Here is a 71,742-nt window from a genome sequence, read left to right as displayed (position 1 = left end):
TTCAAGGTAATTGTGCTTGGGTCTGTTTGATACGTTCAAAGTATTATTAAAAAAAAAATGTTGTAGTTCATTGAGTGAATGTTTGCGCTTCTTTGCTGTATGAAACCCCAATTAATAGTGTATTCCCATGTTTCAACAATGTCTTCACTAAGAGCTACCTAAAGAAAATATGTATCTTTCCAGGTATCACCATCATCAACAAACAGCAAGAATAGGCAACGGCAAACCCATAGTGGTCTCTACAATAACATATTACAAGAGTAAAAAAGGGGGAAAAAAGAACATTCACCAATGCAAATCACACAATGATTTTGAATTGCTATTCATCAGTAAATAAATAAATAAATCAGAATTAAACCGGTTTGGACAAATATGATAGCGCACTAGGAAATATTATTGCATAGTTTCACTTTAAGCACTTGTTCAATCAAGGTTTTCTTCTAATTAGCACCACAACTGTCTTCAAAGCTTTTCATTTATTCACAGAGCGGTACCAACAATTTTTCCCATGTGTATTTAAGTTAAAAAGGTAAATGCAACTCAGCTGTAGTTGGGCAGTGAATATTTTGAATACGAATTGATGGCGCCCATATAGATTTTGAGCATGACTGTATCAGACTTGAGCAAGCTACTATATGGAAAATACTGAAGAAAATACACAAGAAAATACAGAAGTACTGTACCTCAGTAACGTTGTGGTGGAGTGCACAAGTATTAGAATTTCCATCCATCCATCCATCCGTCCATCCGTCCATCCATCCATCCATCCATCCATCCATCCATCCATCCATCCATCCATCCATCCTTCCTTCCATCCCTCCATCTGTTTCTCAAAGGGAGAATGTTTAATTTTTCGCCTGTGGGAGCTTTATGGGGCATTACGGTAAATGCAGCACTACACACTCCTCTGTCTGTCCATAGTTATACAGACATGGCGACCTCCGGAGGAGTGCCATCCCCCAGGTAAGATAATTTAATGATAACTTAATGATAACTAGACCTACGATTATACGTTTATTGCTGGAAACCTTTAAAATTATACATACGATTTATGTTTTATGTTTTATATTTAAAACATGCTGGTCGATAAGAACACATTTATTTGCAAGGTTTTGAAACGTATAATCATTTCATGTATTCATTTTGACTAAAAAAACGCTCTAAATCTCACATAGTGTCATTTTAAGGTTCCAGCTGACCTTCATGTGACCCTGATGAGAATGAAAAAATGCATACAAAATGGGTGAATGTTTTTTTTATCTGAGTATACATTCTAACGGTCAAAATATAATTCTAAACAACACTCACTGTACTATATTTCAATATTGCATTTAATCCGATTTTCAATAGGCCAACTATTTTGACTGTCTTCATCAGAAAAAAAAAAAGTAATACAGAGCTTTATATTCAAAATTATTACGAACAAGAATTCAATGTAATGCTCATCTAAGTACAGTAATCATGTGAAATTAAAGCATCAAACCACTGCTACAGGGTTAGTCATCCACCTTACATCAACAAATGGGCATTAGTAAGGCTCAGCTCAGCTCGCTGTGGTCAGGCTCAAACTGTAACCTTTGTTTAATTTGAGATTTTATTTTGAAAATCTATAGTCTTGGTTGGTCCACACACATTGTAGATAGTTTCTGTCAGAGGTCAGGCATGACTGATTTTAAGTGTTCATCACAAACTTGATGCCAGTTTTGAAATCAGAGGCCAACAAAAACTGTTGAAAAGAGAGATTGGGAATAAGAAAATGGTTGTTGTTGTTTTTTTTTACCCCCCAAATATTTAAAAGTTGAAGACATCTTGCAAGTTTGGTATTTTAGCCAGAAACTTGAAGTAAAATCAGCATTTCGTGGGCCGCACAAAATGATGCGGAGAGCCAGATCTGGCCCCTGGGCCTTGAGTTTGACATGGGTGATCTGGTGTGTTGAAAATGGCTTGCTCTCTTTCAAAATGCATTGGTAATGGTTACACAATGCATGTAATATGATATGCATGTACTGTATAGCTTTTATTTTGTGTGCTTCAATTGACAATTCAACAATGCCATTTCACACACAGATTTTTCTCCTCAAGATAAGCATTTTAAGTAACGTGCACCTACTCCCTCACCCGCTCTCTGACTGTGGGGTCACAACCTTGAACCCACAGTCTTATCTAACTTTAGACCCATCTCCAAGCTTCCGTTTCTTTCTAAAGTCTTGGAGAAGGTGGTTTATGACCAACAACAGCCTTTTATTGACTTAAATACTTGTGTGGGCATTGAAATGGTTTCAATCCTATCCCTCAGACAGAAGCTTTTCTGTCCAACTGGGGCAATATTCCTCTGACACTTCTCCGTTGAGCTAAGGGGTGCCTCGTGGTTCTATTTTAGCTCCTCTCCTTTTTTTTCCATTTAAAAGATACCTTTGCGATAATTTTTTAGAAAACATAATGTCTCGTTCCATTGTTTTGCAGATGATGTCCAGATCTGTCTGCCATTAAAAATGACCCAGCCTCGGTCCAGGTTCTATTAAACTGCCTTAGTGACATCCGGTCTTGGATGGAAGGAAACTTTCTTTCCTTAAATAAAAGCAAAACTGAGATACTCTTATTTGGCCAACAAAATCTCCTGGATGGCTATGACAGTGCCAGTGGGACTCTTAAGTCTCACTGCCATCCTTTAGCAAGGAACCTAAAAAAGGAACCTAAAAACTAGCTTTTCTCAGTTGAGAATCCTATCAAAAGTAAGGGTGTATCTCCCCAGAAATAGTTTTAAAAAACTTTTTGTTACTGCACGCATGGACGATTGTAATTCTCTGTTGGTCTCAACCAGTCAGCACTCCACGATTACAAATTGTACAAAGGCCAACGGCCTGTTTGATGAGTCGGAGAAAAAAGCGTGATCGTATTAGTCCTGTCCATGCTTCCTTGCGCTGGTTGCCTATTCATTTTAGGATCCAATTTAAAGTTTTATGAATTGTTTTTAAGTGCTTAAATGGTTTGGCAGCATCATATCTGTCAGTGCTTGTTCAGCCTGGCATGACAACCAGGGCGCTTATGTCCTCAAAGCAGCTGCTCCTGGAAGCCCCTCGGTCCAGGCTCGCTACTCGTGGGGGCCGAGCTTTCTGCGTTGACCCCAAAACGATGGAACAGCTTACTTTTCCAGGTTAGGGCTGCTCAGTGAGTTGAACATTTTAAAACGCTGCTTAAAACCTATCGCTTCCCTCTGGTATTCACTCCATGCTTGGCAAGTAACTTGGATCTGCCTGTTTTTACCTCCTTTTTTATTCTAACTCTGCTCAATATTGATTTTATTACTGTTTTACTATTATATTTGGGCTTGATAACTTGTTTTGTATTTTAGTAATTGTGCAGCACTTTGGTCAACTTTTCGGTTGTTAAATGGGCTTTATAAATAAACTTGACTTGACTCTCTCTCTGTCCCTCTCTCTCTCTGTTCCTCCTCAAGTTGAATCATGGGTCAGTGGTTCTTTGCAAAGATAGAGAGAGCGAGACTGGATTTCCAGATGGTGAAGTCATTTTTTATCTCTGCTCATCTATGTAACAAACTACTTAAGTGCCTTCACACACTATTGGGATTACTTTCAAACAATGAAACATAGACCCACAGTCTACAAACACTCATCATCACCACAATTGACTCCTTTTCCTGCAGCAGTGGTTCTCAAAGTGGGGTTCGCGGACCCCCAGCGGTCCATGACCTGACTGCAGGGGGTCCGTGAAATGTGGGATATTCATCAAAAATATGTATATATTTGTGTCAATTTTTATTTTATGTTCATTTGTGAAAGTATTGAGGGCTCTTTGGTAAAGCAATCAATTCAACCACAACATATTTTTAAAAATGTAATAATTTTTAAATTTGTCAAAATACATTTTGTGTCTACAATTGCTTGCTACTGGCAATTGATTTATAATGCTGTTTTGGACTAAATAATTGGCAGCAACCTGTTTGTTGGGGGAAATTGACCCGGTTTGCAATTTTTACTTTGTAAACTTCAGTATGTCTGAAAAGTAACAAATACGCTAGTTGTCAATTTGTATCTATTGGCGAATAAAAAGTTTATGTGTTTGTTTTTGTGCAAAATTCGCTTTCTAAATGGGGTCCCTGCCTCCAAAAAGTTTAAGAACCCCTGTCCTACAGGACGAGTTTCGAGCTCGAAGCTCATTGAAGCATGACAGTGTGATAATTAGTTCCAGAAAAAGGAGAGAAGTACTGAGTTGACATTTCCCTCAGGAAAACCCACTTTCACTTGGAAACGGATTGTAAAATTACAACTGTCCATTTTGAATCCTCACACTATGAAATGTTTTCTTGCAAAGAAAACCATTTTTTTTTTCCTATATATGTATTTTTTTACAGATTGTTTAGAAATGACATTCAACGTGCATTGATTGGTATTGGGTTATCAAGAAACGTTACAAATTGAGACAGTAAAAAAAATGAATGGGAAAAACTATTTTAAGTAAATACTTTTCTACTCAAAAGCATTTTTGAGTAGAAATAATATAAAGTGGAACATTTCATTGCATTGTATAACTCTCCAGGCAGGCGTTGCAGATTTGCAGATTTTTCTGAATTCATTTAAAACAGCTACTTTAACGATGTTTGAACAGTAAAAAAAAACAAAAACAAAAAAACAATGAGCTGCATTAAATGGTTGTGAATGTTGCAAACAGAGTGTTTTGGGATGAACGATTGTTTGGTCATTCCGGTGTACAAGCCAACAGCAGGAGTAAATAGGAATTGTTCTGTTCTTTTGATACTCATGACTAATGTACAAAACTGGGTTCGGTTATCATCCTATGAACAGAAATCTGTTGTAAACTAAGTCATGATATTGTTAATCGTGACTAAAAACCTAAATTTGAAACATTTGAAAGTGATGAATTTTACAAGAGAAAGAAACCAGAAAAGTGGGAAGAGAAAAGTTGGCTTGCCATCCTCACTGTGTGCACTGAGTTATGCACTGGCCGTTAAACAGAATTCTTCCCCGATAGTATCTTTGACTGTTAGGAGACAACTGAAGGCATAGCATACAGCTGAGTGTTCAGTGCACAAAAGTACATTTTCAGATAACGCAGCAGCAACAAATCACAACTCTTTCCTCAATGCGCTGCCAAATCTTCCCATCAGACAACGTAAAGCCCCCGAAAGGAGCTGAACTTTCTGTATCTGTAAATATCCAAACCTCATGCCGGGGATTCTAGTGCCCGATGTTAACTCTGTTAAATAAAGTCCGAATTCCCAACTACTGTATATTAATTAAACATAACATGTCCCAGTAGTAACAGTTGACATTTGGGATCGGATGGACAGAGACGTCAAAACTAAAATCAACATAAAAAATGTCTTCAAATTTTCTAAGTAGATTGAGGTAGGTGTGTGTCCTTTGGCATATCTGATCATTATTTGGCATATATCTAATGACTTTATTTGACTTTATTTAAAGTATAAATGAAGTCAAATCATTAGATAAACTATACGTCTGCTCCAAACGCAGTCAGTGTAATTAAATGGGTGGTTGTGATATGAATTTGGTGCATTTGATTAGTATTGGGGCAGACGGAATCCAGAAGATTGAAAGTACATCGACTTTCAGAAAAAAATTATACTCATCTATGAAGATAAACCCACAAAAAAATTCTTACAGATAATATCCAGAAACCACCCTGTCAGTAAATCAAAATGGTAATTATGATAAAAGTAACACTAAACTAAACAATCTACGATGAAGGGCCTCTCAGGCCTCAGTGATCCAACACTGACTTCAGTCTTCATCTCGTCCTGGTCACCCACATATTATGAGCGAGTCAGTCAGCCAAACAGCAGCTGTAACTAACTGTGAGTGTGACGACCGTGTTGGCAAGAAAACAGAGAGGAAGGACTGCATGTGTCAGCACCTTGCGTTCTCAACTGAAAGTATCACAAAAAAAGGAAACATTTTTCATTAAAAAAAAAAAATCTCCATGAGGTTTTTATGTAAAAAAAAAAAAAATCTCCATGAGGTTTTTATGTAAAAAAATTAATATAAAAAAGAACTCTAGAAAGGGTAATCTCAATCGGATTTTCATTTGAAGATTCTGATCTATTCTTGTCCCCTCATTACGTATTCTAGGATCTGCTTAAATTGACCTTTTTTCTTTCTTCATTTTATCTTATTTTGCTCAAACAGAAAGGACACAAAAATGAACATGGACAAATCTGTGACCCACCTTGCAAAAGAATGTCATTTCTTATTTATTTTTGACTTTGCAGACGGGAATATACAGATATATTGTTATGCCTTGCAAGAAATAAAACATTTCCCTGCAGCAAAATAGTTCTTGGATTGAAGCCTTTTGTCAACTAAAAGTCCCATAATCTATAGCAAGAACTAAGCATTATGGGAATATGGCCAAGCCACTCAATGAATTCATTGAAGTGCTTGTAAATGTCATAAAAGTGCCCCCCGCGGTGTTTTTGGTGTCTCAACACAACAACTTCTATTGCACCCTATACGCAAGTTGCTGTTGGAAGGATGAACGCAAAAATCGGAGGAAATTCACAATAAAACATGGGGTTTTCAATATGTCCAAAATTGACACGCTTTCTTATTTTTAATGGGAGTAAAGGAGCCCAACATGGGCTAAATTTGACATCCGCAGGGTGTATCTCTTGACATGTCGTTTGCAAGCAGAAGGAATGGCAGGATGGCATAATGAAAGTCGACACGTTTTGACAATCCAGTATTTGAGCCTCCTTTTAGCCTTTTTTGTATCTTTCTCCTTGGATATCATGCATCAAAACATCTAAAAGCCCAAGTTGGGTCAAAACTTCCCTCAGGGGTTAAAGCACACAATGGACAGTGAAGAAGTGTGAATTCATTGCTTGGCCATCGTCAACCTTTGTTTATGTTTTCTTACGGTACATGCCTGCATGCATGTTCCTGTGTTTTAGTAGTGTGATGTGCTGAAAAGCGTGAAAATGAGTGCACTCCTGCCCGCTGACTGATCTCCATGATTAATACCAGACACATTCCAGCACTTTAATAACAAATCGGCTGACAGGCAATTGTTTAAGACCGATTATTTGAATGATGTGCTGCATAGTTAAAGAAAAAAAAATCTAAAATGCTGACACATTTCTGATTAATTAGTTTAGTCTTTATTGAGCCCTGAAATCTCATTTGGGCACAAGACATCTCATGTACTCAGCCAAAATTAGCAAAGCAGATGATTTATTTATTTATTTAGACATTTAAATCTCCTGTTGTTTTAGAACCGGGACTTCCTTTCGAGTCTAAATCGTACTTTCAAGGTCCACTTGTTGCTTTTGGGGGGTGGCATGATTCACTTCCGACATGAAAACGCATACGAAAAAAAAAAAAAACATATTGTGACTCAGAGAGACATAAACGGACAGGGGCAGTGGGCAGTGGTGGGGTAGGACATCTGCTGTTCAGAGCAGATGACCTGTGCCCTCATTTTTCCTGGAGTCTGACAGGTCATTAAAGGCTAGACTGAACAACATCAGTCAGCAACTAACAGATTACCATCAACTTTCTTTATAGCAACGCTCTAAATAGTTATTTGAAAGAAATATCATTTCATCTATCATTTTATACAGCTAAGGTTTGTTACCGAGCTAGTAATTTAACACAACTAGCAATGTAATTAGCATTGTTGTTGTTATAATTGTTATCATTATATAAATATAAATTTGATGATGGCATAATGATTGTTGTATAATACATCAATGAGACTACGCTGCAATTAAAAAAATAATTAATGATGCCACAGAAACATACATGCTCAGCATACGCACGGGCGCACACACAAATAATTTTTCATCGACTCAGTTTTTCTTTTTTTTTTCTCTCATTCGGTGATATTCAGTCAAATTTGGCCAACGTGTATTAAATTTATTGTTTTTATTTATATTTATTCAACGAAGAGAAACCTGTGTGTGTAGTTACGTGTGGGCCTACGGAGACTCCACAAAGCGAAAAAAAAATGCAGTTCTATGTTGCGTGACATGCAACCATAACAACTCGCAGCATGAGTCTATAAGCAAGGAACTCACAAGAGGTGAAATGATGAAAAATGAATTTAGACACAATAACAGTAGAGGTCAACCTCACTTGAGGTCACACTCAAGTGGAAATATGTTGAGCAGCTAACGGTCATCGCTTCAGTTTGGCGACTACATTGTATGTTTAACCTATCTTCTTATTTTTCCCAAAATACCAAGCTTTAGAATCACCTCATTTGGCAAAGGGAGCTCAATCACTGGGCACGTGCAAGCTGTAAAATGGAAAAACAAGAGAAAAAGAGATTTAATAGTGTTTTGACTAATTTTCTATTAAAACAATCAAAGTTGCGATGCATGTTGAGTTTTTATTGGACCAGCTATTTGCCGAATCCCTTCTAGTCATCCAGGATTTGTTTTTATTCCTTGAGATTTGCAGCATTAACAAGAATAATTTGTATAAGCTCGCTTGATATTTGTATAGGGAGATTGATCATGCGTGCTGTACGTGGTGTGAGCATGCCATTGCAGCAATGAAAAGAGGCTCATCACACACATAATTCATGAGGAATTAAGAACTTTAGAGATTATAATAATAGAGTCATAGCACCTGTGTCCAGCTCACACTGTCAATTATTTTGCCCGATATTCTATTTGTTTACTTTAGTCTCTGCTTCTTGACTCACTTCCATGTGATTCCTCTCCTGTTGTTGTTTATTATTTCAAAAGGCATTCAAAACAAATGAAATGCTGAATACAGTATATCCGGGTAGAGCGACCCCATTGTGACCTAAAGTCTATAGTTTGCTCCCATTTGAAAGAAAACATAAAAAATAAGACCGATCACAGTAGCCGTTATCTGTGAGTTCAAAGCCATGATTCAACTTTAGAAAGGGATCATAAATGCGGTACTACAGAGTAAAGGTCTCAAGTCTTTGACATTTCAAAGGCAATAACTAATTACGTTTTATAGCAGAAATAGAGCTTGGCGTGTTGTTTTGGGTCAGCGATGAAGAGGGCAGTGAACTTGCGAATGTGTGAGGTCTTGATCTCCGTAAATGAGAAGACATTTAAATATTAACGCATCCACAAATACATGAGGGAAGGTATTACACCAGGGGAAATAGTGACCAAGGATCAGCAGGTTAATCAACTTTCTCCCCGGATAAAAGAGTTCTTTCTCATGTTAACTAGAAGCAACAGGGGCAGCCTGGTGGATTGACACCTCCACTGAGTGTGCACGTACACATGTAGAGGTGACCCTGGCCCAAGAGTTTAGGCCTCTCCGCCATCAATAACCAAATGGTTTCATTCTTAGGAGCAACCACACATGCATGCTGCACTGCACACACACATTTCTGTAGATATATGGGTATCAGTGTCCATCTGTGGGAGGACCATGTACCCATAAGAAGTAAAAGCCTTCCCTGGAAATCAGAAACGTATGTTTGCCATCATGGTGGTCCTCCTAGGATAATTTAATGGCAATGACACACTGCTAACTGGTACTTTTTTTTTCTACCCCAGTGACTTTTGACGCTTTCGATGCACATTTGAAAATCCATGACAATACTAAACAAGCACGCTGTTTATTTGGTGGTGTGGACTGGCCAATGCGGAATAAACATTTTTGACAGGCAAACCCATTCAAATGACTTCACAAATATGTTTCAATGTATCACAATTCTCTAAATATAGAACACGGCTGTGTATAAAATGCACCTTTCATTTTGAGGTCAAATTCTGGTGTTGTCTATGTTACCGTGTATAGGACTCACCAACACTTTGGCAACAATGTGAAAACTAGAGCAAAACGGAATAAATCACATCTTTTGTAAACTCTTCATATTTTCTTGAGTTCATATCCGAACGTTTATTTGTTGCATGTTAAGTGTTTCAGCTTTCCCACATTGTGTGCGGTCAGTGAACGCCTCGCCTGTGTAACTCAATGTGCTCAAAGCCCTCGTTTTTCTTTATCCTCATAACACAGCTCGAGTTCATTTTGCCATAAATACTCAAAGTTGCACAGCATCCCTGTTTCATCAGATTTATGATTGTGTGTTTATTCCAAAAGACTGCAATTAATACATGAGGCAAATGTATAACCACGTTATATTAACGTATTGTCCACAAAGTTTTATAAAGTCCACGAAGAGCAGGCAAACTTTAACAAGATTGTACGCTATATTATAAATGGCAATTTAATATAAATGGCACGTCTCGGCATGGTGAGGAAGGAACGGGACCCAAAAAATGCAGGAAAAATGAGAAATACGTGACTCAAAAAAACGACGTTTTAACAAGGAAATGAGGCAGAGCAAAACTGGTATAACCAGACAGATGGACGAAATCAAACAAACGAGAACGCAGACAATAAAGGCAGACGCAAGTGAAACACAAACATGAACAAAACCCCACAACAACCACACTACTTACGACACGTTCTACGTGAGAGTTCTTGAAGGCGTTTTTATGGGTCGATTGGCTATTGCAGCTGTCTAATAAAAAATATGGGCCTGTCCACAATATGTCATTGCATACTGCATTGAAGCCTTCATACCATTCAAGCGAATGACCAGCGCCTCCAGGCTCAGGCAGACATGAAAGTCTGCCATCAAGTCTGCCTGGCAACATACGTTAGCTAAATTCTAATTGGCTAAAAACTACACTAAAACTGCAGCACTTAGAAGGAGGGGTACCATATGGATATAATATGACACGAAAAGAATAAAATATGGAGAATAATTTGATGTATAAAATGCATATACTTAGTAGAAATACATTTAGAGTGAGGCTGACTTTTATTATAGTTTTTATAATTATTATAGTTTATTATAGTTATGATGTTAGGTTATATTAGGCCAGCAGAGAAGGCTTTGCTGACCCTGAGGGTCCACCACTATAAAAACAGCAAAGTACAACTGAAATCTCACAGCACAAACAAAAATGAGACGAAAGCGTCTAGGGCAAAAGGCAGGAGTCAAAGAGGGCTTTGAGAGAGCGGAGTGGGCAGTAGAACGACAAGGAGGCAAAGTAACGACTAAAGTAGTCAAAAATTTGGGTGCAAAACTAGAAAGGACAAAGTACAAACCAAAAACATGAGCCTGGAAGCAAATTCCGGAAATGCTGTTAGGAAATCTCAAGAAGGCAACGCTCGGAGTGGCGAGGAATAACCTGGCATCATTCTCCTCCTCACTTAAGAAAACCCTTGATGGCTGATTAGTCAGGTGTGCAGCCAGTGACTCTGTACTTTGGTGGAAGAACTCTGCCTTGAGGAGACCAAAACAAAAACATGCACAGATGATTCTCAAGGATGGACTCGGGGGTAGGTTCAGCTTGCTCGCTTCTTTTATTGAAAATAAGTACCTCAGCCACCATGAGCTGCTTCAGTGACTATTTGTAGACTAAAAACAAGAGAAAGGTGGACCAGATTCAGTCCCAAATCCAATGTTTGGAAGACGTCTAGTGCTGGGTAGGGCAAGGCATGGCATATTCATGCACTTTCTTTTTTGATGAATTCAGCAATGTTCTGCTTCAGGTGGGCGAATAACATACTATAAAGGGGAACTGAAATTTAGAATGCAAAGGATTCTGGACGAATTGTAATGTTCCACATCCTCCGCACCGCCCAAAGCGCAATTGCGCCCGTCGCACAAACTACATCGAAACTCAAACCCATTTCACCCACCATGTGGACGAAGCAGTAGTCTTGGTTCCAATCGATTCTTGATACTCAATGGCCAATCTCATACCATTCCCCAAAAATTATTATCTCATCAGATTTCCATAATGCACGTTGGTAAACGGTTTTAATTTCAAAACGGTTAATCTTGCCAAGATTGAGTGATTTTCATGTTTGATAGTAAATTGGTGGATGATTTGTACAGAGGGTAGTACTTCATTACTTCAAATGTTTGCTTAATTAACAGTGTCAGTTGCTTATTAAGAAATTGGATGAGACAATAGATATGACAACATTCAACACTCTCTTAACTATAATGTTCAAATTGAAGTATTTTACAAGGCCAAAGGAGCAGCTGCACCACTTCAACTTAAGACTCTTGAGTACACTCAGAGTGCCAGATTCCACTCCGTCTACTGCGCCGTTTAATACGACTTCCCCATTTGATTTACACTGACGTATTTTGCAGCAAGAGGTATAATATGACAAAACATGGCCCTACAACCCCAGGATATTCTTCAGTGTTTAATGCTGAGACCCATTTAACTGCAGGATTGACAAATATACGGCTTCACTCCCTTCTCATGTACAGAATTTCAATAAAATGGGGCAGTAAATCAGAACCGAGGTTTAACTGTTCTATTTCTGTGAAGGCATCTGTATGAAAGGTGTACCTTTATATGTCTGGCACGGCGTTAGCGGACGGTGAAGGTTTTGGTATGACCTTAGGGAGCTAGGAAAGACGTGTTTCTGCAAAGCCAATTACCGTGAAAAAGGTAAACCTAACCATTCGTCCTCTTTGTACTATGAAACCTACTAGCCACCACAGTATAATGATGTCAATGCACACGCACCACCACATATATATATATATATATATATATATATATATATATATATATATATATATATATATATATATATATATATATATATATATATATAGAGAGAGAGAGAGAGAGAGAGAGAAAACCGAGTGTGTGCTAGGGGACACATTGATGGAATGTGAATGTCAGTGGTCTCCTTATTTACTCTGCATATAAAACACTGAGTAGTAATTAACCGCAGGTATCCTCCCTCTGCCAGAGGGTAATTGACTGTTTCAAAGCATCACAACTTCTCAATCCATGGTGAGTGTGTGTGCACAGCTGCACACGTGTGTGTATGACAAAGGAATATAAAGAAATTAGCTGTGCAAAGTGTATGTGAAAATATTAACTCCTTAACATTCCAAACCTCCCCCAGCTTACACCCACCCGCCCTCTAGCACACGATAAGGATAAGGGTCAGCGGTGGTGGACAAAGCCACTCAAATGCACCAGATGTCTTTATGAGAGCATTAACATTCAGATGTATTCATTAGCAGTAAGTGCAAGAAGATGGACCATGAGGAGACGTTGTCCTAACCATCAAAATATGCACCATTAAATTTAACGAGTGAGCAGAATGAGTTTTACGTCGACATATGCAACTTTGGATCTGATAGGCGATACAGTCAGCCAGGAACTTCCGAAAACATACGTGGCACCATAATCAGGATAAGAATAACCCCGTTTGCTGACAGAGTGAAGTAGCACGCCAATCTTAATCACTTGTCATATGCATCGTAACACTACACAATGAAATTCTTATTCTGTTCATAAAATTAAATTCCATAATCGAGCAAATAATAAAGTAGGCAATAAAACACACATTTTGAGGGGTGTGTGGATTTATATTTATTATCTGGCCAACTAGACCGATGAACAGCCTACTTTATAAATAGTAGTTACTCTAAGTTTAAGGTTTGCAGGTATAGCCAGTCCCTCACTATTATATTGCGTGTGAGAACGCATTGTCTGCAATTAGGGACCAGCTATCTGTGGTGAGGTGGCCCGTGTTGACATGGCTCCATGTTACTCTTTCACAGGGAACATAAAGCTAACAAGAGGCTAATTAGAATGGTGTTACTTAATCTGTGTTAATTGATGTTTGTTAATCATAATAAACGAGGCTGAGTTAATTGGCAACTCTAAATCTATGTTAATAGGTGCTTTTTGTTGTAATTGCAGCAAGAGATATAGAAAGGCGCTGACCAAAGGTGTGATTGGTTAGAGTGCCTCTGAGACGTGCAACCCCCATTTGTCATTAATGACTGAATAACTAATTAGCTATTAACGCTATTACAACAGACAACAAAGCTTGACCTTTGATGTTTATTGATCTGAGCATTTTGTGCAAAACTAATGGCTAGCTTCAAAAGAAACTTTGACTGATCTAAACAAAACATATACCCAGAAAAAAAGTAAACAATTGTCCCTAAAATGTGATATTGCATTAACTAAACAGAATAGTCGAATGGATGTGATATTCTTTCCTTGCCTTGTCAGCAATATATCAACAATAAATATGGAATGAGAAAGTAAAAAAAAAAAAAAAAAAAAAGAAGAAAATATAATATAAAAAGCAGAAACATTTAACTTGAAATACTACCACTGGGAGCACTATGAGGAAATACTAATCGTTAAGTATTATACGATCAAGTAATTTAACTGCAAACACTACATTGAAATCTGCACTACCAACATGTTGTATTGGTTTAGCGGTCTGTGTGTCATTGCTTTGACAGGTGAAGCCTTTCTGATTTTAAGAACTGTTCAATTTTTGATATGTGGGCTCTGATCAATGACTGCTGCTCTTCCTGAGAGCACAGAGGGTCCAACTCAGCATCAGCTCCGGCCGCCATACAAGTTGCGCTTCTAGAAGAGAGGTAACAAAACAAACAAACTGTGACAAAAATGACCCAAAAAAGCACAAAAATGAGAGACTTAGAACTGTGAGATTGAGAGATAAATTGCAATCAATATAGTCATTATTACAGCGTAAAATGCATTCATCTCTTTCCTCATTTATCTCCAGCTAAGTGATTTCATTATTTAACCAGAAAAGCCGGTGGGATTTGCCTGTCATGTCTCCCGTTGAATCTCTGTGCCATAACGTTCAGCCTTTATTTGGAAGCATCTCTCGGTTGTACGGAGCTCTTTTGTCGACTTTATTAACGGCAGGTACGGATAGACCCAGACTTAAATGAGAAAAGGATCTGGGTATAAATCTGGATGGGCAATTATGGAGTGACATGTGCAACATGTGCAAGGATGGGGGTTACCTCTACTTTAAATTCAAAAAATAGATTAACCCATTTGAAACCCATCGGTCACAAAAGTAAAGAAAATTCTATTTATGAGGCTAAATATAAACAAAAAACTTAAATGATTTTTCAATCATTTTTCATGAAGGACTGAAATACTACAATGCGTAGATGAAATGTGTGCAATGTCACTTGTTTCGAGAATATTGTCACATGACCAGAGCTGTTTACTTTGTGGTTGCACTTTGAGAAAAAGATGACAGCCTCAAAGCTCCCAAACAAAAGGTTAGTAAAGTATGTTAGAATAAACAAGGAACAAAAATTTTTCGTACACATGATCTTTAAGATGATATATGAATTTGCACTTATCAAATTGGTTTGGTGTGTTGGCACAATGAGTAATTACATTGTTGTGACCGGTCATAAAACACACCTTTTCATCAACTATTTCCCTTTTGATTATTTCAAAGGGTTACCAAAGGCATATGATCTGGATGTTTTCATGTCCAGGAAAAATTTGGGGTTAAATGTTAATGCAATTTAACTTTTTCAATCAACTCTATGTGACTCCATGTATACCCCTGAAAAAAAAAACAAAAAAAAAACTTACTGGATAAGGGAAAAGAGTAAGACATTCTACAAGATGTGGCAGCCCTTTGTAGATTGTATAAAAAAAAGTTTCCACTGCTTCAGATTGAGTGATCCCCCTATATTGAAGATGTGCTTCACGTATGATTCTTGAACTGTGAGGTCTTGAGCCTCTTTTTTTTTTTTTTTGCTTTTTCTTTTCTGTTTTGTTCTTTAAGTTTAGTTCTATTGTCTTGTGAGTTCCCTTTAAAATTATGAAAAATACATGGCATCCTTCAAATGCCCAAAGCAACCAGCACCTTAGAAAAAGAACAGTGAACAGTGGACAGGAAGTGGTAAATGAACAGTGGTAAATAAATTCCAATGTAATGTTATATTTGAAAACGTCAAAACATGAGGAAGCTGAACGTGTCAACAGATGAAATTGGGCAAAAATGTTTCATGGGCCACAACCCCAAAACAATTTTGTCAATATACTGTACAAGAATAAACATACCCTGGGGTAGTTGGCCATGTGTTGGAGGAGTTAGACACTGAGCCAGAAGGGACAGACAACAGAACTCTGCTATCCTATTCACACACGTACACACAAAAAAGAGAAACATTAAATCCCATGTCACATTAAACGGTAGTCCCAGAAAGAAAGAAAGGGAAAAAAAAAAAGAAGACAATCCCTCCAGGCAACTTTAACTGATGGACAAAAACTGATCAGACAATAACCAGAGCAACAATATCCAGCTGAAAGAGATAATCCAGACCCAAACTAAGAACATACAAAGCTTGAGTTTGCAGAATGAAGAATTAAGCCAGGTTTTTTTTTTTTTTTCTACATTACAAGACCAGTTTGTTCCTCACACTTGAAGTGTTTTGCACTATATCTCTCTCAAGAGCCTGCACCTGGATCTTATAACCCGCGGTGACAGGTTGCGATGATGGTAACGAGAGGAACTGGGAGTGTGTGAAAACAGTGAAAAACAGTCGAAGAAAATGTAGACAACACATAGAAAATTGATGCAAGATGATAAAGGTCCATACACAATGAGCTAAAAATCCTGATATTAGCTATTATTTCTATGGATGTTTACAGGATGCATTAATGAATGAAAATCTGATTCAACAATCAACCCAAGATTTTCACTGAGTAATTGACGTCATGTAACACGTTGGCCAAATGTAGGTGGTTGTTATCGGCAGTTCATCTGACCACCAACGTTGAGAATGTAATTGGCATTACATGTCATCATGTGAAGTAGTAGATGTCACAGGAACTGGTCTCTGTCTCGCTATTGTATATGTAGCCTTTGATGGTGAAGACTCTTTATGCCTTAGAAGCTGTATAAAGTGGGATGGACCTAATCTAATGAGTCCTCATAATAATAATACATTTTACACTTGATGGCTATATCTTACTAGGTGTAGTACTATAATTTAGGTCCTTTCATTTTTTTTTCTTTCTTGTTAGTCAATATTCCATGTACTATTAAAATGAAGGAGTTATCAAAAAGGAATGAAATGTATTTGCAGCTTGGCAGTTTACAATAGACAATTAAGAATGTCTAGATTTCATGAGCTTTGAATGACCCGCTCTACACAGCACTGTCACAAGGACTTCCTCACAATAACAGGTGTGGTTAAATTAGTTAGTTCTTCCCGGCGATAGTTGCAGTAGCTTCTATTTGTTTTCGTAACCATGGGGTTTAACGGGATTGGGTGGTTGGCCCAATGCGCCCGAGGCCTGATCCCCGCAGACCCAAGTCCTCAGAGACTTAAGGTGGGCTCTACTTAGACGTTTACAGCACCTGGTATTCCCAAATAAGTTTCCCATCCAAGTACAAACAAGGGCTGACCCTGCTTATCTTCAGGGTAGTACAGGTATAGCATTAAGGATACTTTACCGTTCCGTTTTTATGCACACATCTCAAGAATGTAAAAATGTTACTTTAATAAATGGTTGTGAAATTCCCAACTCTTTAGGGTAACAACTGTTTGACCCTGGAATGGATTATTTCTACTTACAAAAAAAAAAAAAAAAAAACACCATAAATAACCATCCTGGAGAATATTTTATGACCTTTGAAAGAACTTGTGAACTTACAGTATATAGTAATATTTATCAAACAGAAAAATAGCTAACTAAGGCAGCTCACATCTCACAATTGCATCAGTGTTTTTTTTGTGGGTGTGTGGTGCATGTGTATACGGTATATGTAATTCAACACAATGATGTGCAATTGTATTTGGGATATTTGGGTAATGTAAATTGTTTACAATGTGATTTTTTGAGTTGAAAATTGTACTTCTTTAGACAAGTTCCTGAATTACCAGAAGCAGTTTTGGACTGGGCCACATGAAAAAAACTGACAATAATCGTATTTTTTAGGTTAATTTTAGGTATGATTGGCTGTGATTGAGAATCGCAACATCATGTGATGACCTGAGAGCACATTTACTCACAGATGTACGTGACTGCAGTCAATCACAATTCAAAGTTTCCTTCTAACCTTGTCTTGCAAGTTGAAACAACAACAATCCGCCAGTAAATGAAAGAAGGAGCAGTAAACAGAAAGTAATGGTAACATTGACCGGACACGCATCTATTCGCTATAGCTGATGGCTGGCCATGATTTAAATCAGCTTTCAAGGATGAAGCTAATTTCTCAACGGCACTCCTTCCCATCACTTGTGTGATGGTGTTTTCAGAGTTTCATGCAGAAAATTCAGTTTTTGAGAAAGGCCACGTGATAAAGTGCGACACATGAAATGCTAGCAGTTTGCACAGCATGAAAACATAAACATTAGAGAGCAGTTTAACCGCTACTAGTTGCTCATCCACCAGGCCAAAACAGCAAAAGCGATCTCTTGATGATGCATATTTGCAAGTGTGATGTTAATGCTGTATTTAAACTTCAAAATGCATCATTTTAAGGCGTATTCATTATTCCTGAGGTGTCGGTATTTTGTACTTCCATGTGTTTTTATTATATTGTTACACATGTATCATTGAAGAATATTTAAAGTGAAAAAAAAACACCATTGTTTTTTTAACTTACTGACACACATTTTCATCTTCTCTAACTGACTTGTCCCGCTGTTTCTCTGAAGCTACCACTCTGAAGTTCCACGCTTACGAGTAGCTTACTGTATGTTTCTTTCCAAGTCCTGCGGATGTGGAGAGGCTGGATGTCTTCAACAGCTCAGATGCTCTGATAATCGCCAGTGGTTCTGGTGGGAATGAAGTGAGATTCAGCTGTGCTATGACAGACTTACACAACATATCTTCATCACACAACAATCTAATGCAAGCTGTCACCTTTACAGTGCTGGTTTGCGATGTTGGGAGACTGCATGTGTAGTCCATGAGAAACACTAGCATTTTGCTCACAGACAGTAACGTTCTGAAAACACACAAAAGTTAAAACACAACCCAAACCTGTATCTTTCATTGATATACTGTATTTAATGCCTATTATGTTATTCAGTCAATTATTTAAATTTTCTGCAGATTAGTGTGTTGGTCAAATGTGAGATGGCACAAGACTGGAAAAGAGTTGATGATAAAGAAGTATGTTCCATGCCGAATCACTTACAAAAAATCTGAATAAAATTGCATTTGCAAAAGAAATTTAATTTCAATGAAACATGGTTAACGTCTTGAGTTATGGTGTAACACTAAAGCTCAAAATTTCGGTCAGAGTTACGGCCAGCCAAATTTGGGCATTTTTGGCGAAAAGGGGCATGGCCACCTTCTATCACGGGAACTATTGAGTAATCTTTACAAAACAGGTGTTGCTAGAAAGGGAATTCAACAAGGACAAATTTGTAATCATATACCAAATATTAGTTCATATTTTAGCAACTGGAACTTTTGACCCATAATTTGACCTTGAAACCGACTGTGGATCACAAGATTTTAACCACATTTTTCATCAAATTTTCTGATGTTCTTTAAAACACTGGTTCTCAAAGTGGGGTACAGGGTCCACCGGTGGTCCGTGGCCTGACCGCAGGGGGTCCGTGAAATAATTTGGGTGTGTTTCGGAACTAAATCTCTTATAACAGTTACGGATTTGTGCCTTGTTTGGCTTAGTCTGTTTTTGGCGCCGCCTCTGCCCGCTGTTGATACTGCATTTTCTGGGAGCAGTTGCTGGGAGTGCACGAGTTCTGCCTTCGCTTGTGAGATCTGGTACACGGATCAAAAGTGTCTGTCATATGTGTTTTTCTTGGAATTCTTTGTTGGAATGTTGTCATTTATGCTAATATGCCAAACATTTGTCGTTTGTTGGTCCAACTTGTGACTGTAGATAACATGATAGCTAATGTTAGTTTTCATCTTCAGCATGTTATATAGTGTTGCCTTGTATGTGTTGTGCATCATACTCATTTACATCCAATTAACTGGATTGGATTCGATTAACTGAAAGGAATATCATTTGCAATTCAGTGAAATGATTGTTTTTTTTTTGGCATATGGGACTCGAGTTATCTTTGGTGTATTTTCTTTTCTTTACAGTTTTACTATATAAATGAGTTAGTTACACTCATTTGCTGTCTGTCGATAAGAAAAGCCGGTGTGTCTTGGAAGGACAGCCATAAATAAATAAATAAATAAATAAATAAATAAATATATATAAATATATATATATATATATATATATATATATATATATATATACACACACACACACACACAAAACCAAGTGTGTGTTTTTGTGTTATTTCCATTTTATTTTATGTTAAACTGTTACTTTCTGGGCAAAATTGACCCGCTTTGTTATAAGGAGGTGTGTAATTTGTAATTTTTATGTTGTAATTTTATGTTTGTAATTGTATGTTATGTTTATGTTGTAAATTTCAGTACAAGTGACAAGTAACAAATGTACTTGTGAAATTTAATATGTTGCTGAATAAAAAGGGCACTTATGTATGGCTTAAATGATTTATTTGTTTGTTTTTGTTTCTGCAAACATTTGCAATGGGGGTCCTTATAAAAGGGCTCCCCGACTTCAAAAGGTTTGAGAACCCCTGCTTTAAAACATATAAACATTTCAGAGATGCATTTTTTAGCAGCAATAAAGCATCAAATGACCCAAATCCAAAGACTTTCAATGAATATTCAATGAATTTTTTAAATTGGCCAAAGAAAAAGCCAAAGTGTTATCAAAGGAATCTGCAGTTATCCTAACAGCAGATACCTATGTGGACAGCTATAAACTTTTTTTGATATCCCAAGAAGAGTACCTGAACATTTGGCTGCAGGTTGGAGTCAGAGGTATTTGCGGCTAGAACCTTCTGTTTTGTCACGCTGTGCCAGTCAAATGATGGCCTGTGAGTCTTTAAGATGGGCAAAAACATTTCCTTCTCATCACCAAGGGTTTCTTTTAAAACAGGCTGCTTTTGGCATTTAGATATGCCAACCGCATGTGTTTTATCATTTTCATTCTTTGGTTGAATTGAGTCTGACAAGTCACTTTCAGTGTTTTTTGAATCCTCTGCGATGTCTTGGTTGGAAACAGAAATATTCAAATTAGCATCACAAAAGACAGGTTCCGCCTGAGTAGTGGCCCCATGGGCCTCCATGTCGTCATCACTTCCAAAAACCTCAATTCGTCCATTTTCAAGATCAGGGGTACCCAGATTATGCGATCCATTCTTTGTGTCAACAGTGGTTTTCTTGACCTCATTTGTATCAACATCACTTATTTTATCTGTGCGAGTGCCATTGCTTGTATTATTGTTAGGTTCTGTTGCCTGTTTTTTCACTGACTCAGCTGACTGACTCAGCTGGTCAGAAAAATGTGTTTGAACATTAGTTGTTATGTCCATTCTTGTCACTTCTGTGGCTTTCTCAACCACTAGATAAACTGCAGTAGGTGAGGACATGACTGTGTCTGCATTAGTTTGGACCTCATCTTGACACGACTGTTGAGGCTCTTGCACAGATAAAATGCCTTTGCTGTTGAGACTTTGGTCTGGAGGACCCTTGAGGTTGTGAAGAAGCTGCCCTTCTCTCATGTTTACAACACTGTAGACTGTAATTTTCTCTGTGTCCTTTTCACAGCCATCTGGCTCACAGACAGTGCCTATTTTCTCACTGATGTCCACAAAGTCAGTGTCCGGTGGGTTGTTGCTCGTTATCTCGCGAGTCGTCTGGACCTCTAGCTCCGTTTCTGTTTTTTCTTCAGCCGTTTCTCCATTCCTGAACTCTGCTGTTGTTTCTGTTATGGACTTGAATGCTCCCATTCTGCTGTATTCTTGACCGTTTCCACTAATTGCTTTTTGGAAACAAAGAATCTCCTCCTGCTCTCCAGCACAGTTCTCTTCAAGGACATGTTCAGCAATCTGAGTTTCGTTTCTCCCTTGATCATTATCGTTCCTTGCGTCTTTCACCGTGTCCACCCCACTACAGTCTGCTTCACTTGGACTTGCGCTCCCATGATCGCTCTTTGTGTTGTTGGTTAGTAGGTCATTGCTTGACATGTTGTCTGAGTTTGAAATGTTTATTCCATCCATTAAGCTTTCATTGATAGCCAAATCATTAGCCGACTGATGGGATACTTCCCCAGTACAAGTCAGTAATATGGCATCGTCACTGTTCATCGTTTCTGCGAGTCCCAGGAACCTCTTTGGTGAACTTATTGAAAAAGGCTCACACTGGATTTGTACCTGAGGTTCACAATTTCCATTGAGATACTGTGTTTCTTGACCTAGGATAGGAGTACAACAGAGTGCTTACAAAGTACAAATAAAAAGCATAAAATGTTGCAAATGCTATTCAGTATAACATTTTTGAACAAAAACAAGTAATAAAGCATGTTCATCTTCTTGTTTATATTAAATTGGCTGCCCTCCCATTTCACCATCCAGTATAGTCATAGCGCTCGAACCTTCCAGACAGTCCAGGATTTTGCTCTGAGAAACGGCTGAGGTCTGAAGGGTGCCAAAGTCAGGCGGCGTGAAGCTGGATTTGAGTTCATCATGAGGTCTCCCTCTGGTTTCCTCTGTTACACTGGAGAGCATCTGAGTCAAAAGGCAGATGCGTTTTAGTGCTACAGTATTTCTCATAGTTGTAGAGTAAAACAAATATCCCACATGCTTAAAATCTGAAAGTGCTTTTTGATCAACCCTGACAACAGCAGCACTTGTGCACACTGAGGCTGCTATTGAGTTTTAATGTGTGCAGGTTTCATGATTTAAAAATCCAATTTCTCCAAATTGTTTTTTTTTGTGTAACAGGTCAAAATGAGTCTGTGAAAATTGTCTTTGGAAATGTATGCGGTTTGTCATTTGAATGCAATAGCCTTTGAAAGGCAAAACCCTGCAAACATGAGATTTGTAGTGAGCGACATTATTGACTTATTTGAAGGGGAAGTCATCAGTTTCCCTTACAATAATGAGCTGTATGCAGCCCTACTATACTACTACACACAATATTATAAGTATTTTTGTGTTTTTGAAAACGGAATAAGGTAGCAAAATTATTCCATAATTATCTACATGGTATGCGATAATTTTGCCACTTGCCGACGACTGAAAATAATAGCACAGTGCCTTTTAATTGATATTTTACTTGAATGAACGGACAAAAAAATACATTCAGGTCAGTCGCTCAATGGGGTGTTATAAATGCCTGCAACATTCAAAATACTGGTAAATAACATACATACCTCCAATTCATGTATTTTCTGGGCCTGCACTTTAACCTGGGAAGACAGTACAAAGTGTTTCTGTTGAAGATCTTGATGCACCTCTTTCAGTGCTTGAAAATGTTGCTGTTCGTGCTATACGTGAAAAAGAAACATATTATTTTGTTTGCCAAAGTACCATCACGAACATGTTTTCCTTTTAAACTACATAATAATGTTGATCTATTTGACTTTCTACGCCTATAACCTGATCCATTTGTTCTTTGGCCAGAATTATGTAGTTTGGGTTAAGAAAAAAAAAATGCAATCAGGTCAGTCTCTCTGTTGGGTGTCATTAATGCTGGTGTAAAACAACAATTAAGATGCTGGTCATATCATGCATACCTCCAATTCATGTATTTTCTGGACCTGCTCTTTGTTCTGTGCAGACAGTTTACTGTGTTTCTGCTGAAGGTCAACATGCACCTCTTTCAGCATTTGAAAATGTTTCTGCTCGCTCTGCATGTGAAAGAGAAAGGTTTTATTTTGTTTCCCAAACTATTATCACCAAAATGTTTTCCTTTTAAACTATATAATAAAGTGGAACTCTCTTTGACTTTTGTTGACAATATAATAATCTTTCCTCTTTGTCCAAAATGGTGTGGCTCACCATCAATAGAGTGACTTTTTCTTTCATTGCCTTGCTTTTCACTTGCATTTCTTCATGTTCCAGTTTCAGGGCCTGTTGTAAAATTATTCACACGAAGAATATTTAATTCAATATAAAATGTTTAGGAGTTTATATAACAGGAACAGAGAGTTTGAAACCTTAAAGTGAAAGTACATATTTCTAATATAAATTAATTTGTGCAATTTTAATGATCCAATGAGTAAACATAAAATAAAAACATACTGTACATATTGTGCTGCTTCCAAGTCCGTCATCATAATTAATAACTGTGCTAAAAAGTGCCAAAAAGCCAAAATTGCATCAATCAACATTTACAGTATGCCTTTATCTCTAAGCCTTTTCAATATACAACCTTTGGCAATAGTGTTATCAAAAATAGTGATGTAAAAACAACAATTTATGAAAAAGTCTCTTAAAGGTCAGGAGGTCTTTTATAAGAAAAGCCATGTGGGAATTTTTTTTATTATTAGCCATTAATCAATATAAATTATTAGTTAAGGCCAGTGCAATTCATAAAAGCACTCATATCCCAATGTAAAAGTCATATAAGCATAATGAGAACTGTAAAACTAACATGGGAAACAAGGTCTGCAGTCATGTACAGTAAATACTGCACCACAAGTCCTGACCTTGTACTGCTCCTCTTGTGTCTGCAGCTGCAGCTCTAGTCTGTTCACAGCCTGCGTCTGGCTCAAAAAAAGCTTCTGAGTGTGCTGCAGGGACATCACCATCTCCTTGACAGTCACACAGAAAAAATCAACACACAATAGATCTAGTTAAGTGTGGCAGCAGATACATACCAGAGGAACATTTTTTGCTCTCCAAGATTGCAAAGAGAAAAAAAAAAAAAATAGAACACATGCATGCTAATGGAACATGTGAACTGTAGACCTGGGCACTCTGGCAACTTATCTAAAGCCCTACAGTGATGCTGTTAAATTCAGCCTTTTATAATTTTATTTTTTTAAGGCAGGTGGCTGAGGTAAAACCCATTTTTTCTCCAACAGCACTTTGAAACAGAAGTCAATGTCCACTACATCTAGGTTGATTTACTGAAATGCACTTTATTTTGGAAGCATTCCTCCATCATGTGACTCCAGTTGGTCCAAAACTGCTGCACGGCCTCCTAACTTTTGCTTGTAAGAGGAAGCACATAATTCCTTTCTAATTTAGCTGCTTGCATTTAAAAGTTCTTTTAAGAATTAATTTCAAGATACTTCTATTTGTTTACAAATCGTTAAACAGTCTTGTCCCATCATACATAGTTGAAAGTTTCCGCCAGCACACACCTGACTGTGGATTCAGGTCTGCGGACCAGATGTTACTGGAGGTGCAGAGGAATAAACGGAGCCTTTTCTGTGGTCGGCCTTTCCACTTATTCCATTATTAATTAGGAAAAGCCCTTGTTCAAATTCAAAAATTACCTAAAGACACATTCTATACCTTTTGATGCACTTGATGACACTGACAGCTGTTGTATTGTATTTTGTTTTCATTTTTTACTTGTTATTATAGTGTTTACACTCCACAGTAATAGGAATCGGAATTCTGCAAAGTAAGATGCCCCCCACCCACATTGTACATGCATAAATAAAAAGCATATAATGTGTTTAATATTTTGTGTTAAATAATTGCCTACCTTTCTAACCGTAGCTCGGAAGCTGAACAGACATGTCTCTTTTAGGGCCGAAATTTTATTTTATACTGATACTGTGTATCAGAGCATGGTGAGCAACATTCAGCTAATTCTTTCCGCAGCCCCGAGCACTAGCCCCATGTTTATTGCATGAATGATTGGTACAGCCCTTTGCCCACAGCAATGGCTGTTTTAAAGTGTTATACAGTATGTACTTAATGTTGAGTTAAGAAAGTTTCACTTTCGAGACATAGTCTTACTCACTTGTTTCTGTGAATGCACAGCTGCGTACTCTTCCTGTAGTCTCTTGTTCATTTCCTTTTCCTAAACATATGAACATTTAGCCCCATTCCCATAGAGGGGCGGATGTTGGCGAGTCTCGGCGATAGCAGCGGCTATTTTGATCTCATCAATTTTCATCCAAGGTCACAAATGTTTGCAAAAGAAATTTCAAAATGTTTTTGCAACAAGTGAACCACAGGCAAACCTCTGCTAATTGTCTAGTGAACTTTGGGCGATCGTTTGGAACCTTGGACAAACCCTGATGCCATGCAAAGAGCCGCTACGTTCGCAGACACTTGCCAACGTTCGCCTTTCAGTGAAATTGAGGCTTTAGTTAATAACCGCTTTGAAGACAGTGCCTTTTTTCATTTAGTTTTTGTTATACCTACTGAATTGCAAACATGTTTGGGTATTCTGTTCCAATTCAGTTAGTTTATTAAAGGTTTTTGGTTACCATGCTCAGCTTGTAACTCAGCTGGTTTAGATGTCCTTTGTGTGTCATTATGCCGCAGGTGCCATGTCGGATGGATGACACCTTTGTCTTGATCAGTTTGGTGGTGACCTCTTCCAACTCCTGAAAATAAAAACATGATTGAAACTAACTGCATGCAAAACTAAAAAGCTGATGATTTTGTTATGCATGATTGCATCTCTGTTGTATCTGATGCAAGGATCATTCATGTGCATTGTTCAATTATTGCATGGTAAAAATAAAATCATAAATGTGCAATACCTTTGTTAGTGTCCGAATAGTTGCTTCATGTTTTTCATTTGCAGTGGTTAGTTTCTTATTTCTTTTAATTGCTTCATCAACTACCAGAAAACACATACACATAAGCACACTTGGTATCAACAAAACTTTTACAAAAATGCTCACTTTCTCACATGAGGTTATACACAGAGCTCTCATGCCCATGGCATTTTTGTCAGCATTACAACAAGGACTAACTTGGTACTTCAAAAGACATCACTTTTCACTCTTTTTTTTACTGTTGAAAAGAAAATATGATTAGTTAAAAACACAGCATATTGTTTCCAAAATCTTGTCAACCTCACAATTAAGTCATTCAGAAAAACAGATAAGATACTTATCCCTCCGAGTACAAGTCGACTTCGCTTATAAGTTGACTCCCCTCCCCCTTTTTTTTTATTTTTACAAAAAACACGGTTTTTAAGTCTACCCCTGACTTTAGTGGTTACATAGTGCATGGCTGACCAATTAAAACACATGGTGTGTGTTATTAATAAAAATAACAAAATTAATGTACTTTTAGAGACATTTCTACATCGTATATAGAGTAACATACTGTTACAGACATGGGGGTGCAGAAACGATGCAAGGGTGTGAGGCATCTACACATGCGACTGGATGCAAATGCTTAAAAAGATGTTGCAACAATAAAATTATTTGAGGTTTCAATGCTTTATTTTTTGACACAGCTGAATATTAATTTATCTAAAAAGTCATCATCACTATCTGACTCGCCAAATTGCTCCTCCCATTTCAATGTATGGATATACAGTAACTCCCAGACATGCTGTTCTTCCTCGTCAATTATTTGACTTCAAACATTCTTGTTACTCTTCCACGGGTAGTCATCTACGGACTCCTTCAATTTATTTGAAATGGAGGTCTCCACAAATGCTATGCTGGTGCATTCTTTACCCAAGTGACGATTGTGGTCAGATTAGAGTATGGAAGGTTGCCCTTTGCTGTACCTCCCTTTGCTGAATTAGAGGTAAAGTATATGTAATCATTTTAAACCTTGTACATGACATGACATTCCTCATTCGAATTAATGTTATTCAAACACAGATATGGAGAAAATTGGTCTGGTTTTAAATTATGCAGATATAAATCCACCACCGCCACCACCAATATGGGGATTGAAAATGAAGAAAAAAAAAATGTCAACTTGTACTCGGAGGCATATGGTAACTTTAAAATGAGTCAAAAACTTGCTGTAACATTCAGGAGCTTGCATTGTTATTTTATTTATGTCGTGTTGTTGATGCAGTTATAAGTTAAATTTCACAATTTGTTTTGTAGAAATCCAAAAAAACTCCTAAGCTACATTTCTATTTGACGTTGAAACTTCTTTAACATGGGGTTTGATTTTAAATGAATATCCTTCAGTTACCGTTCTGCTGCAGGTGCTCATGGGCCTTCTTGAGTGTGGCACACTGCCTTGATAGAGTGCCAAATTGTTTCTCAACTTCTCCCATTTGGATCAAGTGGCTGTCTTTTGATCGAGTTTGTAAACCAAGTTTTTTTTCCTTCCAAACAAACATAGCAAAAAAACAATAATGACCATGTAAAACAAACACTTTGACATACTTTATCCCTCTGAGAACCGTGAAAATGCTACAAATGACCCCAGTAGGTCAATACAAAAAAATATAAAATAAAATAAATTTTTTAAGAGCTGCACGCGAGTCATGGGCCATTGCAATGGCTATAGCCGTCGCTTCTGATTCAATCTGCTGGAAAGATATGAAATGCTTATTTATCATCCGCTTCACAATAAGTGAACTCAGACAAGCATGTCAAGCAATGACCTACTACCCAACAACACAAAGAGCAATAGTTGAAAGTGCAAAAATACTCTGAGACACAATACTTTGGTCTAAACAGTTGAGGTCGATGGTTGAACACGAGGCCCTACCTATGACGGTAGGCATCTGTGTTCTCGGTGAAAAGAACTGTTGAATTTTGTGCCGGGCCAAGTCTAGTACCTGGGTGTTCTGCTGGAACAAGATCATTCTTTCTTCTGCATTCCATCCCACAACAGCACAAACTTGAGGAAACGCACTTTTGGTCTACCAAAATACCAAAAGAAAGAAAACTCCACCCTATGCGCACAGTTAGGCTGAAGTTGGCGCTAGACTTGTTCTGGCCTTAGGCATGAAAACTGGGCCCATGCAGTGTTAATGTGGGATGAAGGTATCAGCAAAGTCCATGCCTCACAGAGCTTTAGCACTCTTCAAACTGTCATTACAGTTTGATTGTCTGTATCACTCGTTCTTCAATAATTCACTCCCTTCGCTCTCATTTTACTCCCTTCATTCCTAATACACCACCCTTGCTTTAACTCCCTGATCGTGCCACCGGCATAGGAAGAGAGTTCAACCAAGCGAGGTCCTGTTATAAAATATTTTAATATTGCCATGACAGTTCAAGTGTCACACTCTCCCTATCCGTTACTGGTGATGAGCTCCTCCATCTATTAGGTGCTCCTCCTATTCCCCCAGTCATTTAATTTTTCTCACTCCCACCTATCTTCTGTCAACCATTGGAACAAGTTAAAAACCTCCTTACCAACTCATTGGATTTCTTTTCAAAGTTGTACTTCAGCAGCTGTAATGCAGGAATAAACACAAGCACCAAAATCAGCATAAATATTTTCAATCATATTAATCATTATACTGTTTTGAGAAAAAAAGTAATTGCTGTCACATTTTTCCAAGATAAATATGTACAATCAAAGTGACACAGTAATATAATGAATAACCCAAAAAAGCCTTTACGATTTTTTTCTTTTTTCACTTTTCCATTTGTGATATACTATAGAATGACCTTGTCAAAGCAACTCTATAATCACTAATTATATCTGAATTAAAGCAACTTCAAATGTCACATTTTTATTTTGGATTAATTACGCAATTGTTCCATCTTAGTAAACCTGTAATTTAGTAAATTGTCAAGATGCTGGTGATTGAAGTGCCTTATTCACAACAGCAGTGTACTGTATGTGAAAATGAAAGAAGGAAACCACTAGACCATGTCACAAGAATTAAGATAGCTGGGCCTCAACTTAACCAAACACGGCAGTAAAGTCTCACGGATAGAATATCCCCCCACCCTCCCCCCCAAAAAAGCCTCAATTGTCTCCACACAAGACGTCTGGTCATTAAAGTGCAGTGGTCCGTGGGGATGGCTGTTTGTCACCTCTGTGGCGTCGGGCCCGAGGACAAACACTTTGGTAGCCAAATTGGCTAGGACCTTCTGCCCTTGACTTAGCAGAGGACTTCTGCTTTGTAACCGATCGACGGTAAATCTTTTTTTTTTTTTTTTTTCCTAAGCATGAATGAGAAAAATTAAGCAATAAATGTGATGGTGCAAATAGGGTAATGACCATGGAGCACAAGTTCAGTACCTGGAGTGACTTCAGCTCTTCTTTCAAGTTGCTAATCTCCTTCTCTTTTAACTCAGAAATGACCCGGTATTTTTCCTGCAATGTTACATTATTGGTCTGGGTGTCAAAAAAAATAAATAAATAAAGTCCAAAGCTCAGAGCGAAAAATTGCATCCAAGGCAAGAAAGTGCAAGTGAGAGGAGAACATTTACTACTAAAACAGTATTTGAACAAAATTCATTGGTACTGGTGTGTTCATACCTTCTCCTCTTCTGTATTTCTTATTTTGGCCTGTAACTTCAGAAAAATATCAAGATATAAGACGTCTGGTGGCCATAGATCAAATTGCAGTTTTTTTGTTTTTTGGATTTTTTTTTTTGAGAAAATACCACTTCCCCCTTGTCATTAGATTTCATTGTGTACTTACATTACTTAGAGTTAGGTAAACAGATAATTAAGAACTTATAATTAGAGATAATCACATTTGGTCTATACTCACACTGCAAGGCATGATGTCAAATTCCAATATTTTGTTAAGGCCAATCTTTTGATGTACTCATTCACATTCTCAAAACAAATCTGCGTTCTCATGTGAACGTGTCGGCAATGTGAGAAGACATATGCACAAAGCACATCAAGTGCCATGCAAAAAAAACCAAAAAGCAAATATACACATTGGAAGTCAATATGGTTCCGTGTGTAATAGAAGAAGCGTATGAGCAGATGAAATACTACTCTCACCACAAATGTCGACTTTATTATACACGTTTCAATTTATAGTCAACTATGAACGGAAACACTAAATACAAATAAACTCAGCAACTTTGCAGCTTCATAGATGACTGTCGGTAGTCTCTGATCACTTTCTTCTGTTGCGTATATTGGACTTTTGATGACGTGTATAGTAATATGTACTTGAAAAAATTAAATAAATAAACTTCAGCTGGTTTTTCACTCAGAATTTCTGAGTAAATTTTGCAAGGTGGATTTTACAATAGATTTCGCTTATTTAATAACAAAAAAGTGACCTGACGGTTATGGAACAAACTCAAGACCTTCAGGTGGGTGAGCCAGCCACTCTATCACTTGAGCCATACCACTCATTCTTGTGCTAGCATATTGCTGGCGTTTTCAAAAGGAGACCAAAATTCATTTGGAGATACGTGGCTTCCACCTGATTCCAGCAATGTCCTACTTACACAGAAAAAGCGTGGCATGGCTCAGGTGGTATAATGGCAATCTCTCTTGGTGACCATACAGTAGCTATAGACATTGCAGTTACAGCTTGCCAACAGAATGTGAACACTAATATGCAGCAAACATTAGCGCCCATTTCACAGAGCAGTGAATGTTTGTTTTTTTCCTCTCAAATATATTGCAGATATGATGTAAACAAATTATCTTGTTGGTGCCTAATGACCTTTGGTCATATACCTAAAGTGACAACTTGCACATGCGCTGTAAGTATTAAAGCTATTGAGTAAACACTATCAACAAAATCAGTCATTCTGGGTTCTTATTAGCTCAATTAAACACAGTAGATCTGCACTGTTCCTCAAACAATAATTGGATGGATCTTGTCTTACCTCTGTTGACATAGCTAACTGGTCTGCATGGAGTTTTTGTAGTAAGTTTGTGCTCCGCGCATGTGTAGAAGGGAATGTGCATTCATTCTTTGGCCCCACGTGGTAGGAGGAGCGATTACAAATGAATACTTCTGCATAATGCAGATTTATTGTAGCAGGGCTTGCCATCATTATACTTTCCAAAAACAGCTCAAACATAATAGTAGGAAAGTTTCAAAGTGATTACCAGTACCTGTTTTTTAACAGTGACGAGAGTCTCTGCATGCTGCTTTGTAGCTGTTTGTAATTGGTGTTGTAATGAGTCCTGTCATAAATAAGGGGGGGGGGGGGGGGGATCTCATTAAGTGATGAATTGTAATGACAGACATTAAATAATGACCAAACCACTGTCACCCAGCCATACCTTCTCCCACTCCAGCTCTTGTTTCTCCAGGACAACTTTACCGATCTGATTCTCAAACCGAGCTTCTGCCTCCTGAACAATGGCGAGATTAATGACATACAAAAAGGAAACCAACCAAAACAAAATTGCATAAAATAAGCAAATAATATATACATAAGTTGCATTTGTCCTCAAAATGATGAATTGCAAAAGGTACTGAAAATGTAGCAATGCCCAAAATGTGAAAAACTCCATGAAAATACTGGCAGTAAAATAAATATATCATAGACAGGCGCATTTTTTCTGGAACAAATCCAGTTTCACTTATTCATTTCTTATTATTTATGATTTCTGTTTCATTATAAGAACACCACTGAGAGAGATTACCATCCAGGGGAGGAGATATTTGTTGTCAGGTGTCCTGATCCTCCTTCTAAGGCCCCAGAAAACAGGTAAAAGCCAATTTCTCTTGATGGCCATGAGACTATTTATGAGCATGTGGGAGCATCTTAAGTCTGTAAGTGTATTTTATAAGCGCCCATTAAACAATGGTATCAGCCCAAGGCTGCAAAAAGGAGGGCATGAAAAATATGTTATTTTCCCTTGGAGAAATAATGATTATTTGTTTATGTGTTGCGAAAAAAAAACACTCAAGCTTTACTAAATGTGTACCTCCGTCCTAATCTAAAAAAACAGCCGACATACAACAGATTGATTCAGAACATGTAAGAAAAAAAAAGATAATAATCCATATACATTTGAGAAAATAATTTTGGTCTCATCTATTACAAACATTGAAAAAAAGCAGATTTGCATTGCTCTTGGCAATGTAAATTTGGGATTTTGCTCTTCATAGGAACACAGCTCCAAATGGATGTTGAACAAGCTATGATAATCATATGCCCGACAAATAGCAATCCTGCCGGAGAGTTGCGCCTTCGACTTGAAGATTAAGCCCAGCAAACAATATACACACATATAAACACATCTATAACTACAATTGATGTAGAGGAACATGAGGAAACATAAGTGTGCTGAACAAATGCACATTTCTAAAGGTTACGCGGACATTTTCAAATCAAAACTTTACAGAATGAAAGCATTTGATTATATTTTTTTGCTTTGTACTATAATTTTCAGTAAAATACTGAGTTGTATTGTCTTTTGAAGAAATTGAAACTATTGTTTGTTAGTGATGAACTACGACTTACTTTTTACTCAACGTGCTTCAACTGTGACATTGTTTTTATTTAGAGCATATTCTCACCATATTAGTTACAGTATATGCATTCTTGCTGTATGTTCCTTCATTTAAAGTTTACTGTAATTCACAAGGAAACTTAATATCACTGTCACTATTCTTGTCACATCAATTGGCAATTGAGTATACTATGATGACAAGGTACTCCATAACCTCTGCCTTGAGAAGCAGCCTCTGGAGAATCTGACTGATTTTTCAAGTTGTGACAATAACAATAAAACTGAAATTGAAAAAAAAAAAAAAACAGGTAACCATCATTTTCCCCCTCTATCTTTTATGTACCCTGACATGTGCTCTTAGGTTGAATGTGTTTGCTTGAGGGTGGGATGATGATTCCCCACCACCCCGGTTGCTATTTAGAAACAAATTAACTTTTTAGTTATTGGTCAGGGCCAAATAGCATGTCTGACCTCCAGTCTAATGTACAGTGATGTGGATGACACCCAAAAGAGAACGCTAGATACAGACGCAAAGACATGGTTGGGCCTTGATGCACACAGACCCACCCAGATTGTTAGACAGTACACTCTGCATTAAAGGTCACAATGATGAGCCACAAGATTCAGATTGAGCTATCCTGAGTCTGTAGCATTTATCCTGCTTCATAAGCTAAAGGCAGAAATGCAAGGACAATATTTGCAATACTTGCAGGTGAGAATAAAGATCTGTCAAAATGAGAGGTTGTTGCTGTTTGTATCAGATTTATTAATGATGGAGTGATCAAAGAACTGGTGGTTGGTTTTGTTGAGGCTTTGGATTTTTCTGTCAATGGACTATCAAAGAAAATCCTGGAATTCCCTCAACCACATGAAATTGCTCATTCTCTCTGTGTCAGGTTCTGTTTTGATGAAGCGTCTGTTAGGTCGGGCCACAGGGTGGGAGTTAAATTTGATCTGAGAGAAAGTTACCCGAAAATCATTTATATACATTGCGGCTCTCATCGGCTCAACTTGGTGTTGTGCAGTACAGCTAAAGGATGTGACCATGTTGACACAATATCAAATATAGACTTCCCTCGTGGGCAGTCTATGTCACACTTGTTTAATTGACATCTATATTTGATACCTAGAAAGGAAATACACCTGGGCCTTCACCAAATGGATCTGTAGGGATTAAGTGACACCAAATGAAGCTCAAAATCTTGATCAGGGTGCACAAAGCAGAAATTATTGGATGCATTACTGGAGACTCAATCTTAATGGTCAGAAATAAGTGGCCAAACAAAAATAGAAACGGAACAACTATTGTAACAAATTCAAATGAAAAGGTTTATGTTCATGCTGCTTGTATTGTACACCAGCTCTTTGAATAGTACAATTTTGCCAAAAAGGGTCTGCAGAGTTCCACCCCATAGAACAAACTCCAAATCAATACCTAACTTTTTGTAAAAACTGTTTTTCGCATGCAGTTATATCATGTGTAGAGTGAAAACATTAAAGATGTTCTTGGGGTGGATGGCATGCAAAAGGTTGGCGACAGCTGCTTTACATGAGACTAAAAATAGCAAAGTAATTTTGGAATATTTTAGGTTTCAAATCAGGCAATCTTGATGGGGTTTGACTTTGGAATACACAATCATAGCATGATTGTTTTAGTCTTGTTTTCATGAAAAATATAAATTAAACATGGACAGAAATGTGTGATCTTCTACCGTACCCTTCGAAGGTGGAGCTCTTCTACAGCCTCAAGTAGATGTGTTTTGAATTCCAGCAACTGCAGTAAAATGGTTCCTCCACTTTCTGATTGGCAGGGACTGTTCAGCTTGTCATATTGGCACTTTTCAGTACACTGCAGATGAATATAAAAGAAATGCAGGTGTTTTTTTTCAACTTGAGCACCATTTCTTGAATAGTATTGATTGATGCCTAAGGTTCTGGGCTTCAGCTTACATGTCATTTACTGTGGTGTTTTCAAGGTTTTCATGCTGTGATAACAATTATCTTTGTAATACAATACTCATTGTATTACTCAATAATTTCCACTATTTAAACTATACTTTTTTTTCCATACACTGATTATGACTTAATTGTACAGTATATATATATACATATACATATACATATATATATATATATATATATATATATATATATATATATATATATATATATATATATATAAATATATATATATCTGTGAATTTTATTTTATATGAAATTGTGAATGTATTCGTGACTCTTCAATAAAGCAACCAACTCAACCAGTTGAATATATTTTTTAAAATGTAATAAATTAGAAATTTATCAAATAGACCTGTGTAATCTACCTTTATCACCAAAGACCGTGATTATTTAGTCCAGCGGTTCTCAAAGTGGAGTCCATGGACCCCCGAGGGTCCGTGGCCTGACTGCAGACGCATCGCATCTGCGCGCCTTGACGACACACACCCACGCACACACACACACACATATACATATATATATATATATATATATATATATATATATATATATATATATATATATATATATATATATATATATATATATATCACACACACACACACACACATAATGGGGCTTCTTAGAAAGTTTGTTTCCCAAAACGGAGTCCCTGGTTCCAAAAAGTTTGAGGATCCCAGCTCTAAACGATTGACAATCAAAACAGTTGTCAACTGGTTTGCGGTTCTAATTTTGACACCTCCAAATCATATTAGCTTTTTATCCATGAGAAAAGAATCATCAAAAATCCACAAAATATTTGAACCCACCATAAATTGTATGACATGCCAACTGCCAAGATGGCTATAAATACTTCTATGGTTGCCTCAATCCAGCTTCTTCAAGATAAGGAACAGGTAAAAACCACTGTATTAAAAGGTCCAGGTGAGGCTTTATTGATGATTAATTTTAACATACAGGAAGTTGAGTCATACTAGATAGAATAGTGAGGGAAAAGAGTGAAATGTGTTATATAATACAAATATAATATGGAAAATTGCAAAGATTTATAGATACACAGTGACGCATATTAGATTTTATGTTCTTCCTTACTTGTTAAATTGTTGCTAATAATTGTGGGCAAATATTCAAATGTTCAGTTGTTTCAAAAAATGAATTTCATTAAATATTCAACCAGCAATTAAAGGTTATTTCAGCAAATGTGTATTTAGAAGTGGGTATATGTGGGTAGCTCTTCGCATTACTCATTACCCAAGAATCAGCTCTCAAATTTCAATATTGGTGACCTACAGTAAGTTTGACAGTGTAGATATGGGTAGGTAGTTCAAAGTGGCATCTTACTATTGCGCTGGGTGTAAAAACTCCAGAATCTGTATTGTGGTCCATTATGTCTCTTTCAGTGTTCCACAATCTGAACCAAGGAAAAACAGAACATCTGTTACCATTTATTAGCATCAATCATGTACCTTTCAAATATGTACACACAAATTGACTAACACACATGACTGAATGCAGTCATGCATTAAATTGTCATTTAAATAAAGCAGTGTTGACATTGAGTCGCAAGTTCACTTATTAAAAAAAAAAAAAACAACTAAAGACCAAAGCAATTATTAGCCAAACGCAATCTTTGCTAACCCGTCGCTACCCATTAGCGCTTAAGCACATTATTCATGCTATTATTTAAGGTATTTAATTCATCTCATGAGTAAGCAACATAGTTACCATTATTTTTTTAACAACCTGGTAAACACGACCTACCTTGAAAAATAAGTCTCGAAAGCAGTTCATGCGTTTGTTTTTGTTTTGGGGGCGGTCGCACGCACTGAACCTCAAGCCAGAGACAGGCCTACTGCTTGTTTTGGTCCTAAGACAAACAAATGCATAAATAGAAGTACAATAACCGTACATTTTATTAGATCGCTAGTTTAAACTGAGTAAATATATATTTTTTTTGTAAACACTGACGATGTTTATAAAGATACAAAGGTCTAAACAAAATTAAAAATATTACTTAAACATTTCCTTGGGGTCTAAAATGCGGCCAAAAAAACAAAAACAAAAAAGCAACGATTTTACCAGCATTCGGTAATTTTTACACATTTCTTAAATTAGTAAACAACGTATGCGTTTGTAAAATCTAGTGCGGAAGAAGACGCGTCATTTTGAAGCATAATCATATAGTATAAATATCCCGCAGTGAAGAGTTCAGGGGTAGCAGCGAGGCTGCGGTGAATTCCCTGCCGTGGCCTTCAGCGGCATCTAGCGGTTCTATTCAACAAGGCATTGAAACGTGATTGCTTCTTCTTGGACACCTGCTTGCCCACCCAGCCGCAATTTTGCCCCGACTCGACAACAACGTTTGAAAGCATGGCCTCAATTAAAGAAAGAGCTGCTGCGTTGAATCTTGCCGATAAGCTACGCAATCGTCCTCAAGGTATGTTTGTATGAAACGACAATAGGCGAGTATACATTTTAAAGCGAGTGAAAGACAGTGATTGACAGGGATCATGTGACGTATTGTTTCCCCAGCTCGAGGGCTGATCGTGAAGTCAACCCAGCCTCCTTCGTTAGGAAGCAACCTTGTCTCCCACCTCAGGTCTTCTTTGAAAGTAAGGCGTCGTCGAGTTTATCTTGTGTCCCACAATGATTGCTTCTTGGGCTCAGAGGCTGTGGATGCTGTGGCAGAGTACATTGGCAGGGAGAAGGCCTTTGAGGGTAAGGGTCAACGTTTGATCAATGAGTGGTCTTGTGTCCTGAATGACTGATATACGATCTCATAGCAATGACATCTTAACGGCCTAATTGAACGAATATATCGTTTGTTTGTTTTTAAATCAAAGGTGCCAAAGCATGCCGAGACAAAATGGTGAATGTGTGCCAAGCTCTGTTAGACTGCAAAGTGTTTGTGGCAGTAGGAACTAAAGTGTTTGGAAAAGACAAGAAGCAGGCTGAATTTCAGGACAGCAAGAGTGCTCTTTACAGGTTTGTTAAGTACCACATAGTATGGTCTTTTTTTTTTTTTTTTTCTCCAAGCTCTATGTATCAGGATATCGTATGGTGTCCCCCAGGTTTGCTAATGAACATAGTGCATTAATGGAAGACTTGGAGACGGGTGTGCTTGTAAGCAGTATCCAGAACCTCTTCTCTTGTTCTCCCTCTAACAGGTATGGGAGCAACCTACCTTAACCCATCAGCAGAGCTCATTTCATGCTCTGTAAACACATGAATCACACCCCAGTTCATGTATTTATCTTTTGTGGGGTTTTTTGTTTTTGTTTTGTTTTGTTTGTTCCCTTTTGCAGGGAGGTTGACCAGATTTGTCATTCGGGGCCTAAATGTCTAGTGCCTTCACCTATTAAACTCTCCCTAACACCCACTAAAGTGTCTCAATTACGCAGTCCTGTCAGTTCCATTTTGCCAAAGCAAACCGGAGTGGAGAATTTGAGTCTAAGTCCCGACAGAGTGCAACCATATTCTGTTTTACCGCAATCAGGTAAGAGGTTACATTTATTTGTCAAAGGTTGTGATTAGTATTTATTTATTTATTTATTTATTTGTATTATTGAATAAAAATCTGTCTGAGCAAGAAATAATAATGCAGAAGCCTGGGAGAGAATTAACAATCATCTCTTAAATTTTGAGAGTAACAATGTAAATTTTGTACTTGACTTACCAGTCATTTTTATCTCACTTGAAACAAAGCATAAAGTGGTCATTTGTTGGCTGGTAATAATTCAGCAATGCAAACAGTTCATTTGTTCATTAAACACTGTGCCATGCAGCATTGTTTTGTTGTTTATGGCTTTGTTGTGTTTTGCGCATGTGTGTCACTTAACATATCCATTTTGTTCATGTTAAAAGTCACGTTTCTATTTGTGATGTGAAGAAGAACACTGAAATCGTGGACAACAAAATTTCTTAATTGGGCATCATTTCTTGCATTATGAAGGTAGCCTTATGTCGCTCATGCAAGTCTTAACTTTTCAAGTTTCAATCAAGTCGCAACTTACTGGGCAGTGGTGCAATCAAGCAAGTAAAGTTGGCACCAAATTGCAAGCAAGTCAGCTGTTTGTACAAGCGAGTGCTGAATTGTGACGTAAAAATGTCATTTACAGCTCTAAAAGTTTAACACCAAATGTGCCACTCAAGTTGACTTCCAAGTTATATAGACTCAAGTTCCCCAGCTATGCATGCTCCCGGCTCCAAAGGTGAATATGTTTGAATTCAAGTATTATGTTACTGGGGCAAAGGCATTAGTAACATCTTAAAAAGCCATAACTTCTGCAATGTTTACCATGTCTGTGGCAGGCAAGTTAGCTGAGTTGCCAAGATGGCTATTGTGATTTAAGTATTGAAAGACAGCTGACACAGGCACCAGCAAGCCTGTAACCCTTGTGAGGACAAGCAGTCAAGCAAATGGATGGATGGGAGGATGTACATGATTCCACTGCTTTTCTGGTCATGATCATGTCTGCCATAAAAGACTGGCACCAAAAACTACACGCATGTAGTTTCGAAATGATGATAATAGTACATATTTCACTCCCATATACAGTGTAATGCGGAAGTATTATTTATCACAGTACATTCTAACTTGTCTTTGTGATTACTCTACTTGCTTGAAATTTGCTTTATCTCCCACCCCGACAACTTGGGACATGGTTGGAACTTGTGATTACAACCTGTGACTTACACATGTGATTCAATACCATGTGCCTCTGCATGCACAAGTGTTGGTGTAATCTGTTTTCTTTCTGTTCTCTTATGTTGGGTTTTAATCCATTTCAGTTTGAGGCTGTTTTCTTTTTTTATGTATTTATGTATTTTTGCCACCACAATTTGCATCTGCTTTGTTTATTTTAAAAAAATGTAATGCTGACATAAACGTGGAATACATGCATGCTGTGTATTTATTGTGCTCCCTCACAGTGGTAGATGAGGTCTGGCATGAGGAAACCCTCTGCAGATTATTGAAACTTTTGGATCTCCCCATATTGGAGGGGGTACTTCAGATATGCCAGATTTCCTCCAGCTCTGCTCCATCACGCCCCATGACTCATAACCCCGATCTGATCTATAGCAGCAACCACCTTGACAGACAGATCCTGAAGGCCTTTAAGGACTCTCGGTATGTTTGTCAAAGATACTGTATATTAAAGAATAAGTGGGAAGGAGTAAGTGATGTAAATGAGTATTGCGACAGCTTTGACATTGTTTAATTTTACCACTTCATCGCACAGAGACGATGAGTGGCTTCGTGCAGCTCTGGACTGTCTAGACTTCCTTCCTGACCAACCAGTAGTGAAGCTGAGCAGAGAGCTGCCCCTCTTGTTCCCTCAAGATCAGAAGAGCAGTGAGCAAGCTGATGGCGATGTACTAGGAAAGTACCATGACAACCGGCAGTTCGCTGCCGACTTTTGTTTTTTTCTCTCCATGTACGTCATTTGTGCCACTATAAACAGTAATTCTTTTATTGTCTGGCTCCAGGTGATAAATGCCTCTCTGAAAGTGGCATGGCTCACTGTAAGATGCTGCTATATGGTACACTAGTGAGACACTACAGCAACACAGATAGACTTCCACTTCTTCCTGAGCAAATGACTGATGTATATTCAGCAATAACTGATCTGCTAGGTATGGACTTGAGTACAGTATACACAAGAATGCTGTTACACCATGTTAACCACCATACTGACGTCATTGTTAGTTAAAAGATGTCTGTCAGTACCCATCCAGCATGGCTTAATATTTGTTATGCTTTCATTAATTTCCAGTGAATGCAAAATTGAGTACAGCACTTGAAGTTCTCCAACTGTGCTTGAAGCTGCTGCCACCAAGCTGCAGAGAGGAGTTATCTCGAATTCTTACGTTCATGACAGTGGCTGCTGACGCGCAGGAAATAAGATTGGACAAGGAGGTGACTATCATACCTTTATTGCTTTGAAAATCCTGAGCTGAGTACAGTTTGCAAATTGAGAATTCATGAGAAGTGTTTTTTTTTTTTTTTTTACTCCTATCTTCACCTAAACTCTCTTCTGGGGGGCAATGAATGGGGTTTAGCATCTCAGAATAATGGATCTCTACTTATTTTTTTACATGTCAGGGAGCAGCCCATCTTTGTTTAATGTAATTAATAGGTTAATCCAGGGGCTTGCAACCCAGGTTTGGGAGCCACACATGACTTCCGCGTCGCCCTTGTGGCTCCCAGGAGCTTTTTAAAAAATCGATGAAAACCGAAAAGGTGGTGAATATATTTTTGATGCCACAAACATTCTTAGGATTTTCCAATGCTCTAGAAATTAGTACAAATGAAATATATACTAATTTCAACATTTCTGTCAAGGAATTTTTGCGTCATAGTCTGTGACGCATGTTTCTTTTAACTCATCGTGTGTATGGTAAACAGATGAGATTATACAATGTTAGTCTGCTTTTGTTGAGTTATGTTTTGCACATTTACAACGAAGCTTTTTATGCCTAGCAGAATCCCGAAAAAGAACGCAAAGTTTACGTTTTGAACCCTGTAATGGCACCAGACGGAGTTTGGTTTTTACGCCTAACAGTGACTGGCATTCCAAAGGCTGTCTAGTGCCATTACAGGGCTCCAAAAAAAGAGGTCCCCAAGTGCTGGTTCACAGCCCGGTACCGGTCCGTGGATTAACTGGTACCAAACTGCATTGCCAAACCCGTGGGCAGGTGTTTGATATGGGACATGAATCAATCCCAAAGGGAACAAGAGAAAGACAGGTGAGAAGAATAGAGATTTAATCATTTGCTTTCATTGCCTGCATATATTTGCTCTGTAATGACAAGTTGTCAAGTCACAAAATCGTCATACACATGTCTGATGTTGAGAAGCTATCCTGTGATGTGCAAAAAATAAAGCCACGTTAAACTGGTAAGAACACTATCCTGTCCTAGGCACATATTTAGCAACAAATTTGCTGTTTTTAAAGGGATATTTCTAATTTTCATCAGTATATATTTGGAATGTCACACGGGTAATATTTTGTTGCTCAGGTCAGAGGATGTTTTTTCCTTTTTTTTTTTTTATCGTTGAACTAAAAATAATAAATCGGATTTATTTTATTTTTATATCATCAATGCAACAACAAAAAATACAAAAATATTGTAAAGGTCAACTTAAACTTTAATTGGCTGGCAACCAGTTAAGTGTGTCCTTCGCCTACTGCCCGAAGTTAGCTGGGATAGGCACCAGCTAGCCTGCGAGCTGCGTGAGGATAAGGATCTCTTGAAAATGGATGAAGTTCAACTTAAAGCACCACGATACACAGCACAGTAGTCACATGGTTTGATTCTCATGATGCTTGCACTGCCTGCAGGAAAAATAAGCGTTTAATCATGAAGGCTCATTATTGTTAGCCTAATTGGTCATTTAGAGCCTAGGCTAACATCGCTAATATAGACACTTACTGTATGGCATGCCTTGTCTTCATTACAAGGCTTATTGAAGACTTTCAAGTTTTTTTTTAATGCTCCAAACATTTATTTTATTTTTATTTTTTGCTTTAATACGGTTCTTTCAACGTTTCGGGTCGCCAGAACCAATTTTGATCTTTTTATTTTGTCATGTAAGAGTCATAAATAAACATATGAATGGTGTGTTGTACATGTAGATGGAGAACAAACTAGCAGTGAAGAGATCTTTTGCAAGAGCTATCCTGAACAGCAAGGCTTTGTCAAAAGAGAGAGAGGATCTAATGGTAGTTTTCATGCTCAGCAACGTAAAGGAGATCTTTAAGGTATGAAAGTCTCTCAGTATGTAGTATGGATTTTTACATGTTTCCCATGTGGTTAAACATTATGGTTTCAGGCAAACGTATTGTGCATTTTTTTTTTATTTTTTTTGTAATCATGTAAACGTTTGCATTAAATAAGTCACAATTGTAAATATAACTGTCAAATCTCAACAATATACCTCAAATTCAAAAAGCAGTTTGTCAGTCTTAACCTGTGAAGTTGGAACAAATAGAAGGATGCTTCTTTTGTGGTGAGGGGTGCTTGAGTTTGGGATTTACTAGAACTTATTTTCTCGTCTACTATAGAAAGGCATCCCTCCACAAGTCATTGTTCGCAAATTTTTTTTTTTTAATGAAATTCTAACTGTAAATTGCACTGTGAGCATTTCACTGGAAAGGATACAGTACATGCTTTGTATTAAAGTCTGGTCATGTCTTGTGACAACTTATTTTGATTTTTTTTTTTTTTTTTTTTTTTTTTTGCCCCCAGATACCTGGAGCCCTGCACAAAGGAGTAAGCGACAAGCTGGCTGGACTTGTTCAGGGGAAACCGCCTGATGTCACTGGTGAATGCTTGTTTTGAAAGGGGAAAGCATAGCAACCAAAATACCTTGACAATAGAACATCAATACAGTATTTTTCATATGTATGTGTGTGTGTGTGTGTGTGTGTGTGTGTGTGTGTGTGTGTGTGTGTGTGTGTGTGTGTGTGTATATATATATATATATATATATATATATATATATGTGTGTGTGTGGATACGAATGTATGTATATACTTAAGTACAGTAACGAAGTATTTGTACTTCATTACTTCCCGTCACTGTATAAATGTGATTTGAAAATAATAACCTATATTTTTAAACATTGTTTTGTAGGTTGCCATGTTCCTGACAGGACTTACATTCGTACTACCAATCAGACAAAAAGCACCACTGATGAGGAGCTCTGGTCTTTGCTTCATATCCTTCACCTGGACACAAATATCTCAACCAAGGAGAAGAAGCGCCGACTTGGGCAGTTTTATCAAGCACATCCTGCGATATTTAATGAATACTTTGGTGAATCTGCTGTTAATGTGCTGTAGGTTCATGCATTATCTGTTTTCATCAAATGGTGAAAAATTAAAGGTTAGCATGTGAGTTCAAAAAAAATCATTTTGATTTATGGTATGTGTTTACATAGAGCATTTTTTAACTTGGAAGTGGTGGGTAATGTTTCTGATGAAATGGACTCTAAGCAAACAGATATTCCTGGTCGCTAATTTTTTCGGGTAGGTTGTTTGGGGGAAATATAGAAACACCTCAATACCTGTCATCAGATTCCGCTCATCTCTAGCATAATGAATACGAGTACGAGTAGAAAAATAAAATGGAGAAAACTGTTGAAATGAATAAATAACTTATAAAGTGAAGTCAATTTGTTGCATGGCATTCCTATGTGTGAATAATCTGAACTGATTTGGTAAAAAAAAATTAAAGCGTGATATTTTCAAGGGAGTGGAAGGGGCTGGAACGGCGTGTCATGTTCGCCCCACCCAACCCCGGAAGTGACAGCCGGCAAAGGGTACCCTGTCCCACGGACGTCTCATGAAGCATCAAAGCTTTACAAGTAAATCGTATATCTAAACACTTGACACCCGCGTGGATAATTTGAACACATTAATAGCTCGAACCGCTTCTAGAACCAGTGGAGCGTTCACGTCCCGTTGACGTCACGGGCCCAGAACGAATCACGATTTGCTACACACAACACTTCCTGGGCTTTTCGACAGCCTCCGAATCTTCGGCACAATACGCCCCATCACTGGTAAACAGTTTTTTGTTGGTTGTTTTTTTTCTGTGTGTGGGTGAAACCGTTTCCTATGTTCCACGACCGTTGAGCGTGTACATACTTATGTCGCAGCAGCGGACTTGAGGGAGCAGCTGCGTCTCCGCTCTCTAAACGTTGATAAATTTAAGGGCTTGCGCAAACGTCAGATAATTTGAAGAAAGTCCTGTACTCCTAAGAAACATCTAAGAAGCATCTGAGCATAAGGTTAGTGACGTTGCAATCGGTACGATTGTAAAGAGAGTTTGTCGCTTGCGTCCCCCACCGTCTCAGAGTTAGCGTCACGCACTTTCAGACCACCCTTGGGTTTGACGAGCCAATACAACATATTTTAGTTCTTATTCATAACGCTTTATAAAATAAACATCCCAACAAACTATTCATGTTTGTCTCTAGAAATATATAGAATAACTAATGTGCTTGTGACGACCTCACATCGACATTTTTGAGAAGACATTAGAAGTCGTCTGCATTTGTCATTTGATATTCTGCAGACCTGAGCATGCCAAATGAGGCTGACCACATCAAGGGTGGAGAGGAGTCTGAGGAGAGTGCACAGGATGCTTCTGAGCAGTCAGTGAGGAAGCGGGTCCGAGCAAATACACCGAGTCCACACAGAGGAGCAAACCTTCCACAAGGTAAAGAGAGTTCGATTTACATGGAAATCTAAACGGCTCTGTCAAACCATAACTTCAAAATCATCTACGTCAAACCATTGCCCTGCCTTCCCTGAACACAACAATGTTTATTCATTTACTACCTGCTGCTGCAAATGTTTGTAGAACAGCACAATATGATGCTGTTCAAAATGGGAAAAAAAAACAAAAAACATCTGTTATTCTTACCTCATAGCCAGCCCACCCAGATATGTGTCTGTGGAGGAGTTAATGGAGACAGCAAAAGGAGTCACCAATATGGTTTTGGCACATGAAATTATGGTTAATCAGTCTTTTCAAGTTAAGCCGCCGGAGCTTCCTGAAGGAAGGTGAGGTGTTTTGCATGCTGGAAAGATGGTATATTTATATATATATATATATATATATATATATATATATATATATATATATATATATATATATATATATATATATATATATATAAATAACCCCACCTCCTCCATTGCCCCTGTACAGTGTGGAGCGCAGAGTAAAAGACATTGTGCATCAAGTTTTCTGGAATTATCTGGAAGCGCAATTAAAGGAGGATCCACCACAGTACGGCCATGTCATCCAACAGCTGGCTGAAATTAAAGAGGTGAAGTTCGCTAGAATACCAACCTTAGGTTTTTTTTCACCTAGCAAATTAATGAGTGAACCACTTCAATATAGGATCATATTATCTCAAAGGATATTAGGGATTTATCCAGTTATACCATTTTTTTCTGTAACTAGATTAGCAAAAGCACAAACAAAACAAAATCTTCAAGCGCAACTTTGTCTGCCAATTTGTGGTGGTATACTGTACAATTTTGCTCAAAGTTTTACATACATCTAACGTCTGTCAATTTAACGGCATGACTCCATATTTGGAGGACACAAATGTAGTAACCAGTAAGTCATATATTAAATTGTCAATGGTTCCGAGAAGATCCCGGACCTTCATGAATCATAGGTAATCAAGATGACAGACAGGTATTTAATGCCATCAATGTGTATTTTTCATCAGCATTTCCAATACACTATCAAAAAACAAAAAATTGCCAGGAAGTTACATGCAAGCAATTGATTTTACAAACATAAGCCACTAAAATGTATTTTGTTGCCATCATTTAGGTTGCTTTCTTGAGATGTCACTAGGATCAATGTTGTGAATCTTTTGTTATTTTTATTTACTACCCATAGTTAATTAATCATTATTTTATCTGCAGACGTTACTGTCTTTCTTGCTGTCTGGCCATAGTCACTTGCGGTCCCGAATTGAGGAGGTACTTGACCTGACTCTTATCCAGCAGCAGGCGGATAAAGGAGCACTGGATGTTGGTGCTCTATCCAATTTTATTATTGAGATGATGGGGTCGCTTTGTGCCCCCTGCAGGGATGAGGATGTCAATAAACTAAAGGGGATCACTGAGTTTGTCCCTTTGCTCAAGTAAGTTCTTAATCCAATGTGCGGTTGACTTACTTAAAGGGACAACGTGTAAGCTTTGACCGTTTTTTTGTTAAGAATAGATGATTAAAAAGTAGCAAATAAATGTGTGCTTAACCACCAACAGTATATTTTAAATATAATTGTAGGTGTAGTTATCATTAAATTATATTACATGGGGGGTGGCACTCGACAGGAGGCTGATGTCCGTAATGAAAAACGGTCTAAATCGTAAACATTGTCCCTTTAAAGCCCTGTTTAATAGGGTGCTGTTTTGCGAGTAGAGGGGAACTCTGAAGTCAACCTTTTAATCAGAATGCTGGTTTTGAATAGTTTCAACATCTTCTTGCAAAGAACATTTCTGACTTGTTTCTTTTTAAGTAAGGTAACAACAATCTATTGCTGTCTATCTTTTTTAATATTGATAGAAAACATTTTTAGGTCACTAATACATGCTATTAATATATTAATATAATCAATAATATATTAATATCAATGCTATTATAGGGGAAAATAAGGCAATATTCAACAGCATGATATTCCTCTCGCCTGCATTTACTAATGTATTCATCATGCCTTTCACAGCCTGAGAATGTAAAGAAAAATTGATGAAAGAATAATTCGATTGTAGATCGAAGTTGTTTTTTTTTTTTTACTAAGTTTGTACTGGAAGTTGTTTTTTTTTGTACTAAGTTTGTACTAAGTTTTTCCACTTAGACTAGACAAATTTACAAAAAGTTGTAACTTCTTTTTCTGTCATTCTCTTAGGGCCATATTCTCAGTATTGCACCTGATGAAGTTGGACATGGCTAACTTTGCTGTAAACAGCATCAGACCCCATCTGATGCAGCACTCGGTTGAGTATGAGAGGAACAAATTCCAGGAGTTTCTTGACAGACAGCCTAGTAAGAGCATACATTTATTTATGCAAAACTAAAGAAACCTATTATTTCTTTTAAGTACAGTATTCAGGCCGTCACACACTAAGTTATCCCGCCAACACTCCAGCAGGGTTCGGGCTCCTGCCTCAAGATTTCATAAGTGACTGTCTCAGCCACCTCTTTTGCGGTTATCAAACTTTGCATCTCAGTTGCTCAATGTGGCCATGTCACAAATTATACCCAATCAAAATGCAGTTAGCTTTCATACAGGTGAAAAATCCATTTCTTGGTTTTGAACAGGCCAGACTCACATGGTCGTAGCCATATAAATACAGCATTTAGAGTACACAGTTTTATAACAATATTCTTCATTCTTTTCCATTCATTTTTGCACAGTGTATATGCATTTTTTCCTCTTTATTTTTGCCCACATACTTACATTTGTGGCAACCTGCAGTTGTCTTTCCTGGCAGGCTGTCCCGTTCTGTCTGGGGTTTTCGGGTTTTTGGATTTATTTTAAGTAGTTCCTGGTTCATTTCGTCATTCATTCGTGTTGTTTTTCCCTGCATCTGCCTTTCTCAGTCTCGTTAGTTTTATCTCGTCCACCTGTTGTCCGTGTGCCCCTGCTCCTCTCGTGTTAGCCTATCCGGTTCCCCTGCCTCCTGTCCCCGTCCAGCTGTAGTGTGTTTTCAGTAATTAGTCTCCTTGTATTTAAACCACCGTCCCTCTATTGCTTTTGTCGGATTATTGTCCCTCGTCTCTTCGTGTTCCCTGTGCCTCTGTACTCGTCCTCCAGTCTTCCCCCGTAGTCCCATTTAGTCTCGTGAGTTATATTTCCGTTCCTCATTTATTTTGCTACTTTGTCAAGTTTTTGTCTTCTGCTTTTCCTTGTTTTATTATTAAAAGAGCATTTTTGTTTGAGCAAACCCTCTCCGTCCTCCTGCGTTTTGAGCCCCTTTCCCTCCACCGCCTCACGTCGCCATGCCACGACGTGACACAGGCCTTTTTTTTTTTTTAACCATTTTGGGTGAATGCACCTGTCTTTAGGTAGGTTTGCAGCTGTACCATACATTTTAAATTTTCAGATGGAGCAGTACTCCTTGATATTAAAAGCTTGGGATATATATGTTTATAATGCCATGTTTTGGACTTGTCTAAAATGTTGGCATGATGCTGTTACACTAGAGGGCTCTAGCGTTCTCTAACTGAATACAAATGCGCACTGCATTTTTCATATTTACAGTAAAGCCACTTACCACTTTGAAACCACACGCCATTTCCATTCTGCTTTATGATTGTATGCTGATATGTTTGGATCAATCAAAATCCTGACAAAATACTTTGGATTCAATTTTGGTATGAATACTTTTTTCAAGTTGCAACATTCAAGTGCACTTTTTTTTTTTTTTTAACAACGATGTTGAGTAATCCTTTCATAGTTGGAAAACACATTCCTCTTTCTCAGATGCTTTAGACTACACTGAAAAATGGCTCCAAGACACATTGCAGAAGTTGAGGGAAGCTTCTTCCGCTGCTGCCTCATCTGACCCCACCAATCTTCTCCCTGCTAATGTCCATAATCAAGCATATTTGCAACTACTTAAGTGGGACCACCTCTCAGAGCCCTTTCCTGAGGTGAATTCTTTGAGAACTTTCTTCAGTCTGTGAATCTTTTACAAAAACAGACTACTTGAGTACTGCAGTTGGATTTTCTCTCAAAGATGTCTTTTTTCTTTTACCTAGACAGTGCTGATGGATCAGACTCGTTTCCAGGAAATGCAGCAGAGGACTGAACAATTAGTTTTACTGTCGTCTATATTACTCATCGTTTACACTACTATGGGGGAAACCATCTCTGGGCTGCCAGGTCTCATGGAGACGCTTAAAAAAATTGTTCACGTTATGCTTGCAGACATGCACACACAGTAAGTACGAACATTTTTTTTAAATTTGTAAATCATTACATAGACAACTTTTGTCAAAGTGGATGTCTTAAATTTACACCTAGAGTATTCACCACAGTTAATTGTAAGAATTTTACTTTGTACTGTTTATGTAAATCCTCATTTTGGTCCAATATGAATACGGTCCACATTTTTCAAAACTGCAGGGCACAAGTTTTCTTTTTGCTTAAAGCATCCGTTTAATAAACCCTAATGCTTAGTGGTAGGACTGCACAATTAATCAAATTTTTATTGTGATCACGATATTGGTTGCCACTATTAAGTAAGATGATCCTGGGCGACATTAACATTTAAAAACCCGGCTCCGTACTGCATGTCAAATCAAGCACTTCCAGTCATCCTTCCACTAGGAGGCAAACGCAAGTTAAGACTTCATTAAGCTTAAGAAATAGCAAGCGACAGCGTGATACAGTGATCCCTCCTACTTCGCGGTCTCAGGTATCGCGGTCTCAGTACTTTTCCTTTTTTTCAGGAAAAATAAAATATTTCAAAATAAAAAATCATTTAAAAAATGTGCAAAAATTACAAAAATTGAAAAAAAGCAAAAAAGTACATTATACAGTACTGTATTCATCAAATAACGAAGTAATATTAGTTAATAACTATGTTTTTTTCTTTAAGCGTTAGAGTTCGTGAAGTTTTTATCTTATTTTGAAATGCATGCTTTTAATTTGTCGGGTCACGTAATATTTCCGTTTCCTGTTTTACGTTCTCTGTGCGTCATTCGGCTCGTTACGGTGACGTAGTGAATGACAACATAAGCTCATATTTATAGTTTATTATCATTCATGTTGATAACGCACGCTACTGCCTATGCTTAGTAAGCGATGAGTGTTTATTCTGTTTATGGTTTCGTATGTGTAGAGGTTGCACTTTATAGTTTGTAGTTGGTATTAGTTGTTGCTAACCCGCTAATGCCGGCTAAAAATACAGTAAATTCATAGATTAAGTGTTTATATGTTAGTTGACTGACTTTAAGATTGTTGTTGATTTATTATTCAACAGATACTACATGATACACCATACATGAGCCAAAATAAATGTGAAGTTCAACGTGATGACTTGCGTTCTCTTTCACCGGAGTCTTGGTGCAGATAACCAGTCCTGAGAACAAGTTCTCAACAAACTAAGTAATATTAGTTTTTTAATTAATATACAACAATGTTAATAAGGATAATGTAATGTTAAATCATAGGAGAAAGGAAATAAAATAGGCAAAAAATACAAAAATAAAAAAAGGATTGTTTATGGTTACTGTGGCTATATTGGGGCGTACATAGAAATCTAGGAACTGATACCCTACTTCGCGGGTTTCAGACTTCACGGGGGGTTGACAGCCCCCATTAACCGTGAAGTAGAGGGGATCACTGTATATGCTTGACGCGTCCCATGAGTTCAGCACGGCCCCTTAAGTCTTTTCGGCAACCACGCCCCTTCGCGCAGTGTCCGAGATGGCCAGATTTACCGCAACACATACCATGTGTAATTCCTTTACGGGCATAAAACATAGCAGACGAAGTATTGCTTATAGGCCGGTGAATACCGTAAACAACGCCTGGCGAGCACGCACACAAAGGAGAAGAGTCTGATTCAAAAAAAAAAAAAAAAAAAAAAAAAAAAAAAAAAGCTTGGAAAAATTTTGATTGTTTGAATTTACTAGTGTTGTTTGTATGCTGTAGACTCCCATTTACTGCCACCAGTATGGGAGAATATCGGTTGACCGAGGGGGAAAGCTGCACTGAGTAAAAAATGCTGCAAAACGCATGGCGGCCGGCGAGATTCCGCGCGTATTCTTTCACGCGTCTAGGGTGGGACGCAATGACAATGCTTAAATTGGTTTTGCGGGTTTCAATTCCACCTCAAAAGCCTTTAGATGACAATGTTTCCCACATGTTTGCATGACAAAGGCCTTTTGTCACCCCCTAACCAGGGGTCTCAAACTCCAGGCCTCGAGGGCCGCAATCCTGCATGGTTTTGATGCTTCTGTCATTAACTCACCTGAATCAAAGTATTAGCTCATTAGCAAGCTCTGCAGGAGCTTGAAAATGATCCTAATCATTTGAATCAGGTGTGTTTAAGAGAGCAGTATGGAAAACATGCAGGTTTGCGGCCCTCGAGGACTGGAGTTTGAGACTAATCTAGTATGTTAGATTAGGGCCTAATCTAACATACTAGCTGTCAATTGAGACCCATTTTGAAAGATCCAATTGGCAAAAAATTGGAATAAATTCATTTTGAAGTGACCAAAAATGACATTTTGACTGCCAAGTCCATACCTAATTTCGACTGATTCTGGTACTTTTAGCAGCCTCTCATCAGCACCAGAGTGAAGTAGGATTGAGTTTCTTACCTGATTCTTAATATATAGCTTGCTAGTTGTCAAATGAAACCCATTTTGGAAAATCCAATTGGAAAAAATTTGAATAAATTGGTTTTGAAATGACCTAAAATTACATTTTGACTGTCCATACTCACTTCGATTGACTCTGGTACTTTTGAACCGTTTTTTTTTTTTCTTGCAAAAAAAACTTTTAGGCTGTTGTGTCCCAGGTTTTTGCCATAATTATTATTTACTTTATTTATTTTAGTTTATTATTATTATTTGTAAGTATCAAATCTCGAAGCCTTGTTTATATATATATACTGATTGTTTAAAAAAAAAAGTGCAACAACTTGACATGTTTGACCAAACATAACAATAATCGTGATCTCAATATTGACCACAATAATTGTGATTATTATTTTGGCCTTAATCGTGCAGCCCTAGATGGAATAGTTTGCAAACACAAGTGTGTCATACAGTTGCGAGAAAAAGTATGTGAACCCTTTGGTATTTCTTGGATTGCTGCATAAATTGGCCATAAAATGTGTTTCGATTTTAATGTAAGGTAAAACATTACAATCGTACATTCTCCTAAAGTAATACTGCACACAAAAAAAAAGTTTTGATTTTTGTTTATTGGGCACAAAATGGAAACATTCACATCACAGGGTGGAAAAAGTATGTGAACCCCAAGGTCAATGACTTCTACAAGAGCTAATTTGAGTCAGGTGCAGTGTTACCTTTAAGCTGCGTGCGTGCGCAACTGCGCACTGCTCGCACGTTTTCAATGCACAAGAAAAGCTATGATGCGCATAAAACAAAATGCGATACAAACTGATTAAATGATATTGAATATTAGACCTCATCTTATCTGATTTAGACCAATACTATTATTCTCTGTACCATATTGCATCGTGACAGCGAGTGACAAAATGTCCAGCCAATCATACGATAAGTTTCACTTACACTATCCATCCAAACAAATGCATTGACAGAAACGAGCCCTGCATATACGACCCCTTTGAGACTTCAGTAATTCAGGGCTATACAAATAGTTTGATTGATTGATTGATATACACCCAGTGCAGGTTAGCAAGCTAACAACAGTGATGTGCAGCATTAAAGACGCAAATGCTAACCCCTTTTCCTCACGAAACGAACAAGCAGCGACACATCCACTCACCAAGCCAAAGTAAAAAAGAATTGCACTTCTTTTAAGGCAGGAGAGATTTTTATTTTCACAACGTGGCTCATTTATTGCCATGGTGACAAATACAATATACATTACACTATTCTGCCATGTCTAAAACACGTATTGCTCAAGATATAAAAAAAATAATAACAAACTTGTTGAAAACGAACAAAAATAGTTATGACTTTTTTTTTTTTTTTAACGTGCGAGTTGAGACCTGCCTGGTTCTAATTAAAAATCCGCAGATCTATCTTTGATTCAATAAAACGATCAATTTATTTCCATAGTAGTTCCAAAGCTCTTCAAAAAAAAAAAAAAAAAAAAAGGCCAAACCTTACGGTAAAGAAACATTGTTCTCTAATCTGCAATCAATCTCAACTGCCCCTGTGATGCAGGCGCCAAGGCTTTTAAAGGGCCAGTGTTATGTACCTCTCTCCCTGCCTTAAAGGGGCAGTAACATACGGTAAATGTCCATTGGGCAGTGAGCCAAGACAACCAACAAACAAATAACTTTCTAGCTCTTGGCCATTACAAAAAATGAAATTGAAAGTAACTTTTTTCGGGATCAAAACCAATATTATTCCAAATGCTGTGATGCATCGTTCTCCTTTATTGGTCCTGTGCAACACTTTTCACCTCAGCTATCCCTTCCTAAATGACGGGATAAGTACCCAAAGCCGGCACATTACTCAGAGCCCCCCCTCCTTCCTTGCTCATTAATGACAAAATGTTGAGTTATGTGATATGCAGTTGTAATCAGAATTATTCAACCCCCATTGCTGTACATCCACTGTGGGACTTCAGAGTACATTTGTAATTGTGTTCATAATGACATCATAAAGGCCTTGTTATCAAACCAGATGCAACTAAAATGACATAATTGTTTTTCTCATAAAGCATTAAAGGGCTTTTATGTGATCGAATCGTCAGTTTTAGATCAGTTTTATTCATATTTATTCATATTCATATCTTTTTAGTACTTAGTACAATATCCTTTTGCTGTTATTACATCTTGCAAGCGTCAAGCATGGCTTGACACAAGTTTCTTGCAGCAACCGGTGGCTATCGTGGCCCATTCTTCATAGCCAAAAGCCTCCAGATCAATCACATTCTTAGGCTTGCGCACTCCAACAGCCTTCTTCAGGTCCGACCAGAGGTTCTCTATCGGATTTAGGTCTGGTGACTGCGAGGGCCACTCTAAAATGTTCTAGCCCTTCATCTTGAACCATGCTCTAGTGCAGCGGTCCCCAACCTTCTTATCACCACGGGCCGGTAAACGCTTGGGATTTATATTACGGACCGGGTGTGCGTCATCGACCGACCGACTGCGGTCAAAAGCTCATCATCCTTCTCACTATGTAATATCAACAGCGGCCAGAAGCGTCGCCAAAAAACAAACATCACGCCAAACAAAGAACAAATGAATGAACTGATAAACTAAATCAGTTCCAAAACAATATTTTGGGTGCGGCCCACGCGGCCCGGTACCAGTTGATCAACGGACCGGTGGTTGGGAACCACTGCTCTTGTGTGCACTTTGATGTGTGCTTTGGATCATTGTCCTGGTTGAAAGGTCCAACGTCGCACAAGTCGCAGGCTAGTGACTGACTCCATTCCATTTTTATCCAGGAGCTCCCAATCAAGGCCTTGTATGATGTCATAATGAACACAAATACAAATGTGCACTGAAGTCCCTGAATGCGGTGACAGCATTGGGGGTTGAAAAATACTGAACTGACCCACTGAACTGTAGGTCACTTTAGGAGCGACATTAGATATGCGCACGGTGACTGACTGGGTGCATGTCAGAAGTTGCTCACCTTGGTCCAAAGCCTGCTCAGGAAGTTTGTGTGAATGCTCAGACGCATTGAAAATAGAGGGAACATTGGTCAGGTGTCATCTAACATGGGAGTTCAATTAGTGTGACGAGTTGCAGGAGTTGATTCAAGCTGTCCTGCGCTTTAAAAACTCACACTAGTTTTGAAATAGCTGTTCAGAAGATGCGTTGTCTGATGAGAACCATACCCCGCACCGAAGAGCTTTCCGAAGACCTGCGGGCAAGAATTGTTGAGCTACATAAGGCTGGAAGGGGATACAGAAGTATCTCTAAAAGCCTTGATGTCCATGTTTCAACAGTTAGACAAATAATCTTCAAATGGAGGGAGGTCAAGACAGTTGCCACTCTCCCCAGGTGTGGCGAGGTCGTCCTGCAAAGATGAGCGCTGCGTCAGTGAGGTGAGAAGGAATCCTCGAGCATCAGCCAAAGCCTTACAAACTTCTTTGGCGCATGCAAACATTTTATTTCATACTTCCACAATACGTAAATGTCTGAAGAATGGATTGGACACCACGAAAGAAACCTGTGTGAAGAGGAATGGCCCAAAATTCCCACTGGTCGTTGTGCAGGTCTGATCTGCAACTACAGAAAAGGTTTGGTTGAGGTTATTGCTGGAAAAGGAGGGTCAACCAGCTACTAAAAGTTAAGGTTCACATACTTTTTCCACTCCGTGATGTGAATGTTTACATCTTGTGCCCAATAAACAAAAATCCAAACATTTTTTTCTGTGGGGTATTACTTCAGGAGAATGTACTATAGTATTGTTGTGACTTAAATTGGAACACATTTTATGGCCAATTCATGCAGAAATCCAAGAAATGCCAAAGGGTTCACCTACTTTTTCTCGCCACTGTACATGGGTCGCATAGCGTTTACCCAGTTAAAGCACTTTCAGAACCCAGTTCAAGCCCATATAGGCAAACACACTTGGGGAAAACTTGGGTCAGCCATAAGAACTCACCTAACACCCAGCCAGAACCCCATGAAAGCCAATGTGAGCTGACATGTGGTGGCCTTTCAAAACCAGATGGAACCCATAATGGGTAAACACGAGTGTGGGCTACAAGGTCATACATAGTTTGCCCAGCTAGAACCCAGTTAAGGCCCATTCAGAATCTAGTTCAAGCCCACATGAGCAGATACAAGTGGAACACATTCGGTCCCCAAATAAAATTGACCAGTTGGAACCCACCTAAGACACGGTAAAAAACCCATGTGGGCTAACACGGGTGTGCCTCGAGCGCAGTGTTTCTCAAATAGTGGGGTGATGCCGGGGGGCATGACCCCAGGGAAAATTATTTGTTTTTGCCATGTGAAATTAATTATGACAAAATAAGGATTGGCATCTTTTTTTCCAGGCACTTCAATGGACTTGGGTTTTTTCTCTGCTTAGCCAAACTTTTAACCTGTATGAATGCTGAAAAAAAGCAGTTAAGAGTTGTTGAAAGTTTTTTTTATATTCCCTTTTCCTCTTGTCAGTGTTAAAAATGATACCATTTTTGGTATACTTATACATTTTTTATCAATGATTATCATTTTTATGGTCGACGTGAACCCAGGAGCAAAACCAAATGATACCCATACGCATGTGCCCTTGTTAAAACCCACATGGGACTCAGATGGAAACGTTAACTGGGATATATGGAAAAGATAGGTCCTCCGTTAAAATGATTTTAATTTCATTTGATTTTATTTGAGCGGGAAGTTTTGTGTCCTATCATAACAGTCTATTTTTCTGTTTATATTTATTTAATATGCATCAGAGCAGCAACTTTGTTATATACCTGCTGTACAATGACAACAAAGGCACTATATTGTTTTGTTGTCAGTACTTGCATTGATTACTAGTACTACTCCAGAGATATATTGATTTGACAGTTTCCCGTACAGTACTTGTAATTTGCAGCGTTGCCACGCAGTGCAAACTCTGGCCACAATAGAAAACAAATTGTTAAAATTAATTAAAAGGAAAAAGGTTTTACAGTTTTAGCAAGCTGATTTGTCTTGCTTCATGCAAATGTTGTTTTCCCTTTTCCAAGGTCTTTCAATCTGCAAGAGACCCTGGTGACCACTGGAGAGAAATTGTGCCTGGAGCTAAGTCAATGTTTAAGCCAGCATGGCTACGCCACATTATCCACTGACCAAAAAAACACTCTGATGGGGCAAATCTCAGCCACTAAGCAGCCAGACAACACGGTTCGTCAGTTGATGGGTAAGTGATACCCACTGTGGTTTTGTCTTTGCAGAAGGGGGATTGAAATGACTTTTGCCTGTATCTGCCCTCTTTGTCAGACTCTCGTGTTAGGAGCTACCTGCTGGCAAGTCTGGAGTCCAGTCAACACAAGACCCCCCCTCCTATGCCTGGAGGTCTTGCACCCATCTGCAAGGAACTAAAAGAACTCGCTGTTCGCTTCTGTACTCTCGTCAACTTCAATAAGCTGGTCTTCTCCCCCTTCTACCAAAAGATTTTTCACAAGTGCTTCTCATCAGGGGGTGTTGCCCACACATAGACATAAGCACTATGACAGTAATACTGAGTAAACGTTCAAGCTAACACAAAAGGAACCGAGGACAATGATAAGCAGTGCTAGCTTGTGACTTTCACTTCATTTCTCAGTAGAAAATAACCCGACTTAAAACACACTAATAGCGCTACTTAAAAAAAGCAAAGCCCAATGTGTGTTTACTATCTCTAACCCGAGATCGACAAGGTACTTAATGTATCGGACCACTTCTCAATACTTGGGAGGTTTAAGGAACAATTGAAGATCAAGAATGATTAACTGGGGCCACAGTAGTTTTGCGGTATACATAAAAATGCAATAGGACAATTTACAAATTTGACGCCAGCTACAGTATACCGTAGCATGAATAAATACTGAAGAATTGTTCAGATGGAAGGTTCTGCTCCATGGGTCTTCCTGTAGTTCAGGCTGTTTTTTTTTTTTTTTTTTTTTTTTAGAGCTCAATCCAAGAGACGTCAACTGACGTGTTGTCAAAAGAAAATAACTAGTCGACAATGCCTGTTGTTCCGCACTTCCACACTCTAAACAATCTGGAAAGTAGAGTCGATAAACTTTTGTCCAGACATTTTGCTTTAGAAACACAAAAACAACATTAAACACCGGTGGGTGGTGTTACAAGAGGAAGGTCTCAAGTGATTGCTAACGGCATACACTTTGATGAAATCCATTTTCTAATGACAAAAAACAATTGTGTATTAATGCATTTATATTGCATTTTTTTTTTTGTTTGGATTTCATACTTCAAAGTAAGAGATCTTTGAATTTTAAAAGTAACTTAAATGGAGGCTGCTTTCTCTCTGGACATGATTGCGGTGGCCATATTTTACAACGGAATGGTTTTAATGTGAACGCAGTCTTACTCATATTTTATAAGTAAAGCTATGTTTAAGTCTCATACAACTTTCTCAGAACATTCTGAGGCAGAAAATGGTGGTTTCCGTGCCACTTATTCACAGAAGTGGTACAGCTTCTAACAAGCGAAACTTTACATTGTCAGGTTGTAACTCGTAATTCATATGTTTCCTGAACCTTCAGCTTTAGTAGTGACACAATCTAAGCACTCCTGCAGGTGAATTTCCATCAAGTTGAGTTTACTTTTATGTCAATAGAAACCCTCATTAACCCCCATCCACACACAAACACATCTAACTTGTTAGATTCGATTTGTGGTTTCTTAGCACTTGGAGTCACTCTTGTAAAGAAACATCAATTCCAGTGTGCCGCTAGTCAGCAAATCACTCAATACAAACAGCCTTTTATCAGCTGGAAATAAAAATAACCGGTAAGATAGCTTGCATGCTCCAAACAGGAGAAACTTTTACTTGCTTTTTTTCCCCCTCTAGACTTATTTAAACGAGCCGGACTTCCCATGAGCAGCTGCAGCTCCTTCCTAACTCTGAGATTGGAATAATATGTTCGGATCGCTTTGTCTCTTAGAACCCAAGCGGCAATAGATTTTTCCCCAATCAGCTGTAGAATACATAAAAGTATTACTACTGGTCTGTAAAATAGAAAAAAGTGCCCCTACTCCCTGATAATTAAGATCTTTTGAAATGTATTTAAAAGAGATTCCAAAATCTTGTTCTTGCACTTTTTTTAAGTGTCTTTTGTTTGGAAATACTTTCAAATGTTATACTTTTAATTACCATATTTTCCACACTATAAGGCGCACCGGATTATAAGGCGCACCCTCAATGACATTTTAAACCTTTTTCAATCACGATATAGTAATACTCAAAGTAATAACAATAATACCTCAAATAATAACTCTAAACTCTATATAGCATAATAACTCAATGTCAATAAGACCAACCTTGTTCAACTGTAAACACACAAAAGAAACAGGTAAAGCTTACTTTATCAGTTCATTCCCCATCTACAAATCCCAATCTCAGTATTGATCCATATATAAGGCACACCTGATTATAAGGCGCACCATAAGCTTTTTCAAAAAATTAAGGCTTTTAGGTGCTCCTTATAGTGCGGAATATACGGTGCGTGAAGCCTAAAAGATGCCAGGAAACTGACTAGAGATTAAGGCAAAAAATTTGCTGTGTGCGTGTTTTTTTTCCATCAACATATTGATAACCAATGAATCCAGTTCTTTTATCTCAGTCTATTGGATAACTTGAACCACAAGCTTGTATTTTGAATTTCATTTACCTATTTATTTTTTTTGCACATTCTTGACCTGTCATGCACACAGTATTGTATACCAAACATTTACACTGGTATACATTGTGAATCTTTATCATCTTCAATGTGAATGAATGTTGAATAAAGTATTATGTGTCCCTCATAAATAATTACTGTCATCATTCTACGACTCTTAAAGACTCCCATGAAACCATGTTGCGTTAGCACCAAACTCGATCCTTGAGGGTTGCTATCCTGCATCTTTACTGAGCTTCTTTCACAACGTGATTCAAATGATCAGGATTGTTGTCAAGTTTCTGCTGAGCTTGCTAATGAGCTGGAAAGAAACCTTCAAAACATGTGGGATACTGGCCCTTGGGAATGGAGTTTGGACACCCCTGCATAAGCTGATTACACACAATACAAAGACACCTTCTCTCCATAGAGCTTTTTTAACTTAATGAACATTTTATGCAGCAAATATTTACAAGGGAATAGTTGCCAGCATTGTTTGTTTTTTTCGGCCATTTCGGGGGTTGTTGGAGTACCCATACATTGAAACTCAGCACCTCTACAGCAATTAGTTTTTCTATCTTACTTTAAAATGAGCTAACTCAATAATTACCCGTGCCCCTCCCCACTCCGTCACCCCTTCTGTCCGCCACAGCCAAAAATTGTAACGTCGGTCTGTTGCGCCATCATCCATTGTTCACGCCCGTCATCATCTCTGCTCCACCAAAAAATGTAAACCTCGAGGCAAAGTTTGCAAAGCTTAATTTTATTTACTAGACAATGATTAAAGATTGTCACTTGGAATGGGCCCATTGGTTACCTAAATGGAAAGGCATCCCAGAATGCTTGGCTCAACTATGTGTAGTGTGCCTATTGGTTAACTGAATGGTAAGGCATCCAAGAATGCTTTGCTCAACTATGTGTAAGCAATGTATTCACTTAATTCATATTTGAAAAGAAAAACGACATTAAAATCTCAATACTTAATTCTAAACTGCCTTTTTTACGTTCGATCTGTAAAATGAATGTACTTAGCACGTTTGTGCACAGTACGCATTTCAGTCCCTGAAACCATGACTGAATTGCAGCACAAACATTGACCTTCCCAGCCATGTTGGTCATGTACACTTAAAAAAAGGTGTTGCTCAAATGAAAGATACTTTCTCTTAATACTAACTGTGGAATACTAATGCCCTATCTCCCAGCTAGTCATTCCTGGGTGCATCCATGCTTACGACTTAATTAGACTGCGTTTGCTCTTCCATCTCCCATTTACAGTGCTGTCAAGCTTCAGCACGGTAGGCTGAGGTGGTGGAAGGTCTGGACCTAAATGCAGGGAGGCAGGGTGTGTTCAAAAGTAGTAATTTAAAACAAATTGTGTGAAAAAATAAACAAGGGCAAAAGGTGCGTGCAAAGTAACAAAAACCCACACAGGACCTGAACTCACACAGACCGTGATGGAGTGACAGCAACAACAGGCTACGGAAAAACAGCATCAAAAAGATCAATGAGATCAATAAGAACTGAAAGGAAACAGGAAACTAAAAGACTCAGAACTGACACGACAACAAGGAACACTTGTGCCTTTCCCAGGTGTTGGCAAGCATTGGATTAGGGAGCTGATTGGCAGACAAAAGGGAAGCAGATTGATGAGGACAGACGAACGCAATCACAATAACAAGACAAGGGGACCAAGACTTCTTGTAGTCATGTTTTTATAGGCTTCCTGAACATTTGGAACTTCTACTTAGCTTTTCGCCAGCTTTGGCTTTATTTTTGTTTAATGTTGTCTGTGTTGTCGCGCTTCGCATTATTACTTGAAATAATATCGAAAAAAAATTCAAAGAAAGAGGACCAAGAACATCGCGATGATTTGGCTAGCTTTACTAGCACAATCACCACATTGTTAACGGCAAAGCTAGTGGAGCATAGAGCTGAACTTTTGGCAGAGATTCAGAACACCTATGTGAGGTATGAGGCCAAGCTGAACACTGTTCAAACAATTGTCAACGACCACAAGCAGCGTATCTCCAGTTTGGAACGGTATGCGAATGTTGCAAGCACGGATCTCGCCAATGTTCTGGCCACGCTCAAAACTCAAGCCACAGAGAATGCTAAAAGCTACAGTGGTGGATCTCGAAAGCCGAAGTCGGAGGAACAACATTTGGATACTGGGTCTCCCAGAGAACATCGAAAGTTCTACCAAAGCGACAATTTTTTTCAGAGGTGCTCTTAGATGTGCTCGGCGCCAACATTTTGACATCGCCGCCGGAGTAGGATAGAGCACACCGCACCTAACCGGCCACGGCCGGTCAGCTTTGTGGACTAGGAGAAGGAGTTAGACCGGATCCCTCAGCAAACTCTGTAGTGGGGTGCTTCGGGAGTATGGGGTACTGGATGCCCTGATACGGGATGAGTTTCCTCTGCAGGGTGTCTGGGCTCTCCCTGAGAGATAGGGTGAGAAACTCGGTCATCCGGGAGGGACTCAGTGTCAAGTGGCTCCTCCTCCGCATTGAGAGGAGCCGGTTGAAGTGGTTCGGGCATCTGGTTAGGATGCCTCCCGGACACCCCCCTGGTGAGGTGTTCCAGATATTTTTTTCACCAGGAGGAGGCCCCGGGGACGATCCAGGACACGCTGGAGGGACTGTTTCTCTCGGCTGGCCTAGGAACGCCTGGGTAACTCCCAGCGCAGGCCATACAACTGAGCGCCGTGTGGTCAGTGATGAGAAAATATACAAGTTATCTCATTTCGACACACAGATTATCAGGATCTGCTCAGGGGGTGGTGCAAGTCCCATGTTTGTGTTGATTGTATCACTTTAGGATCATGTCATTACGTGTTTGTGTGATTCATTGTTACTGTGCTAGTGTAGCAGGTTAGCAGGGTTTTCATTCGGGTGCGGTGTCATCATGTTTGTGGTAATCAGTGTTACTGTTGGCTATTATGCATTTAGTTAGCATTTATTAGCACATGTAATGTGTGTGTGTGTGTGTGTGTGTGTGTGTGTGTGTGTGTGTGTGTGTGTGTGTGTGTGTGTGTGTGTGTGTGCAGATATGCGTGTGTGCGAGTGTGTAACTCCGCCCTTTGGTTTTTGTCTGGTCTGAATTCAGGTTTAACAGTTGTTATGGGGATTTTTGGAGACCATTTTGGTGGACTCCACAAGTTCTGACAGACAAGCAACAGGCCAACGACGTGTTCAGTTGTCCTGTTAACAATGCAACAGCTTTGAACTGCAAGGGCGCCTGCAGCCGCCTGCTCCTGGGCGAGCGCCGCGGCCTGTAGATTTGCCTCAATCACCTAGTTTGTTGACAGAATTTCATGTGACCAGGAAACCTGTCTGTGGCCAACGTGCTGGCGCAGCGCAAAGACGGGATGCGGCTGGGAATGACGCTTGTCGCCAATCACAAGAACCGAAGTTGTTGTCGGTCACCGCTCGTGTGCACGCACGCACATGCACACACACACACACACACACACACACGCACACACACACACACACACACACACACACGTCAAATGAGGCCACTGACAAGGTCAAATGTAAGTGTGCATGCATTTGCTTGTGTGCAATGTTGAGAAGGCGAGAGAGTCAGACTGCTCATTAAGGAGGATTATCAGGTGTTTCTCGTTAACTAGTGACAAAAGTGCGCCGTGTCCTCTTTCGTCAAATTGAGTCTGGCCGCCTGTCAAGGAATTTTCCTTGACAGCACAAAAGCATCCCAGGATGACGCGTTGGAAGAAAAGACGTGACGAAGTGAGCATGGCTGAGATGGGAAACGATGGAAAGGACAAGGAGGGGACAAACGGGCAAAGGGCCTCACCATCAGCGTCCTTGCCCTTCAAGTTGTTGCAGGGTGTAGCCCTGGCATGGGCAAACTATGGCCTGTGGGCCAGATCCAGCCCGTCGGTCTTCTTAATCCGGCCCACCTATGAATCCACAGAATTAAGGTTTGGTTTGAATGATTCCATTCATTTCATTTTGATTTGTAATGACAGACTTCTAATACCAGGTGTCACAGTATAGGCGCAGTGACATGATTTTGCAGAGCCTCGAGGGAGAGCGCAAAAAGCCATTTAAAAAAAAATAAAAGTTGACATTGAGTGCCGAGTGTTTAAGAAGGAATGGCCGCATAAATAAATATATATATATATATATATATATATATATATATATATATATATATATATATATATATATATATATATATATATATATATGTAGTCCGGTCCTAGGCTGTATGTCTTATTTGCCAAGAAACCGTGGCGGTTTTAAAAGAATATAATATCAGCCGTCACTTGTCCACCAAGGCATCTAATTTTGCCAGCAACTATTCAACACAAGAATGCACAGCTACCACTGACAAAAGCCATTAAGCCTTTCCACGAAAAGGAGTTTCTTTCAGAGTGCAATGTAGAGACCTCAAGTACAGTGAACCCTCAGGTTACGGCGTCCCTGGCTTACGTTTTCATGTTTGTTGTTTTGCCTCCACTTCAGGCGTCCGCTGCAACGCCTCACTACATGTCTGCTATTGCTCGGCGCACGGCGTCACAAAGACAGCTGCTTAAAGACTTGATCTCGTGTGAGAGTACTTTCAATATTGTATGTATTATGCATTTCAGTGCTTAATTCAAACTTGAGTCCCAAGATTGCTAGTGATGTTAAAGAGAGAAGTAAGAAGGTGATTTATATGAAAACGAAGCTGGAGATAATCAAGAAATACGAAGAAAACTAAGTTAGCCTAGCCTAGGCTACCCTTACTAGGGAATATAGCCATAACAAGCGTCACTCAAAGGAAAATAAATCTGTAATATATTTTTTTATTTATAATGTTATTTAATCGTATATTGGCGGACCCTGGAGCCAGGGCCTGTCTTACCGCAAAGATTGGAGAGAAGTCATTTAAATATACAGTACACACGTGTCGGGGGCAAATGTCCCACAAGTAGGGAAACATGAGTGAACAGGGGCGCATGTCCTTTTCTGGGGAAAGAGCTTCCCTTATATCAGCTTCATTATGTAAGAAAAAAGTCTTTTTCCAACTTACATGTCTGGGTCAACGAAGTCTTTGTTTCTATCATCGATTCGCTTTGCCTGGCAACAAACGCGTCTTGAAATTTCAACATGTCAAGCTGCGGCACCTCCACATTTGAGTTAAGCCACACCTTTGCGCTCGGATGCAAAGTGGTCGGCCGGTATGTTTGTCCGCCACACTTTGCTTTGTCAGACGACAAGTGGACACTGCAACCCTCACCTCAAGGTAAGCGGCAAAGGCAAGAGAAAAGTGAAAGGCTTTCCCACCGACGTTGCCTCCCAAAGAACGCGAAACGCCATTGATGCGCAAAGGCATAGGTGTCGAACCCCTATTCTCGAGTGCCGGTACCCTGCGTGTTTTTCTCTCCCCAACACACATGATTCAAATAATTATCTTATTAGCAAGCTCTGCAGGAGCTTGGGAATGATCCTAATCATTTGATGCAGGTGTGTTTGAGAGAGAAAGTTACACAACCTGCAGGATACGACTCTCGGGGACTGGAGTTTGGCACCTGCTCGCGAAAGGCAAAGCTGATGAGCCCAAGTCTTGAAAAGGGATTGAAAAGTTTCTTTTTCTGTCATGTGTTATTGAAAGAGACAAACAAGTGCCACTTTTTGCAGCAGGCCAGTAGGAAAGTTCTACTTTCAATGATCCAAGCCCCAAAGCAGAAGTGAAAAAAAACTGTGGCCCAAATGAGTCAGCCGTGCCTTTGTGAGTGCCCTGGCCCAGAAGACTTTTTGGCAGACAAAAGTTTTGAGGAATGTCACAGAGGCCTACGCCCGACTATTAAATATAATAGGTCCGCTTTAAGGTTGACACTTAAAATATGTTGTCAGTTTCTTTTGTTTCATTTTCACGCTATGGTTTATTTATCCTTCCGCATCTTTTAGGCTTTGGCGCTTTGATGCTTTTCCATATATGCTCTACCAAAACGAAAAACCTGGCAGGAAGAATGGGAGGTGCCTTGGTGGTCCAGCGTTCAAAAGCAGAAGCGTGACAAAAGCAATTTGGAAGTAAGTGTCACAAACTTTTCATATTTTGGACGCTGACATTTCAATATGAACCAGTACTATGGGCAGGTCTGCCCTTTGTCACAAATGGTGTTTACTGAAGTGTGCCAAAAAATGGATTGACATATGAATTGGGATTCTCATTTGCTACTATTTAGAGAGATTTAAGGGGGCCATAACCTAAAGAAATCAACTTTTTGGAACTTTTAAAGAGAGCATGCATAATATTTAGACCATTTTTCATTAAAAGGGAATACATTAAATGATTGTAAATTTCAAAAACTTGCAAATGAATGTGTTCTTAATGACCAACAGTATGTTTTAAATATAATGATAGTTCTAGTTATCTTGACAATATATTACAGGAGGGGTGGCCCTTCTCCGTAAATGGCCATGTTTGTTATTGCTACGGACAATGGTAAATGCAGCACCTGCAGCCCCTGCTGGTGTCTGTAATAAAAAATGGTCCCTTTAAGCATGTTCCAATTTTGATTTCTCACCACAAACACCCCCAAAATATTATTTTCCTTCATTGATGCATTCTAAGCATTCCTTGCATATTCTGCTAAAAAAAAAAAACAAAAAAAAACAAAACCGGTGAATTAAAAATATCGGAATTGCAATTTTCATCTGTCGTTGTAATCATCGGGAAGGACATTAAATCAGATGTCCGTCACATGTCCATCAGCCCGCCGCACCCCTTTCTGCTAACTGCAATATGATTCAACTGACTTGGATGTTTATCTTCTATATTGCTGCATCTTCATAGTACAAACTACAGTCAATGTGACAACTTTACAGCACCACCAAGCACATTCAGTTGAGTGAATAAATTGGGTTGCTTCAAATCACTACTTGTGAATTCACAGCTGTAACAGAAGAAGCACTATTTCAACTCGTTTTCTCAAGTCAAAGTTCCCAAAATGTCATGTTTGGTTGAGAGTTGTTGTTTTATTGTACTGTATTTGTTGTTGTCGCTTAATGGGTTTCTGTTTTTGTGGAATTCTGTTCATGTTCCAAGTTCATGTTTTCGTTCCGCTCAGGTCTGTCTTCCTTAATTGTCAGTGTTCTCATTTGTGTGATGCCCCCCTGTGTGGTGTCACCTTGTTAACATTGTGAGTATTTAGTTCCTAGTTTTCTTTGTTAGTTGCCGGGTCGTCCCTTGTCATTTTGTTATTTGCAGAGATGGGAACTTCAGGAACAGAAAGTAAAAACCTTTCCACAGTTTGGCTTTGGCCACAGGTGCTTCCACTTAACTGGCAGGTAAATGAGCTCATTGAACTGCAGGCTGACTACTCGTGCCTGTGGCTAAAGCTAAGGCCATGGAACAGACAACAATACGTTACCTCTCAAGTGAGCTCATGTACCAAAGCAGCAGAGGAGGGCAAACGGCAGAAAAAGAAAACCCTCCTGCCTGCCGTATGCTCTTCTATGTGTTCCCGGGAAGTGCAATGGTGTCCTTGTAAACATATTGATGAGCAGTAGAATCTCACGTTGCATTTAATTCAAATGGTAATTTTGAACTTTCAAATTTTGGTTTGTTTGATTTTGTTTTTGTATTTCTTTATATGCTCAGTAATTTTCGTGATATGAAGGGGAAAAATGTACAAAAGCAACCGTTACAATGTGCTTTATAAGTTGCAAGAATTTAGCTAACATATGTCAGCAGGCAAGCTTGATGGCAGACTTCTTGACTGCCTGAGCCCGAAAGCCCTGGGCTTTCGCTTGAACAGTTGAAGGCTTCCGAGCAGTGTGCAATTACATCTTGTGTATGGGCCTATATTTTTGTTAAACAGCTGCAATAGCCAATCGACCAATAAAAACACCCTCAGGAAACGTGACGTAAGTGGACGCTCACTCCAACAAGGTAGTGCAATATTGATCCACCATGTTTAACAATGGTAGTAGTTAGATAGAGAAAAAAAAAAACATGTTGTTCAACCAGCTAGCGTTAGCGTACGTCGAAGCTAGACCTGCAGACAGGGTTTTTTTCTAAACCCACAATGGCTGAAGAAGAGCAAAACGGGAATTGGACCGACACGACTTTCAGCATTGGCATCTATGGCAATACAACGAGATGTAACGCGAAGACAAACTCTACAAGCAAGTCATGAAAGTCTTTCTGAGAAAAAAAAAGATGAATGGATTTTGTATTGAAACAACTTTGGGACAGCGATTTTGGGTGAGTTAATATGTTTTTGTCATTTTATGACATTCATACTCAATTGCCATGTTTGGTTGGCTTTTGTTGTTGTGGGGTTTTGTTCATGTTTCTGTTCCACTCGCGGCTGCCTTTATTGTCTGGGTTCTCACTAGTTTGATTTGGTTCACCTGCCTGGTGACACTTTGTCCAGTTTTGCTCCCGGTTGAGTCCTGCTTCATTCCCTTGTTAAAACTTCCTTTTTTGAGCCACATATTTTTCAGTTTTCCTGCATTTTTTGGGTCCCCTTCCATCCTCCTCCCAACTCAGCATGCCCAGATGTGACACTTATATTAAATAGCCATTTGTAATCTAGCGTACAGCCATTTGTAATTTAGTGTACAATCCTGTTAAAGTTTGCCTGCTCTTCGTTGACGTTATAAAATAATATTAAATTATTACTACTTATTCCAAGTTTTGGCACACAAAATGATGAATTTAAATTGCTGATGCGGGTTTATTGATGTTTAAATGCTCTGAAAAATAGCCTGCGTAGCCCAGTAATGCATACATGTGCACATGAGAGGTCCAATCACTGAAGGCCTAAGTGTGAAATATTTGCATGGACCGCCACTGCTTGAAATACCATTTTATTATAAAAGAAATCTAGGTAAGAGATTTCCAATGGTCTGGCAAATGTCTGCTCTTTACTGTGTCTCTGCCTTGACAATGTGTGTGTACCTTTTGCTGTGGGTGCGCTTCATGACTGATACGAATGTCCCTGTGGGGTGGGAGTAGATTGAAACTCAATAGGGATGGACTGTGTAACTCATGAAACGTACCCCGGCACACATTGTTGTCAAGAAGCAGGAGGGAGAAGCAGAGGAGTAAAGATGACGTTCACCAGGGCATTGGAAATCTGTTAACTAGATTTCTTTTATAATAAAATGGCATTTCAAGTGTAAACTGTCCATTGTAATCAACTTTGATCATGTACAGATTAGACTTAAATTCAACATCCAGACCACTACTTTTATGACCACAGCTGTGCAAGACTTCAAAGGAAAGGGGGTCACTATGTTCTTCTTCCGGCAGTCGGCAATCCAGATTGCTAATGCACCTTCCATAGGGAGGATCGTTTTATTACGAGTTGTAACATCTCGCTTCGCTAATTGCGAAAGGTGATGGTTGCCGTCTTCCTAACGTTCGCTTCATCCTTAATGTAGCGAACAGTGAATTCGTTCATTCCCATGGCATGCCACGGCCACGTAACTTCTCCCTTCCTTCAACATATTGAGAAGTATCACCTTCTCAGCAAGTCATCATTTTTCGTTGGCGTTTCGGCTCTCTTATAATATACATACGTGATGAGAAAAAAATCTGCGAAGTAGTGAATGGAAAAAAAATCTGCTATGTAGCGAATCCGTAATAGTAGAACCGAGAAGTAGCGAGGTTTCACTGTACAGTATATTACAATACACAATACACTTTGGAGACCCAATACCCAGCCCATGTAAAGAACTTTCAATGCAATATCAAAAGCGGTCAGAGGCGGCACTAAAAACAAAGACTAAGCCAAACAAGGCACAAATCTGTAACTGTTAAAAGATAAACTAAATCAGTTCAAAAACACCCAAATTATTTCACGGACCCCCTGAAGTCATTCCACAGACTCGAACATAACCACTGGTCTGGGCCATGCATCTGCCATTCGCCTCCTGTCTCAGCCAAAGCCATTCAAAGAGGAATAGAACTCTTTCACATTTGCAGCAAACTGGAACTCCAGCAACTTCCTGCCTCAATGTCTAATAAGAACGGGGACAATTTGTTAGACTGGGGCCAGTACAACATTACTAGCGAAAAACAAAAACTTAAATACTTGCGTTCAAAAATCGCTAGCCGCATGAAGAAGCGAAGAAAGCAAGTGCGCTTGACTAGAAGTGCTTTCAACGACAAGTCACAGTGGAGGACAGCTATAGAAATAGACATTGAATGCACCAAGAGAAGTCTATGAGCATATAGCAGGGTGTACGTGGAAACGTTCCATCATTTGACATTACGAGGAATACAAATGTGACCAGACTGGCACAAGCCCTTGAGCATGCAAGCGCAAAACACTGCAAAGATCATTAGGGTTAGGCAAGATGGCATTCAGCACTTGATTAAAAAGTAATAATGGAATCTTCACTTTCAGTAGAAATTCCATTTATTGGGAATAGTTCCTGGTTTGAATTGATTGAATTGCTCATGTTGAGCAAAACTGTATTGTCCTGGTTTTTAACTAGTTGCAAAAATGTGAAACTTTCAAGGTCCCCAATTGAACAGTCTTGAAAAATCATAACACAATCTAGAAAAGAAGGCATCTCGGGCCGTGAGCCTGATACCCGTTCTTATTTCAAGGTGGGTGGCCAATACAGATAGCATTTTACAATCCGGGAGTAAAGCAATTTGAAAAAAAATTACAAACTATAGGTGGCTCGTGGAACACTGGTTAACATATCATAACATGTAATGGGACATCTAATGCAACCTGTTGAGCCTGGAAGATCTCTAAAGGTTTCTAATTCTCCCCAGATGGGTTTTTTGAGTTTATCCTTCGCATTCTGGCAGCTTTTTTCACGGGAAACTGTTTTGTATTCATGTTCTTTTTCACCTGTGAAGCTCTTTGAGACTGTGGTGAGTCAGGACTATACAAATAAATTTGTCTTGACTTGACTAAATTGTTCATAGGTTTGATTGGATGCATGAATGTTTGTCGGTCTCTGTGTTCCCTGCAATTGGCTGGCAATCAGTTGAGGGTGTCTCCCGCCTTTTCCCCCAAGTCAGCTGGGATAGGCACCAACAGGCCTGCAACCCACGTGAGGACAAGGAAGTAGTAGCAGTGGTATTGGTGACTAGGTAGGGGTTGAGTACTTGTATTGGCATCGGTCTAGAAAAAGTACCCTAATCTTTCCTCTGTGGAAAGAAAAGGAGATCGGGAAGGAAGCTCGCCAATTGGGAAGCATGCCGGGCTGCCGCTGGGGCCTTCCCACTTGAAGCAAGTCTAAAGTAGCACTAGGAAATAATATTGATGTGTTGTTGTTTGTTTTCCTGCATGTGTACAGAGCAAATCACAAGGTTGTTTTCTTTCAGACTTCAGTGACAAGCAAATTGCCGGGCTGGCCTTATTGCCGTAATCAAGTCATTTGAATTCCTCCAAGTTGGCCGCAAAACAATGTGCAGCTCCACCTGCCAGCGTATAAAAGGGCCTGCATCTAACAGGAAAGAAAAGCTTCACTTTTCTAGCCGGAGTCACCAGCAGCTTTCTCGCAGCTGGTGAGTGCGCCAACACCCCACGGGTGTGCCTCGTGTCTTTTGGGGTGACACGTCAGAGAGCGCTTCTGCTTCTTCTCGACCATTTGAAAAGATATCACTGACCTTTCCTTTTGAATTGTCATTTGTTTGCTCACTTTTTCAGCCATTAGGATCCTTTGCCCAATTTACCATCCTGTCCAAGCAGGTAGCATTTGGGCTTGCCCTTGAGTCGTCCTCCAAACGTGGTCCGAGCTCGGCCTGTTTTTTTTTTGCAACAACAACATGCACAAGCTGCTTCTGGTGGCAGGTAAGGCGCAGCGAGGTCACGCGCCCGCCGGCCTCTTTGACGCAGTCTACTACTTCCCATCAAGGCCTCCTGGCTGTCGCAGCGCCGTGGGCCGCTTGGGCGCAGGTGCCCGTCCCTCCGTCGGGTAGGTTGTCGCCTGGCACGCCGCTTTGAAGATAGTCGTCAGCCGGCGCTCCACCGCTGCCCATCTTCTCTTTTCAGCAGATCCCACCAGACTGGTGTGCATCCATATAAGTGCTCCAGGCCTGATCACCAACCCCTCCAATCCCTCTAACCCCTTCGACATTGAATCTGACATTGACGCCGAACTGTGCAGCCACCTCATCTACAGCTCCATTGAGCCTAACTCAAAAATGCAAATCCCCCCTACGAGCCCAATTCAAAATGACAACTTTGAAGCCTTCAACGCGCATAAGAACAGGTTGGACTTTGCGCACGCTTCTTCTGCCTTCCTCTAGAATACCTTGAATGCTAACGTTGCTCCAACAGCAATCCA

At 38.9% G+C, this 71,742-nt stretch overlaps 3 protein-coding genes and 1 pseudogene across 8 annotated transcripts in view; 3 read left to right on the top strand and 1 right to left on the bottom strand.

The window, feature by feature from the left end:
• Positions 1 to 13,883: 13,883 nt before the first annotated feature.
• Positions 13,884 to 36,961, bottom strand: ccdc73 (coiled-coil domain containing 73). Of its 2 annotated transcripts, XM_088418194.1 has the most exons (22): positions 36,676 to 36,961; positions 36,256 to 36,325; positions 34,670 to 34,801; positions 31,774 to 31,845; positions 31,603 to 31,674; positions 30,046 to 30,081; positions 29,806 to 29,880; positions 28,968 to 29,006; positions 27,790 to 27,925; positions 26,382 to 26,461; positions 26,103 to 26,222; positions 25,631 to 25,690; positions 24,360 to 24,464; positions 23,710 to 23,781; positions 23,445 to 23,558; positions 23,082 to 23,195; positions 22,302 to 22,434; positions 20,656 to 22,121; positions 18,728 to 18,812; positions 18,557 to 18,639; positions 15,914 to 15,987; positions 13,884 to 14,440 (listed from the first exon to the last, which is right to left on the bottom strand). In XM_088418194.1, the coding sequence occupies exons 2-22, from the start codon at positions 36,298 to 36,300 to the stop codon at positions 14,296 to 14,298; spliced, it is 3,258 nt and encodes a 1,085-aa protein (XP_088274320.1). In that variant the 5' UTR covers positions 36,301 to 36,325; positions 36,676 to 36,961; the 3' UTR covers positions 13,884 to 14,295. The 2 variants fall into 2 exon arrangements, with proteins under 2 accessions (XP_088274320.1, XP_088274321.1); XM_088418195.1 differs by lacking the exon at positions 15,914 to 15,987.
• A 70-nt stretch (positions 36,962 to 37,031) lies between these two features.
• On the top strand, positions 37,032 to 43,917 carry LOC148421918 (DEP domain-containing protein 7-like; annotated as a pseudogene). The gene is made up of 12 exons (XR_015865990.1): positions 37,032 to 37,351; positions 37,447 to 37,632; positions 37,758 to 37,899; positions 37,986 to 38,081; positions 38,220 to 38,410; positions 39,847 to 40,045; positions 40,158 to 40,290; positions 40,380 to 40,551; positions 40,692 to 40,834; positions 42,555 to 42,680; positions 43,168 to 43,243; positions 43,555 to 43,917. The product of XR_015865990.1 is annotated as a DEP domain-containing protein 7-like (transcript).
• Positions 43,918 to 44,196: 279 nt separating this feature from the next.
• Positions 44,197 to 59,613, top strand: tcp11l1 (t-complex 11, testis-specific-like 1). 2 transcript variants are annotated; one of them, XM_088418331.1, is made up of 12 exons: positions 44,197 to 44,287; positions 44,361 to 44,485; positions 44,582 to 44,713; positions 45,001 to 45,144; positions 45,359 to 45,491; positions 45,640 to 45,760; positions 46,374 to 46,594; positions 47,360 to 47,496; positions 48,938 to 49,107; positions 49,216 to 49,397; positions 56,828 to 57,000; positions 57,081 to 59,613. In XM_088418331.1, exons 4-12 carry the CDS (start codon positions 45,009 to 45,011, stop codon positions 57,296 to 57,298), a joined length of 1,491 nt encoding a protein of 496 aa, XP_088274457.1. In that variant the 5' UTR covers positions 44,197 to 44,287; positions 44,361 to 44,485; positions 44,582 to 44,713; positions 45,001 to 45,008; the 3' UTR covers positions 57,299 to 59,613. The 2 variants fall into 2 exon arrangements, with proteins under 2 accessions (XP_088274457.1, XP_088274454.1); XM_088418328.1 differs by lacking the exon at positions 44,582 to 44,713 and having other exon boundaries at positions 44,240 to 44,485.
• A 5,789-nt stretch (positions 59,614 to 65,402) lies between these two features.
• Positions 65,403 to 71,742, top strand: part of LOC148421916 (acidic mammalian chitinase-like) — an 8,930-nt gene continuing 2,590 nt past the window's right edge. The window contains exons 1-6 of one of the 3 annotated variants that reach the window (XM_088417625.1): positions 65,403 to 65,508; positions 70,778 to 70,960; positions 71,103 to 71,246; positions 71,311 to 71,370; positions 71,451 to 71,667; positions 71,736 to 71,742. The exon at positions 71,736 to 71,742 is cut by the window's right edge and continues 50 nt beyond it. In XM_088417625.1, coding sequence (XP_088273751.1) covers positions 71,222 to 71,246; positions 71,311 to 71,370; positions 71,451 to 71,667; positions 71,736 to 71,742 — 309 coding nt within the window. In that variant the 5' untranslated portion in view covers positions 65,403 to 65,508; positions 70,778 to 70,960; positions 71,103 to 71,221. Of the gene's footprint in view, positions 65,509 to 70,777; positions 70,961 to 71,102; positions 71,247 to 71,310; positions 71,371 to 71,447; positions 71,668 to 71,735 lie in introns of those variants that run through there. The other 2 variants (XM_088417623.1, XM_088417624.1) reach the window with 2 other exon arrangements.

Source organism: Hippichthys cyanospilos, chromosome 6, assembly GCF_059441005.1.
Source record: "Hippichthys cyanospilos isolate Australia breed blue-spotted pipefish chromosome 6, RoL_Hcya_1.0, whole genome shotgun sequence".
Taxonomy (NCBI): Eukaryota; Metazoa; Chordata; class Actinopteri; order Syngnathiformes; family Syngnathidae; genus Hippichthys; species Hippichthys cyanospilos.
The sequence above is the reverse complement of the archived record's forward strand: the minus strand, read 5'-3'. Positions and strand labels throughout refer to the sequence as shown.

Coding starts and splice junctions, on each gene's coding strand:
- ccdc73 (XM_088418194.1), bottom strand. CDS start 36,300: ATGGACCACAATACAGATTCTGGAGTTTTTACACCCAGCGCAATA. Junction 27,926..28,967: donor AAAAGAAATCCAATGAGTTG/GTAAGGAGGTTT, acceptor TTTGTTTGGAAG/GAAAAAAAACTTGGTTTACA. Junction 26,223..26,381: donor CTATTCGGACACTAACAAAG/GTATTGCACATT, acceptor TTTTATTTTCAG/GAGTTGGAAGAGGTCACCAC.
- tcp11l1 (XM_088418331.1), top strand. CDS start 45,009: ATGCCAAATGAGGCTGACCACATCAAGGGTGGAGAGGAGTCTGAGGAG. Junction 46,595..47,359: donor GAGTTTGTCCCTTTGCTCAA/GTAAGTTCTTAA, acceptor TCATTCTCTTAG/GGCCATATTCTCAGTATTGC. Junction 49,108..49,215: donor TCTCAGAGCCCTTTCCTGAG/GTGAATTCTTTG, acceptor TCTTTTACCTAG/ACAGTGCTGATGGATCAGAC.